Consider the following 60,948-nt stretch of genomic DNA (forward strand, 5'->3'; position numbering starts at 1 on the left):
AAAAGAGATTAAATAGGCTAAGACTCTTCAGCTTGAAAAAACAGATGGCTGAAAAAGAATATGATAAAGGTTTATAAAACTGTGATAGTACAAAGAGAGCAGATAAGAAATTATTATGTCTTAGTTTTCATAATCCAAGAATGACAGGGAAGCACATGAAGCTATAAAGCAGAAAACTTTAAACGACCAAAAAGACATGCTTTTTTCCCCCCCAGATGACTCATAATTAGTCTGTGGAACTCATTTTTCAGCAAATTTATGGATCCCAAAATGAAAAATGTATCCCAGTACATTTGCAGTCATTACAGAGCACACTATTCAAATGTATTAAACATGACTGGAAGAAAAAAAATCCATCAATAGCTCTTGTAGATGAAAACTGTGGGCTCAGAAAGGTTGTACGCCAAGGGCTAGGAAAGGAAGGAAGAGTATACCTGGGAAGTAACTATCCGTGTTCGCACCATTCTCATGCTCTTTCCCTAACCTTCCTCGTCTGGCCTCTAACAGACAAAGACGCTGGACTTGGTGAACCCTGGAGATGTCTGTCGAGGCAGGGTCTGCCCTACGGACCTGTTAGAATACAGAAGAGGGCATGCACATCAATTAAACGTAGTATTTCTTTCCCAGAGCTTTACTGTTGCATCCGCTTGCAACAACCAGAAGAATATATTCTTGCATTAAATGGTAACAAAGCATTTGCAGAGAAAGAAACACAGAGGTTACAGTATCCACCAGCAGCCACAAGCCACACTCATGCAGAAGGACAGCAAGGATGGAGCCCGAGGTGAAGTGTATTCCACTGGCTCTAATCATTGCATACTCATTTTTTGCTTTGTTCGTTGCCTTAATACACCCTCTTTCAAAATGGTGACTCACTACATGCAGAGGGGAAGAAAGGATTTTTTAAAAAATAAGCTTTTATTTTAATAGCACTCATTGACAATGTTTGAGAGAGGAAAACATTTCTACCAAATTTTAGAAGAAGACTGATACATTCACAAAATCCCTGTAGTAATAGTAAAAACTAAAGTACACAAAGGAGCATGCTTTGTGTTACAGAAAGCTCTCCTGGAAGATACCTTAGCAGAGACTGTTTAACATTTTTTCCACATTCTGGGAAGTAATATGTATGTGATGCACATAACCATGCAAACTGTACATCACTTATGCCATCACTGCCCTGCTATCAATAAATACTCATAATAGCCACGGTGGTGGTTACTACAATCTTGAGGGTCGATGATGGTCTCTTGGTCTAAAACATTAACAAGTCCTTGCTTTTTATATCAAAAGTTAAAACTCTTCTTGCTAATCCTGTTTTTATTTCATTTTATTTTTCTCATTCCTTTCAGTCCACCTAAGACATCTGTTTAACCACTTCTGTTGTGGTTGTGTGACTATATTATATTCTTAAACATTCAGTCTTTTCTACCCCTGGAGTAGTTCACACGGTGTTAACTTTACTGTAGACATAGTAACAGTGCTCTAACCACCGTGCCATCTTCGGAAAGCCAGTGACAAGTGAGAGAACCATGCTGTATCTTCTTCACCAATTAAGCTGCTAAGGCAAGTAATCAAATGGTGGGACATAGTGTAGATAGAGGATGCAGGGTTTGGAAACTGCATAGGCTAGACCAGGGGAAAAAATCTCCAGCATTCTTATAGAGTAAATGCTTCCACAAATTAGATTATTTCAGAATACCTGTTCCAATTTCTTTTCTGTTCTTACCTATTTCATTCTAAGATAACTTTCAAATTGAGCTTCGAAAGGAGGATGGAGCTCTGCAGATCTTAGGCTGCAGGGAGTGCCTGGGACCTTTCACCGAGGTGGTCTCGTAGCCTGCAGGAGATGTGCCACTGCTGAGAAACTGTCATTGTGAGAAGATGTCACCAGGCTGTGCAGCAACATAAGAAAAAAAAGTGTTTAAGGGTGATTGTACATTCGACTGAGTTGCACAGAGGTTGTAGAGTCTCCACCCTCAGAGATGTTCAGAAACCTACTGTACACAGCCCTGAGCAGCCTTCTGTAGCTGACCCTGCTTTGAAGAGTGGGGCCAGACTAGAGGATTGCAGAGATCCCTGCCAATCTCCACAATTCTGTGAATCTGTTATTCCACCGATTGCAAAAAGGCAACTCCTTTTTTATTTTATTTTATTTTTTTTTAATTCTGTTTTCTGCTGGCATAATTTCTGCTGGAACGTTCTCCTTCTTCTATTTCTTCAGTCACATTCTGTCTAAAATATGTTTCCTACTGTACAGCCTTCAAATTATAATCCTCATTTATAAAACAGAAGTAGAATATGCCCTGCTTTCCTGTACAGGACCAACTGATATGCTTTCAGTATTATCAAAGGTGTAAAATGGGTCAGTACTGATTCTTGAATATAATTCCAGCATAAAGAATATATTGCTCAAGATCATGGTTCTCACACATCACAGATCATGTCATCTTGTAGTATTGATCACATCATTTCCTGAGACACTCTATTTAAAATACCATCACTGTTAAAACAAGTGTGGATTTCATTCATTTTTCTCAAACCAGACAATTTTTAAAGCCTAGTACCAATTATTTTAAAATCTTATTAATTAAAACTTATTTCTTGATACCATGCAGCTGAGCATGTCAGCTCAAGAAATTTTTTTGTGATACCTTTCAGCCTGTGCTGCCATTTTCCTTCCTACCAGATTTGTGCATTACCAGATGAGCTGACAGGACAAATTCACTCCAGAACAGAGAGAGCCACAATTGATTTTTTTTGTTGTTGAACTTGCCACAGGACACAATGCAATGTTTATATTGGATTTATGTTTTATGCTGGCCTAGAGAGGACACAATATGTGATCCAGCATAAAGTCCATAGAGAAAAGTTACCCTTCAAAATGCTTTGAGTGAATTAGAGCGAGGGAGTTGATACTAGCTCAGCTTTGTATGTCATATGGATGTAGCTTTTTTAAATAGATAGTTACAACAGCTTTACTGTGTCATTGGACCACGTCTTAGTCAGGCTCGTTCTTGTTCTCTTTGTCGGAACGAATCTTGCAAAACCTACGGCCTGCTGTGTTTGTTTTAATGGAAAGTGACAGAAACCGGGGTTTTTTTCAGGTTGTCTTTGGCACTTTCACAGGGCAGAGGAAAGAGAGCTTTAGGTGGAAAAGGTCTTGATCTCTCTGCTTCAGTCAAAGTCGCAAGCAGCCAATTATTATGTAGATTCAGCTGTTAGCATTAACACCTCCTTTTGAATCTCTCTTTTGTTCTCCGAGTTAGGCAAGGGCTTCAAAAGCCTGGAACGTTTATCTCCGCCCAGCTCTCTTGCTCCTGCCAAGGGTCCTCTGTCCCCGCCGCAGGGGGGTTTGGTGGCCCCTGGATGCAGCGCTGGCAGCCGGTACAGGAGACCTGGCGTAGGGAGCATGGAGGTGCCGTCTCACCTCACATGAGCTGAATATCTTTACTACACTGAGATCTTGCCCCGACTTACACCTTTTAGAAGTCTGCCATATTATTTTTAGCTGTATAATTTTCTTTTCCTTGAAAGTATTTTTAATGTTATTCAACGTAGATACAGTTCAAAATGCCTCAAGTGTGATTTATATAAATTTTCCCAAATATTCTAATAATTTATAGTTCCGTAGCACTTGGTTCACAGTATTTCTTATAATATTTTTTAAATTCTTGTGAATTCATGCCAGCACACAATAAATATTAAAACTGGATAATTTGAACACATAAATTATTTTGACCATTTTCGATAACGTTGCTACAAAGAATGAATAAAAACAGATTGATAATATCTTGAGAACTGGGCTTTTGGATAGCACATTTTAAAATGAAAGATTCTCTGTAGCTATAGATACCCTTCATTTCAGTACAGGCACAACAACAGATACTAGCTGAGGTTCTGACCCTACACATGACCTGCATTATTATAAAGGCTCTCCACAAAAGAGGCGGATTCATTCATCCTCGGTGAACCTGCAATAGCACCAGGTGGGTGAGTAGTTTATTTACCAGTACTTTAAGATTATCTTTCAGAAACTGAGTGAATTTTTTAATGTGTTTGCTCTCACAGAGACATATATGAACGTTATCAGCCAGCAATTAAATGAAATACTTTCCAAAATATACAAGTACCCCGAACTTCCACTATAAAGTCAAAAAGTAGTCAAAGTTAATAAATCGCCTATATTTGATCCCTATTCCCCTCAGCTATCTTTGGAAGGCTCCTCCAAATAAGAAATGGTAGTGGTTTAATCTTTTACTGACTTAATTAAACCTATAGTAAGCCCTAGTGTGGTCACTTACTCCAGTCGGTTTGGTTTAGTTTATTTAGGCTACTATTCGGTTTAAGTTCAGTGAGCCGTTGTTGGTCACATTTAAGAGTATCTACATACCGGTCACTATTGGTTTAATTAAAGCCATCTAATTAAGCCAGAATTTTCACTGTCCATTAGCATTCTCTTACATCTGCATTTTGAGTCGTAGGGTTTCAACACTGGGAACTCAAAGTTAAAGTCCCAATGCATTGTCTGGAGGGGGCTGCTTAGTGCTCGGCATTTGCAATTCATGGCCTGAGCCATTCATTTTTCCCTTGCAGGCAGTGAGAACTGCAAGTGGCCCATCACTTTGGAAAAAGTGATCATTATTTAGAAGTGTAAATGAAGATGCCAGAGGCTAACCTCAGGTTTTGTCTGAAACAAAGACTGGTGTCCCTGGTCTGTAGCGATGGATTGGACATGTCATAACAGAGAAATACCACATTTATCCTCAACATTACATGTTACATGCACCAGAATCATCTTCCTTTTCATATTCTTCATATTTTCCATTCCTTTTCTAGCTTCTTCCCGATCCAGATTCTTCCTGGTTGTCCCTCCCTGACTGAAAGCTGAATCACTGAAATTCCTGCTCATTTGCTTCCTGCTAAAATGAGGTGGTATTTCCAAAGGCACCACTTCCTCCCACTGACTAATATAGTGCAATATCCTACAATACAGGTTTGCTTTGCTTGCTGCGTGTTCTGTTTTATCCCACAATGTTTATAGAATTAAACAATTTAGTTACAAAGTGGACAAGATAATGTGCAGATCTTAATGTGTATAGGCCACATACAGTAGCAAAGGAAAAATAAATTAGGAAGAAAACAATAGAGAAAACTGAAAGGCTGAGACTCCAGGACTGATGTAACAATTATTGATAATGAACCACTGCTGAAAATGGTTGCCAGACATAATCTCTATTTCCATAAAATTTGAACCAAAACAAAACCAACAAAAAATACCAGCTCACCAAAGCAGAGATTATAGAATGGCTTTCTCCAGTGGTCAGCATTTCCTAGCAGACCGTTCTTGTGCCAGGAGAGGTTTAAACATGTGAAGATGGAGGGTTTTCCAGTTATACAGAAGTGGAAAGATTAGAAAGGGATTAAAATATTAACAGAGGAAGACAAGTGGATTGCAAGAAAATGCCTCACCTGATGGCAAACTAAATCACTGAAGCCTGATGTAGGCTAGCTGGCAGCATGGATATTGGCACTTCACCCATTTATCTCCATTGATTTTAGAAAAATGTTATGCTTAGCTTAGATAGGAATCCTATTGTAATCCTGATTACAGTGAAATTAAATCTATCACAGTTGTAGATATATCTTAAGTCAAAAATGATCATTTCCTTACACCAATCTCTTCTTTAAATTAACCTACAGTTATGTGACATCCAGAGCAGAAGTGGAGAGATGTGACAAAAACAAATTGGTCATTGTTAAGTCAGCTCAGCTCCTATCCAGCCTCCTTTCCCTTCTCATGGGCTATCTTCCTGTACATTATCTTTCCTGTGAGTTACTCATCACTTCATATTTGGGACCAAATCCCTAGTTACTTCCACTTCAAACAGCATCTCCAGGTTCTGATCCAGAGATGCACCATTTAGCTATGGCTGGTGAAAAGGTATTATTTTCAGCAGTATGTCATGTGCTGATATTAAAGATGAATGAAGCTAGTGAAACTAGGTTAAAGAGTTTTCACTGGGAAACCATTTGGATATATAGCTACTGGTTATCTGACACATCCATGTTTCATTTTAACTCTCTCACTATCACTCAACCCAGTCGTCTCAAACGATGGCTACTATAGTGTAGGATTCTTTTAGTATAATTCATTAGCACTACTGCTTTTTGTAGAGCTGACTAATCAAGCGCTGGTGGACAAACATGAGCCATGGTCTCCCAAAAGTGTTCTAAGCCCTGAGCTGTTGCTTGCTTTAAATTCATCACCAAAATAACTCTTCTGAAAATTCTGACATCTATGGCAGGATAAAGTATTTTGGAATTTTGAAAATATCTTCAGGACAAACCCCTTTCCTGTCCAAGCTTAGTTGACATGGAGATATACTTCACCAAGTCTAACAGTTTCTGCATTTGAAATGCAGAGCTCTGTAAAGTGACAGGAACAGTGTTGGGGGCAGTACAGGCAGGCTGCTCCACCAGGGAGGGCACAGAGGCCAGGAGCTGAGGGTGACAACACAGGCAGGAATACTGCCTCAGCCACGGGTGTCTGGAAGTTGTGTTGGTGAATCCAGATGAGGAGCAGGTCTGAATGCAGTGATCAGGGTGAGCCTCAGGCCACTGATCTGCCAGGAGGTCTGTCATGATGAATCAAGCCTGAGGCCAAGCCAGGAAGTCAAGTCAAACCAGGGCAGCAAGGTCCAGGTCTGAATGAGAAGGTTTGACAGGAAATACAGACTCAGCTGCAGGCAGAAGAGCTTGAACTTAAAAGCAGCTCCCAAGGGAAGGAGGGGCAGGCCCCCTCTCTTCCTTTTCTTTGCAACAGCTCTTACCAGCAAAGAAGCTGAGCTGGACTCAGACAGACAAACGTTTTTGAGCTGGGAGAAGCTCTGAATAGACTGCATAGAGTGAAAGTCCATCTGTGATAGTGCCAGCTGTAGGAACGGCTTCACGCTCTTGGTTTTGCCTTGTAGGCCAGGTACTCTGACTGAACAAGAAGCTCTGCTCCTAGCTGTCTTCTGTATATTCTTTTCCTCTAACACTCAGGTAAAGAGAGACAGAAAAAAGAAGAACCAGCACCACTATGGCTCCAGCACTTGGATTCTGCCCCTCTCCCCATCAACAGTGTGAGAATTGACACCACTAACTTCTGAAGTTTCACCTCATTATTTTTGTGAAGAGAAAAGGACTGTAACTACTGCTGCACCCAACACCTTGGTACAGCAACCCCCACAAATCATCACCTGAAGAAATAGCTCCCACCATTCCCAAATCTTCCTCTCCATTCCCAAGGGTTTTTGGGGTCATCCTTACTTCATTATGTGTATCATTACCCTTTTCATCTACAACTTCTCCTGTCTGTCAAGCTAATGCCTCATTTTTTAACACAAACAAACCCCATTCATCTTTCATTTCCTCTCTCTATAACGTTCCTCTTGCATGCAGTTCCTTCTGCTCTCAATCCATTTTCACTTTCTTCTTTGTCCCGTTTTTCATTTTTCTTTCACCTGTCACCAAACCATGTCATTGCTTTCCACCTAGACCTAGAAAAGCTGTGAGTATGAAATTTAACACGGTGAAGAAGCAATTGGATGGTTTCTGTACAAGGAATTAGTGCTCAGACTTCTAGCCTGTGAGAAACAGGCTTATGGGAAAGAAATATGGGGAATGGTTGTCTGCTGTTTCTGGTAAAACAAGATCTAGAAGGCGAAAAATCAGATTCTCAGGTGGCAAACAAGAGACACTTTACTATGCAGTGCATAATTGAGCTGTAGAAGTAATTACAAGATGCCATGGGTTTCAAAAGCTTACATGATCCAAATAATAATTAGACAAATTCATGGCTGAAAATAATCTAACAAGCACTATTAAAAGAAATCCTACCACAGGATCAGGCCTTGGCCGGGATGTGCTAGAGAGAAGCTTGGTTCTCTCCCCAGGATTAAAGCCAGAGGATGGCCTGGAGATGCCAATCCTCCTCTAGGTACATAAAGTGGCAGTTGCTGTGCTGGTGATGATGAAAATAATAATTAACATTACAAGGCTAGATAAAATTATAGTTCTGAAGGATATTGCAACAAGGTGGCCTAGTTTGAGGGTGGGAAGCATGGTGGAGACAGAGGCCCAGAGCTCCCCTCTAGCATGTGAAAACTATGAAGAAACTTGTGATTTTTGTTTACAAACTTTGCACTTATTAATTTTAAAAGGAATAAGTACTGGTAAAAGGCACCTGTCATCACTTATTTAGCCCATAATCAGGCCTCAAAGACTATAATTAGAAAGGGAAAAAAGTAAGAAAATTAGATTCTTACCAGTTTTAACAGGGAATATGTTAATATAAGGTAGTATCTGCTGAACAAAGTGGTTTACCATGAGAAAATAGAAACCTATAAGGCTGAGAAAAATATCCAACTTGTCCTGTCCTAATGCACCAAGTGAAGAATGTAATCACATACTTATTTTAGGCATCTAAGGGAGATGCTGAAATGCCCATAGAAAATGCATGAATTTTCAATTAAAGAAAAAAGTGGCCGCCTGGTTTCAGATGCTCTGAATTTGTGTTTAAAATACACTAAAGTAGACAGTGTGCATGCTCCAGGATTGCATTCTTGGATTTTTCCAGGCACTGATACACATATACTCTTCCATTCTCTAAGCACTAGGTGTACTGGGGTGACACAAAGGAATTCTTCTGTATCTACTACAAGCAGAAAAAATATTAACTGGCAGTAATGAGAGAGTCATCAAACTTCACCCAAGACAAATGGAGATCAGTATCAATATAAAGCAAAGGGAGAACAAGAGACCTACCACCCTGAAGAGACAGGTGTCTGTCACTTCCCTAAAGATTTTTTGAATGTGGGCCAACCAGGTGCTGTACAGATGTTCGCTCTGGTTACCTGTGGGAAACATGGGAAAATCCTGAAATCAGGCATCCTGCATGCCAGGACAAGCAGATATGTTCCGGACCATCCATCTGTGCACAGTAAACCTCTCTACACTGAGAGTTGCTCTGAAAATAAGGCCACCCTTAGGGAAACTGTGCTTCAGTTAATGCCAAACAGCTGCAATCCAGTTTTGAGTTCAGTGTACCTATTTGTAGGTAGCTGTTAGCAGCCAGCTAGCTGTCTGCCTGCAAAGACTCCAATAATGTCAAGGTTATTTTATTAACACTGAATAAGTTAATGAATGGATTTGGTTATATGACATGTGGCTGTATGTGCACATGCAAGAAAGCCAAGCCATTGAATCCAAACCATAAACAAGCTACCTATTATAAAACAAACATCAGACAAACAGTAATAACACAGCTGACTGAAAAGGAACGGGAATATGACCTCTTCATTGCACAGTACTATATTCCTTCACCATAGTCTAAAATGTTATCATCTGAATTCCTATCGTTTGTCACTGCAAGGCTGTGAGCACAAGACATTCCCTGTCTGTGTTACATCTTTGCCTAGTTCTTATGAGTAATTTACTTCCTAGATGCCTCTTCAACATCACTGATGCCTTAATCCCAGCTCTGTGCATAGATTTCCTCCTTCTCCTGATAGATACTTTGAAGTCACTAGAAGGAGAAGCAACAGAGAAGTCATTGGCTTCACCAGTTTTGTAGGCACAACCCTCCTGCCTTTGGCCCAGCTCTATGGTCTCCCATCACTGCTGAATGGCTGAATACAGTAAAACATGTTCCCCCATGTGGGACAGCTCATGTGTCCGTGCTGTCCCCGCGTCTGGCAGGAACAGACTGAAGGCACGAGAATGCCCTTGTGGAAAGTCTCTGGCTGAACATGTCAGCAAGTTACACCCACTCCAACCAAACCAAGCCAAATGGCAGATATTTTCTCATTCCAAAGGGAGACAAGCAGCTTCTCTATTTTCCTCTCTCTTTCTTTTCTCTAGGAGAAAACAAACTTTGCAGCATGCTTTGCTTCATCTAAAGTCCACCGAGTGAGTGCCAAAGAAACACATTTCCTAACTGTTCCTTGCACTGAGGTTCCCAGTGAGTTCCAGCTCTCCCTGATAGAAATAAGTTATTGTGCCCTCAGGGGTATTTGGGGTTTCTTCCTAACCAATGAAGGGCCAAGAGCACCTGCAATTTAGCAAATACAGTCCATCTCCCATGGCCATGACTGAGGATGGGAGGCAGGGAGGGCCGTGCCACCACCAGCTTCAAAGGTGAACAGCTCATCCTTCTACCTATCCACACAGATTTTCTGAAAGTCTTTTACTCTAAGGAGGCTTTTGGGGGGGTTGGTATTATTCTAAATATATTTTAAACTTATTAATAGAGGTCAAACATTTTAAAATTTTATCTTTCAACTTAGAACTAGATGTTTCTTAAAACATTCCATTTGCTCCAGAAAAGCCTAGCATTAAAGTTAATTAGTATTGCTGACTGCATACTGTCTAACTTCATACTGTTTATCAGAAACCATGGCTTCTCCTTTTTAAAATATCATTTCCCATAAGTCAGCATGCAGTTCTTCTGGTATGCTTTTTGTTCTTTTCTTTGAATACAGTATAACTTGATCCTCTTCTCATGTTACTGGAAAAGTATTTATAATGGTTTTGTAACTCTTTGACTTCTTTTACTGAACTTGATAATATCTGCTGCATCCCTTCTGCTAATATCTTGACTAGGATCTTTACATCTGAATTTAATAATTTTTCCTGGACTCTGCTTTCCTGTGATAATAAATCCAGGGAAAATTATTATCTTAGGAGCTTGAATAGAAGCCAGATCACCAGCAATCTGCTGGTGCTCTGAGAGTACTGAGTTTTACCATGTTACATGGTGATATTCTGGCAGATAATATTCTGTCATAGATATCCCATTGTGTCCAATAACTGAAGCGACAGTAGATTTCATTTAAGAGTTTTGAAAGACTTTTACCTGAGAAGCTGTGAAGAGAAGGTGGCTGCACAAAAGCAGATGGTTTGAAGAAAAAAGCTAGGCTTCCATCTGATGCCCAGCATCACATATGGCTGGCTTAGTATTCCTGCTATCACTCAAGCAGACCTTTGTGCCTGTGATGGTTACCTGGTTCACACAGGAGGAGAAATAAAGCTGTTAAGTTCCTCAAATTTAACCATCTGAGCTGAGAGAAGGGATAGTGCAGGGCTTACGGAAAGGTTTGACAAAAGCATGGGTAGTGCTCATGCTCCTGTGCACAAAGAAAGGAAACATTTTGCAGAAAATGACATCAGGAAGATGAAACAAATGGAAGTTAAAATGGAGTCAGGAAGATTCACATTGCTGGACGATTATAGAAGCCAGGGCATGTGAACCAGCCCCAGCATCAGCAGCCACCCTCTCAAGCAATGCATGTTCCTCAGTGACAATTTCAGACCAACCTGGTGTGTAGGTGGTAGTGTCCTTAAGATGTCAGAAGCCTCAGTGGTCATGTGGCACCCCTGGATAGGTGAGGTTTTCTGGGCACCCCCAGCTGTAACCCCCGGCAAAGGCAAGTTGAAAAGTGTTTGGAGACCCCAGCTCCCCATGTGCACCCCTTAATCTGAGTTGTCTGCTCATCTCTGGCAAAGCCTCAGCTCAAAACCTGGTGGGCAGCTGAAAGGTAACCCTGGCACAGCACCTTGAGCTCTCCCATAAAGCCTGTCCTCAGCAAGAGAAGTCCTCCGTTTCCTCTCTTGCTCCTCTCTGCCAAAAACTGGATGTCCAGAACTGGATTTAGATGCTTATATTATACAATTTACCTGGTGAGTTGGTGGGATGTGAAAGCTCTGATAACGCTTGTTTTGGATGACATACGTAGTTGAGGCATAGATAAGTCAAGATCATTGTCACCAGCTCTCTTCCAGAAACGAAAATACTTTGCATTTCCATACCCTATGGATCTTCAATTACTTAGACATTAATGACTGAAAACATAGAACTAACTACGGGTTAGGTTAGCTACGGGTTAACGTGAGTAGCGCTGGTGGCTGACTTTTGGGTAACTCTGGCGAGTAACACTATTCTCCACAACCCACGAGTGAATCGGGGACAGGCGGAGGCACAAATCCAGAGCCCTTCCCCGCTGTCGCAGGGCCGGGACAAAGCCCCGGTGCTGTTGCTGCCGGCCCAGCAGGTGTCAGCACAGCACCAGGGTCCTTCTGTCCCGGCGCGTGACGCAATGCCGGCGCGGCCCGGGCGGGCCGTGACGTCACACCCGCGGCCGCTGACGCAGCCATGGCGAGCGGGCAAATGCCGGGGGTGGCTCCGGAGAGCAAGAGTTTGTAGGAGCCACTTGTCTTTGTGCCCTTTGGCCCTGCCACTGTTGCCGTAACGTGTGGCACCGCAGCAGGGCAGGGATGGCTGGGGAGGGTCGGGCACAAGGCACATGCCCAGGAAAGATCACGCGCTTAATTGCCTTGGCACAAAGCCGGGGGCAAGGAGCGTATCTCTGGGTGGGATGGCAGGTCAGAGACGTTAGGTACCAAAGCTTGGCTACAGTGATGCCACAGAGGGTTTGTGGTCGGCTGAAACGTCTGGGTTCATGCCAGCCAGTATACTCCTCACAGATAAACCTCCAAAGGCTGGTCTAAATCCTCCTCCATGGGCTGAATCTGGACTTATGTTCAATTTCCTAGCAAGTTACACTGCCAGAAATTGCACATGTATCTCTCCAAGCACATCAAATGCAAGACCTTCCTTTCTCCCTGGCTGCAGGACCTGTGATGGATTTGCTTATCTCAAACTCCACAGTGTTTCAACATACATAATTTGGTTAAATGAGATTATCAGACTAACTCAGATTCAAACAGCTGGTTTCTTCCCTAATCACTAGTGAAAAGAATCCTTGCTTTTTGTACTCTTCCTTTCATGGAATTAAGGCTGAAGAACAGGGTAATGCCAAGTTCCTTTGAAATGACTGCCAACACAAACCCTGCTACCATTGCACATGCACCCTCTGTGCACAAAATCAGATCCTTTCTGGATCTTCAGTGTTCTTGGCTGCACACTTTTCATCCTTTAACTACATGGAATCCTAAAATATATTTTTTCCTGTGGCACCCCTCGACGGACCATGCATCACCTAAATAAATCTTTTGTTAAGAATGCCTTGTATAGTCATTGGCCTCCATATATTTTTTCTACCATAAGTTTCAGTGAGGTTATTTAATGGTACTCACCTCACTGGTACCAGAGCATCTCACAAGCTAAATCTGGGATTTCAGATCAATCAGCTTTTGACATGCCTTCACTCTTAGTACATGGACACTGCTCTGAATATCTTGCTGTTTATTCAGGTGAAACTGAGTTAACTCAGCCAACACTGCTCTTCCCTGAGCTTTTAACATGCCCAGTTAATTTATGTATTGAACGGTCAAGTCATGGTCTTCTGGGTTGCTCCCCCTCATTAGCAACCTCCTGGGTGCAAACACTTAACTCCTTAACTCCCAGCAACACCTTTTCAAATGTCTCTTTCATCTACAACCGTTGTGATGCCAATTACTTGAAACAGAGGCAAAAGTAATGAAAAGTATGAATCAAAGTGTGATAGCCATCTCCAGTGCTCAGCCTGTCAAGACAAAGGAGTCATTACACTCTTCTGGGCTTCACTTTTTGACAGAAGTCTGAGACACTTCACAGGTGTTGGAATCCGAGGGACCACGTACTCCTGTGCCAGCAGGTCACCCTTCCTCAGGGAAGCTCTGTAGCACTCACCCTCATTCATAAGGACCAGCTTCCCATCACATCTACAGCCAGTCCTCAGGGGCAGGCCCTGCAGTGCCTGCTATCTCAATAGCAGCAACTTCCGTGCCTAAAACAAGCTCTGCTATGTAGCCTTTTGTAGTCACTCTTCTGGAGGCATTTTAAAAATGCTGTCTTCAAAGTCACTCATTCATTTGGATTTGTTACACATCCCTTATATCGATAATTCCTTCATGGTGTGGTCTTGTCCTCTTCCTCTGGATATAGCAGGGATTCACCTTCTACGCATTTATTCTATTTTCTTCTCTTTAATGGAACCCAGAAGAGTCCCAAGCCAATCTGGATTATTTCAGATCATCTGAGATCAGAGAGGAAATACCATCCTAGGATCCTCCCACGTGTCCCTCATCTTTATAACCTTATTCATGACAACCTACCACACACTTTTTAGGGTACTGTTGTACTTTGGAAAGACTGCAGCATCTGTTCTATCCAGGACTGGGTCACCCTCTTCAAGAAGGAAAATCACACCATCTCAGCTAAAACATTTTGTTATTGGAGACACAAGGAAAAAATACTGGGAAAGAACATCAGCTTCCCAGAGAAGAACAATTGCTCCCTGCTGGGATGAAACACAAGGCTCCTGCATGTCTGCCTCATTATGTGAATTTAGGAAGACTTCCCGTAGCTTCTGAAATGCATCAAAGAAATTCTGAATGTTGTTCATGAGATTATTATTCTGGGCTATGTCTGTTCAGTAGCTGATAGACAGCCAGATGAACAACTATAAAGAGATCCAGCTCAACGCCCTGCCTGTTTTCAGCCACACGTGCTGCAGGCAAGCTGGCCTAACTTGACCAACATACTTGGGGCCAGTGTTCTACGTGCCCTGGAAAACATGATCTGTCCAACTGACATATTTTAACTGCAGAAATAGAAGACATTAAAGGTTTCTAAGTCATGTAGCAGGTATCTAGCTGATACTTGAGCTGGCATATTCTGAGTCATGGTGCAGAGACTGACATTGCTATATTCCCTTTGAGCTTTGGGGTGCAGAACTGCAACACAAAGTGCAGATCAAGGAAGAATAAGGCACAGCTTACTTTGTGGAGAGTGTAAAGAGCAGGCTCTGACCAGCACTTTGCAGCAGTATCTTTCCAGAAAGGACTGGGATAGTCCCACCCAAACTGGGATTAGTTACCATGTCCTCCCCTGCTGAACAGCTCAGGCTTCAAGCTGTGAAACACCGAAGAGGCTTTGCAAAACTTTGCTGGAGACAAACTGGCTTTCCATTGCTAGCAGGAAAGTATGGGGACATGCATTTTACAAATAATGCAATATTTGTAATGGTAACTTACGGGATACTAAAATACATGGGATGTTTGGCAATACCAGCTGTTTTATCTGGGCTATGTTTCCATGTTTGTCTTTAACCACCCCTGGCTGACACAGACAATGGACAGCCATCTATACCGACCAGACTGACACACGATGAAGCACTAATATCCACAGCATAATGCTGTCCTCATTTTGTGTGTAAGGGTTGACACTTCCCATGTGGAAGTTTGGTTCACGGCTTTTCTCAGCTTTCATTTCTAGGAAGCAAATATACAAAGTTCCAGGTCTGAAAGTGGCTTTTACTCATCATGGTTGTGCTGGCTGGCAAGGCTTTGATTTGTTTGTAAACACAGAAGCTCTATACTCCAATCTGAGGACAGGTGTTTATTTAGCAAAGCTACCACTATGATGAGGTACCACCTCCAGTGTATGGAGTGTTGTCACAGATGCAAACCCAGCATCCCAACAGGATTCCCAGCTCCCAGACAGGATTCCCCAGTCTCCTCCTGAAACAGACCTGCCCGCAGGCTTCCTGTAGAATGGATTCAGCATTTTGGAATGAAATCCTGTTATTCAGTCCCCAAAACCCCCTCAGATGTGGTGATCTGGACACTCTGCTAATGCCACCTCTTGAAGTTTAAAGTTGTTGGAGAAGATTAAGGGTGTTTTTCCAGAAAAGATCAGGCTGGGAAAGAGCTTTCTTTGGAGCCAAGTTTTATTCAACTAGACTCTCTGAAACAAATAGATCTCCTTAAATGTCTTTTCAGTATTCCTAAGTATGATGACAGCAGATCAATTTGCCTGTGGGGTGCCTGAAACTCTGGTAAGAAACACTTTTCTGTCTAAAGGATATGTTGCTTTAATATACAGAGAGAGGCAATGAGGTAATTTAAACGGAAAGAATTTTATATTACTCATGTACAAGAACAAAAATACAGAAATCCTCTGATAAAAGTCTATCCTTACATAACTCCCATGCAATGCAAATATATTTACCTCCTCACAGACTGAAGGTTGCACCAACAAATGAATATACAGCTGAGGAAATTTTCAAAGATTAAGAGCAATAAATATCAGGACAGGAAGATAGCACTGCAACACAGTTCAGAGATCTTGTCTAGAGAAACCTCGTAACATATCAAAAAATTAGATTCATTATTTTCTGTGTCAGAAACTTTCAGAGAGTGAGGAATTCCTGTCCCTACATTATATTAAAGAGCACTTAATATAATGCTATTAGACTAGAGGCCTTGTTGGAATTGTGAACTCCCTTTCTTTATATTTCTATTTCTGACCTCTTTTATTTCCTCTGTCATGTCCCAACACCACAAGATGATGCAATATTGCATCACCACCTAATACTGAGACCTCTCTGTCAGCAGCCATAAAACTTGAGTTTCTCCACCCCTTAAGAATAACCAGTGATCTTAAAGATCTGTTTACATACACTCTGCTACCATGAGGAGTACATCTCTCTCTGACAAACTCATACACACATGAACAGAACAAAAAAGGCATTCAAGCTGGTAAGAGGTATTATGTGAGTTTTACGTCTCAGCTGATGTGTGTGTGTATGTATGTAGCACAGAGGAAACAGCTTGTACTCCCACCCTGTGCTTTAAATACCTATTCTGAAGTATAACAGCCTAAATCAGTAAAATGGGAGACAAAGTCTTCAGCAGATGTGTCTCAGAAAGCTTCTGAACACCTGCTGTTTCCTGTTTGTGAGCTTAAGGTGTTTGAAGTGAGGGATTTTGTGCAAAATCTCAGTCACCAGGAGCACCAACCTATTAGGAGAAAAAGGAAAGAGTGGGTATTTCTTGAGGGAGATGGGAAAGAGATAGGAAAGACTCCTCTTTTCCTTGTTAGAGATTTCCTGACTCTGCTCTGCCTACAGAGGTTCACAGAGATCATTTCTGGATCTGGCCACAAGGCTTCTTTCATGCCCAGCAGACCTTAAAAGGTTCCCCTGGACCGAGCTTCTACCTGGAAAACAAGCTCACATAGGAGACATCTCATAGAGGACTTAACTGCCTACACAGGGGTGCAGCAAGAGCCCACCTTTAATTTGCTCTTCTGGATCCCCCTATTCCCCCAAAGTCTCCTCCTGTTTCCCCAGTATCAGTAGAGCTGCCTTTCCCATGACATAAATCTGTGAATGGAGGACAGATCTGCAGGCACCACTTATCTATCTGTTACATCCCTTTCACAAGCAGCTACCATACCTAGAACATGATGCAAAAGCCAAACTAAAATTCAGCTCACTCCTCCTCTGCTTGTTGGCAAGTTATAGCAAGAAGAGAAGCTTATTTTTGATACCAAAGTTGCCATATGATCGTGCATATGGACAAATCAATAACAGTAATGTTAATACAACTGATCACTTACATGATCAGTTTTCACAGCAGAGCTGCAAGATAAAAGGATTCTGTCAATTTATTTTAAATCCTCCACTGAATGCATCATAAAGAGTTTACAACCCAATTAGAAAATTCCAGCTCATAAATTCTCCAAGAAGGGAGAAGTCTACCTATCATTCCACCAGGATGCACAATGTATCATACAATGGGGTTTTTCCATTTTCTTTACATAAAGAAACAATTACAAAACTGAATGTAGCTATTGCTGGGTTTAGGCAAGCAGACTTTGACTTTGTTGTTACAAGACCTACAAAGTTTCTGCATTTAATCTTTTTCTCTGCTGGCAATATAGATAATAAAACCAACCCATACTATTAGATACTATTTCCTAAATTGCAATGAACCCAGTTTGTCAATGATAACAGAACATTTCTATCCAGCATATGTCAGTATATAAAGTTGTTGCTGAGAATTTAATGTGGCTGTTATTCTTTATCGCAGTTTCTCCACTAAATGACATAAAAACTGATGTTTGACTGTGCAGAGGATACAAAAGATACCATCTTACATTTCTTCAACCTCCAAAACTCCCATTTAAGATCATTACAGCAATTCCTTGTCATATTTTTATTACAGCTGGTAGATAAAGAAAATAATTGCATTTTGACTGCACCCCACAAGATTATATTAGCAAAATGATTGCTTCTTTGCATGACTAATTTTGATTAAATCAGCTTCATTTAAATATCAAATTGTGTTCTTCACCTTTCTTCATTAAGCTATGGTATTCCTGACTGTTTCAAAGTTCCGTTTTTGCTATGGTAAAATATGCATTTCAATTTATTGTGCAGGCTGTTCTTGACTAAAAAAAACCCAACAAACCAAATGATAATTGATGGGAAATGTTTTAAGTCACATTTGGAAAAGAACAGGGAGAAAATAATGTTAAAATGTGTATTTCCAAAGAATATACAACCTATAAGGAGAGCATCCTTTCCTACAGGAAAGTCTGTATTACTTGACTTGCCAGAAAAGGCAATAAAGAAAATTGAGCTGTATATAGACAAGCTGAAGATAAACTGCAAAAATGTAGTATTTTATTAACATACTAAATCCTGAAGAGAGCAAGATTTTCAGTTTACCAACCTTTCTCAAATTTAATGTGTAAAATAATTTATTCTTTCATTGCAAATAACACTATATTGACTTATAGCTATTTTAAAAATGTTACACAATTCTGGCTGAAATCAACATGAAACGTGTCATTTGCTCTGGCTGTAAATTATCCCTTCTATAACTGTCTTTGGACAAATGAGTCTTTTTATTCAGCTGCTCAAATCTCCATATGTTTGTGCATCCCCAAATAAAGTCCACGGATTTTAACAGGATTAGTCGCCAAACTGGCTACACTTGTGTTCCCGGAGTGATCCATCTGGGGATCCAGCCAACAACAACAAAAAAAGACTTCCTATTTTGATAAGGCTTTTAAATATCTTTTAAAGCATTCAGTAATGCTGTGCAAAGCTGAACTTCTTTGACAGATATTACCCATTGTATCAGGCAAAACCAAGCATGAAGTCAGTCTTCACCTTGTTTCCCCTATGCTGCACACACATCACAATAAATTGTTGAAGGTTTTTGCTCTGTTTTCATGTAAAGGGGAACTTGAGGCCAGTACAGAGCTTTTATGATTCCTTACAGACACAGTTCAGCGCAATGGATATTCATTTTGAAACAGACGTTTCTCTTTTCTGCTTCTGGCTGGTATGATTCTTAACACCATGAATACGATTTTTTCAGTCAAAAGAATCCATCCATGCTATAGCAACAATTAACCAACTTTTTGTAATAGCATCTATATGTATAACATACTAGTTATTTCCTTCTGATATTTTCTTTCTATGGAAGGTAAGAACATGTACCTAGAAAAATCATAATAATTTTTATAGTCTTTGTGGCAACTTATGGTCTTGTAGAGTGTTCCTTGAAGATGTAATCTTATGTCAGCCTAGCTTTCAGGGCAAGTGTGTGCACACTGCGCCATACAGAGTTCACCTGTGAATCTCATTGCAAGGTCTGGATCAAAAAAAAGTCTCAACATAATCATGGAAAGAGTTTTGCTGTTCACTCTGAACAAGAGCTGTGGAGACAGAAACACTCAGCTCCATTCAGAGCCAAACAGACAGCAGCCTGGATGGGGAAAGAGTGGTGAGGGGGAGTTGTTTGTTTGTTTGAATTGGATGTGGATGGTTATGCCTGAGCTGCATTTGGAGTCTGGCACCGTAAGGCTGACGAATTAATCCTCCTGCTGTGGGCAGCCTTGGCAAAGCCTTAGCTGGAATACTACTATGTCCAGTTTTGAGCAGTGCTTTCCAAAAACAATGTGGCCCAATTAGCAAGAACCTGAGGCGAGTTACAGGAATCGCAGGAGGTCTAACGAACATGACCTAAAAAGAGAGATCCAGGACTGCCCTGTCTGGAGATGGAAAAATAGTAGAAAACCAGTAACACACCAAATTCAAACAAGAAAGTAGCTGGAGGGGAGGGAGGAAGAAAATCCCCAAACTGCATAAGAGGAATAAGACAAGCAAGATGCTTGATCTGTAGGAGACATTTAATCAGACAGCACGAAAATCTTTCCTAAGCAGAAGACCACCACGCTGGAGTAGGCGGTCATCTCCAGGGTTTTTAAGGGCAGTTTAGACAAACTAATTCATCGCTGCCCTGACGTGTGGGGCTAAACAAGCTGTCAGGGCTGGCCGGGCAGGCGGGGATCGCTGCTGGAGTGCCAAGGGCACGCCGGCTCTGGGTTCCTGGGCAAGGAACACCTCAGGAAGCTGCGCCCAGGGAAGTTTTGCTGCCTGTGCTGACACCAGGACAAGTCCTGCGGGCCTTGTGCTGGCGACTAAGCCTCACCGCAGCTGTAGTGCTTTCACCCCGCCAGAGGGTCTGTGTGCGCTCCGGCTGATGCGGCGGGGCCGGGGCCGGGGTCGGGGCCGGGTGCCCGGGGCCGCGGCGGGGCCGGGCGGGGCGGGGAGGCCCCGCAGCCGGTTCCCTTTTTGCCCGGCGTGTGATTGGCGGCGGCTTCGGAGCTGCCTCTGCCGCCGGCCATGGAGCCTCCCCGTCGGCCCCCGGCTCGCGCCGCTTCCTGCTGAGGGAAACACCTGTCCGGAGCCGGGGCCGGGTCTGGGGCCGGGGCCGCCGCTGCGGTGAGTAGCTCCGTGCTGGGGGCCAGCGGGGGTCGCGGCGGATCCCGCCCCGGGCCGGTGCTGCCCGAGGCCCGGGCTCGCAAGTGGTGGCGCGGCTCCGCTCCCCGCGCCGGCCGCGGGCGTACCCGCCCCGGCCCCGTGCCCGCCGCAGGGCGGCCCCGGCCGCGGGAGCCCCGGCGGCGCGGGCGCGGCAAGGTTCGCCCTCCCGCGGGCGGTGCCGGCCGCCATCTCTGGGCCCGGGCGGTGGGCCGGGGGCAGGAGGAAGGGAAGGAGGGAGGCAGCCTCGGCCCTGGCCCCCTGCTGCCGCCGTCTCCTATCTCCCGTGCGCGGAGCCCTTTCCCGCAGGGCTGCGCGGCTGGCCGGGGTCGCCCTGCGGTCCTCGCCGCAGCCGGCACTGCTGAACCCCCCGTACTGCCCGGTCCCTCGCGGCCTTGGTCCCGCCTCACGTCATGGCCCGAACAGGAGTTAACGAGTTTGATGCCAAACCCGCTAAGGAAGCTGTTGGAACGTTGAATGAAACGATGTGAAATGAAGGATCGCAGTAAAGAGTGGTAGAAGTTCTCTCGAGTCTTAAGATCAGTGAGTCAGCTCTGCTACAACGCCGCTTTTAAACAATAAGTAACTATTTCCTCATCCAACAAATTTCTTGTGTCTATCTGATACATGTAGACCATAAAACCTTTCCACACCACAAACCCTCTGAAATAATAGCTGAGGGCATTCAGGAGTTGGTTGCTGGTGTAGATTAGATCACGCAGCTAACAGTCAGTGTTGGAAAAGCGGGCGCAAGCTGACGGGACAGGCAGTTTTTAAATAACGAGTGTGTCCCGGCAGGAACAAGAGCAGCGATCTCTGGGTTTTAAAACCCTGCAAAGTGTTGGTTCCAAGGTGGATTACTTCGAGATTACTACTAGATCTCTTGTGTAACCCCAGTTAACTAGAAGTTTGCCGAAATTCTTACCGGAATTTTCGGAACCAGCTAGAAGTTATTGTTTGTTCCAGAAGGAGCCCCAAATAGAAACTCATATAGAAACTAAAGGCGATGAAGGCAGGGGATCCTGAAAATGCTACAGCTGTAATAGCAGTCTGGTTGACTCCCCAGCCTCCCGACCAAGCTGTATCTGCTGATTCATATACTTTTTGATGAGGAATGTGACTGCATTACCTGTGATGTTTACTTGCTAATGGGAACCTGCACTGATTTAATTCCCATGAGAGCTAGTAGTTGCTAGAGGATCTGACAAAGAAACTGAGAAATGGGGTTTTTTGTTGTGTTCATGCTTGAAATGTTAGTGCTGTGTCTTCCCCGTGAAGTTTAGCACTGGATTACCGTAGGAGTAGAGAAGATATACTCCTGTCCAGCAAGTGCAAAGTCATCTCCTGCTACACAACAGTGTGGGCAAGTAGCTGTAGCATGCTGCTTGGAAAACTTTGAGTCTTGTCATGGTAGTTTTGATTTTTTTTTGATTTATCTTTCAAGTGAACTTTGTCTAAAAGTGTGAAGGTAAACATTAGTGTTGTATTTACATGATGCATGCACAAGGTAATTTTTACTCTGGTAGAGAGTGCTTATTTTCTTGAAAATTTAGTTGTCTGGGAAGGAGTTCACACTAAAGTGAAAAGAATAATTTTAAAATAAGGTTTTCACATGATGGATTAAAACAGAAGCAGGAGCTAATATAGAATAAGCATGATAGTAACTGGTAGACTTCTAACATAGTCTTAACAGAGCAGTCAAGATTGACAGCTATCCTGAATTTTTTGTAGCTAAGTAATACATCATAATACCACTTTGTCTTTTTAAAGCACCTTTCAGGCAGTTTTTTCAAATCTTTTAACAGCTTTACTCATTAGTTTATCTCCTAATCCTGCTGTGAGTCATGTTTCAGTCTCAGTTATGCTTAACTCTGCTGGCTTCATTCCCTTTCCTTCTCTTCCCTCACTGCCCTACCACTCCTGCAAGTGTTGAGTCAGATAAAGGAACAGATCCGTCTGAAAATTAACCTAATTTTTTGCTGGTTTTGTTATGATCAGATTGTTGACCTGAGTGATGAGATAGGAACACAACTGGAGACAAAGGCAAGACTGGTTGCTTGTCTTAGTTACTTTTTACAGGCCCGTCTCCTCCTTTTCCATTGGACCCCATCAGGATTTTTGGACCAGTGTAGAGCAGTTCTTGTAATATAGGGATACTGAGGGTTGATGAAGCTCATTAGAATTAGAAATAAAAAAGAGTGATTTTTTTTTTTCTCTTGTTTTGGGGTGTTGTTGCAGTAGACACATTGAAATGTCACTGTAAGTAAAGCTTAGGCATGACAAAGGTTTTAGGAGCTTAACATGAAATTGTTTTTCATTATAAACATCAAAGTTTTATGATTCATGTGCATGAGGAAATCTGGTTTTGCCAACACATGGATTAGCAGAAAATGGATACAATTTGGTGTCACCCTAAGAATGCATCACTGAAGAGTCAGATTAGAGACAATCGTCGCTCCAAGCCAATTACTGCCTTCTGAAGCTGAGGAAAAGGGGTCAGAGCAGAACTGGAGATGGCGATTGGATCAGGCTGGTCTAGACATGACAGGTCACAGCCCAAATGGATGCAGGAGAAAAGACAGTCTTGTAAGGGCAAGGCAGCTACAGAAGTGTCACCCATTTTGTGTTGTGTCTGATGAAATTTGTGGGGAAATATCTGAACCCACAAAGGTGTTGCTCTACCTGCCTTTATAAGTGGATGAGAGTGTGAAACAATTGCATTATCTGGGCAGTGTGCAGGGTAGTTCTCTGCTGCATGAGGGAGAGATGCTGCCTTTGCTTGTCTTGATGATCTTAATCTATGGAGTAGTGGTAGAAGAGCTATTTGTATGTATATGTGTTTGAAGAATTAATCCTTAGGTGCATGACTCATAGGAGCAGGCTGAGGACATTTAAACCAGGAAGCTTTCCTAGATCTGCAGAACCCAATGAAACTGAAATGACTCCAGGTTTACTTAATGGGGTAGCACAGTGACTTTTAGTGGAAGGACTCTTTGCAAAAAATCTACATAGCCTGTTGGCATGAAAAAACCCTTAATGCTAGTTTAAATTAAGAAAAATACGTGACTATATTGCATTTTAGAATTTACACAAGATGAGAGAGGAATGCACTGTGTAGTGCTGAGATGCCACAGAGGCTGTGGCTGATGAATGCTGACAGGCTGCACGTGGGTGGAGTATGGCTTTTGGAGGTGTCTTGGCCAAGATGGGTAGTTTTTGTGTCAGCAACAAAATATTCAGGGTAACTTCACCACTACCTTGAGAAAATTCAAATACTGGCTTTAAAAGATAAAAGATGTGTTTTCCCCAAACTGACTTCCTAAGAAAAATAGCCTCTAAAAAGAAAATATCTTAGCTGACAAGCAGAACGATGCTCAGAGAGACAAGAGTTGTGTCAGTGTTGGAGGGTATTTTCTGCTTTTTAACCTTGGCAGAGTGTTAATCAACCTTGGCATGTTGGAGATAGTAAGAGACTGTCGGATTAGGCTGGCTAGCAGATCTGCAGATTCTTTCGCCAATACAGAGGGAGGGGTTATTTTTCACATTTTTATAAAAAATGTGTCTCATAAATAGGACACATGCATGTATTTTTTAAAAAGGCACTTCACTGTTGGTAAACAACCTTTCAGTTGTTTCATATTTTTTCCTCCTTTTCAAGAGTCATCATTTTTGCATGATATCTACCACTGTAGGATTTGTACTGCTTGTTGCTCTTCAAAATGTCAATTTTCACTGGAAAAGTCATAAGGAAAAAGGATGAAATTAGAGGGTTTTCTGTCTTTTCTTTCTGTTTTGTATGTGTTTTCCCAAATGTTTTTTTTCCTGTGGGGATCTTTTTTTATTAAAAGAACAGCTCCTCAGGTTGTAGTTAACCACAAGAATTAGGGTGGAAAGTCTATGGTTTAATTTCTTCCTGAATCTAAAGTTGCCATTTCTAGTGGGTTTCACTGTGTGTTTGTAATCATAAATGAATGAGTTAAAGATATTAGGTGTAAGGCTGCCCAGCAGTTCTGCTGCTGATTTTACCATGCAAGATCCATGGCATATACAATCTTTATGTGATGTATGGAGACTGCCTTAAAAAACTCTAGTGAATATAAGTTGGGAGTCCTCAAAGGGCTTTCACCATGAAAATAAAAATAATGAAACATTGCAGATTTAGTTGTCTTTTATCTAGTATTTATATTTAATTCCTTTTTAAGGTAATCTCTCAAAAATATATTTGGTTTAAATATTTTATTTGAATTCATTAAATTTATTACCCAGGTTATTCTTTGCTATTTTTAAAAGGCTCTAAGCATGTCTTCTATACATACGTGTTAAATTGATGTACTGTTGATATATTTTTACTGTTGTAACAGGAAAAGCATTCTGACTTCTTTTAAAATGAGCAATCATATGTATAATCAACTTGGTTAAAACTTCCTTCCTGGTAAGTGCAGCACTTCCTTTGCATCTGGATATGAGGCTGAGCAAGAAAAGTAGAACAGCTTAAACAAAGAAATTTTTTGTGTGAATGATCTTCCTTTAAAAAAATAGGAACTACAAAAATTAAACAAATGAATCATCTTCAGCAATTCAGCCTTTGTTTTATAAGCAGGTAATATTTCCTTGTACTTTGTCAATTACAGAGGTGGCGTGTCCACAGTTGCTGCTTTCTGGAACTCAAAAGAAGAATTTTAGTTAGCATGCTATGTTGTTTGAGTTTAGCCATTTATATTTTATCTGCTTCTTTTATTATCTGCTAAGGCATCATTATACTGGCTTTACTTTTCTCCAGCAGTTAAAAGATTTTATGTGTAGAAAGTGTTGCTTGGAAAAGAAGTTCAGTATGTTGCTGTAACTTGGCTTGTGTGAGTGCACTCGATCAGCACTGCCTTCCGCTTCTAAGCTCTTAGTGAATAACTTCCACTTTAGTATTGGTCAATGGAGATTAACTGAGCAACAATATCTTTTGTTTACTGAATGCTGATAAGGTAGGCTACTCATGTTTAATATTGTTTCACTGGTGGTTTAGGTGTGATTTGATGTATAGGGTAATAAATCAGCATCAGCTTGGGAGATTTTTCTTCTGTAACAAACTAATAGTTCACACTGGCAGTGTGTACTTTGAAAATGGATGGATATTATCAGTCTGGTGAATTGATTTATTTAAAAGAAGCACGTCTAAGGACACTAGCCTTGAATTTAGATGCACATTAAATATATCTTCAGAAATAGTCCCTGACTTTTGCATCCTGAGGGCGTTTTTTAGATTGAAGTCCTGATTCCTCATCACTAAAAAGAGAGGCAGAGGAAACTGGGAATAGGCTCACATGTGTCCAGACTGCAAAGAAATTGCTTATTTTGTTACTTTATGCCATTCCTGGAGCTCAGTGGGACTGCATTCTATTAATATACAGGAGTGTGTCTTTTGTTTTCTATGAAAATCCACTTATGTTAACATCAGCAGCATCAAAACAGATGAGGCAGCAGAAGAATCAGTGCTTGATCAAATAGAAGCAAGAAGAGATCAATATGGAGGTTGCACATTCAAACTGCTTATTCCCAGTAAAATCTGGCAGGATGTTTAAAACCTCTACATTAATTACTTAATCACTGGGAGTTGGTTGGAGGGTTTTTTTATTTATATTAGGTATTGAATTGAGTAGATTATATCTGAGGTGGTTTATGTGAATCAGGTATTTGTGACAAGAAATTGAGGGAAAACAGAAATATAAAAAGTGTATATGAAAAGTTAAAAAGTAAGAGTAAAGATAAATGTGAATGAGAAAGTGATCGAGTAATTGTATGTTTTGCTAGGTTTCTTCTGGCATGGAGTTGGGGGATCATGAACAGCCCGTTGTTATGAGAGAGGAAAACAAACGAAGGAGAAGAAGAATGAAACCTCATTGTACATCGAGTAGTTTTTCATCAATGGAACTGATATCCATTGAGTTCATTTTACCTACAAGCAATAAACATACTAAAGCACCAGAAATTATGTTACTCGAAATAGCTGGCAACTGTACGGTTGAGCAAATGAAGGCACAGATTTGGATGCGTGCAATAGAGATGAGTCAAACCACAGACTTCTACCATGCATTCACCCCGGACCAGTTTATTCTGCAGTATCAGAAGAAAGGGCAGTGGTATGAAATTTATGATAAACATCAAGTATTACAGACATTGGACTGCATACTGTACTGGAAGGTGTTACAGAAAAAGGTAGGCAAGATCTATGTTGTCCAGAAGCAAAAACCATCAGAAGAAGTTCAGGAATTTCAGCGGCAACTTAACGATTTAATTGGTTATGATGTCACTGATGTAAGCAATGTGCATGATGATGAACTAGAATTTACCCGGCGCAGATTAGTCACTCCACGAATGATAGAGGTAGCCTGCAGAGATCCTAAATTATATGCAATGCACCCATGGACTACATCTAAGCCACTCCCAGAATATTTATTTAAAAAGATCACTAATAATAACATTTTCATAATCATACATAGAGGAACAACTAGTCAGAAAATTAAAGTGTCAATAGATGACACTCCAGATATGATTCTCCACAGCTTTTTCACAAAAATGGCAAAGAAAAAGTCTTTGATGGACATTCCTGAAGATCATAGTGAACTGGATTTTGTTCTCAGGATTTGTGGCAGAGATGAGTACATTACTGGAGAGACACCAATCAAAGATTTTCACTGGATAAGACAGTGCCTTAAGAATGGGGAAGAAATTCACCTTGTCCTAGACAATCCCCCTGACCCGAATGAGGACGAAGTTCAGAAGGAAGAATGGCCTTTGGTGGATGACTGTACGGGAGTTACAGGGTATCATGAACAATTGACAGTAGATGGAAAAGATCATGAGAGAGTCTTCACTATCTCTTTGTGGGATTGTAATAGGAAATTCAGAGTGAAAATAATTGGCATTGATATCCCAGTTTTACCAAGAAATACTGATCTTACTGTGTTTGTAGAGGCTAACATTCAACATGGGCAGCAGCTCCTTTCACAGAGAAGAACTTCATCAAAGCCTTTTACTGAGGAGGTTCTGTGGAATATTTGGTTGGAGTTTGACATCAAAATCAAGGATTTGCCTAAAGGAGCACTTCTGAATCTTCAGATATACTGCGGCAAAGCACAGGGACCATCTGCAAAGACAAACCTTCAGTCACACGACTCCTCCAACTCTGATGCAAAATGCAAAACCCAGCTTCTCTATTATGTAAATCTTTTGTTGATAGATCACCGTTTCTTGCTTCGAAGTGGGGAGTATGTGCTCCACATGTGGAAAATTCCAGGTAAAGGGGAAGAACAAGGGAGTATCAATGCAGACAAACTCACATCAGCAACTAACCCAGATAAAGAAAACTCAATGGCTGTCTCTATTGTGCTGGACAGATATTGTCACCCAATTGCCCTTCCCAAGCACAGGATATCATCAGATCCCCAGGGGGACAGGACCCGAGCTGAAATGCCCAACCAGCTTCGCAAGCAACTTGAAGAGATCATAGCAACTGACCCACTTAATCCACTTTCTCCTGAGGACAAAGAACTGTTGTGGCACTTTAGATATGAGAGCATAAAGCACCCCAAGGCATATCCTAAGCTGCTTAGCTCTGTGAAATGGGGACAACAAGAAATAGTGGCCAAAACATACCAGTTGCTAGCTAAAAAAGAGGCTTGGGATCAGAGCACTTTAGATGTTGGACTCACAATGCAACTTCTGGACTGTAACTTTTCAGACGAAAATGTCCGAGCAATGGCAGTTCAAAAACTGGAAAGTTTAGAAGATGATGATGTTCTTCATTATCTTTTACAGCTTGTGCAGGTAAGGTGTATTTGCATTCTTGAACTCTGCCCTCCAGGGATATATTTGTGTTACCCCATCATTAGCATTTCCCATTTTTGTAGGTCTTGTTAGTATTCCCTAGTTTTGAAGTCTTCAATATTTAGTCAAAGCAGTGGTAATAACCAGATTAATGCAAAATACACTTTTCTACTTTTTGTCCTTTGCCTTTGTTGTTGTTTTTATGGTACCATTGCCTTGTGTCTTACAATTTGCATCTTGTGTTTACAGTAGTAAGTTTTTCTGGAAATTGTTAATGCCAGCACATCTATGATGAGATTAAATCCTAACTGTGTTGTCTGTAATCCTGTTCATATCAGGTTTGAATCACACAGCACTGAAGAGTTGTTGACTGACTACTGATAGTTTAGAAAGACTGTAGACAGAAAGATAGCAAAGCAGATGTTGACGTGGGCAAGGCCTGAAGAAAAACCTGGGGTTGGGTTTAGGTCAAGAACACCAATGTAATTACATAGTATGTTGCAGTGACTTCAGTCTTGTACTGTTAAGGGGAGAAAATTTATCTAGAAGCTCCCCCCCTCCCCCAAAATTTTGAAGGTAACTAAAGGGTTTCTAGGACTACATAATAAAGTTAAGTCCTTCTGGGAACTTGGGTGAAATATTGTGGTTCTAATGGCAAGGGATCACTGCTGTATTGATTTGAAGCACTTTGTGTGCAGATCAAATGTTGGGAAGGGTTATATCAGTTACACAAGAAAATTGGTTTGGTTGCTTTTCACTCAGCATGGTGTCATCAGTTGGCAATGGCACAGTCTCCTCTGGTGGCTGACAAAAGCTGTAACCTGTGTTCTTCCTGGTAAACATGGCCCCTGGAGCCAGGTGGTTCTGCAGGCCTTCTACACCTGACAGGGCTCTGTTTTGCATGGAAAGGCTGTCATCCCTCAGAGCATGAAAATTTTTTTTCAAAGAATCAGAGGACAACATTCATGATTAAAAAAAAAAACAAACCAAAAAATGGAACTGCTGCAGCTGGGGAAGCTGCTTTTTTATTTCTGCAGGTTCAGGGAGAGCCCAGATTTCCAGGAAAATGAAGCTAGTGTTTCAGATTTTGCTGCACATTGGTAGTGCTTTAAACAAAGCCTTTCGAGCCTTGTCTTTGCTTGTCTGAAGATTAGGCAGAATTTATGCACTTCTGCATTATGCAAAGGAGTCACTACGGTTACCTCATTGGGCCTCCCACGTAGCTGCAGCTATATATATATACTTGGCTTGTGAGCTTTTGCTGTCTACATGTGGCTCAGCAATTTTATTTGCTTTTTTTGTATCCAAATTAGGAGTTTGGGATGATGATTGGTTGCTATCAAAATGCCTGAGAAAATAGGGGAAATACTGGGGTTGTTTCCATTTTTAAAAAAATTGTTTGTTTTCAGGAAGTATGAATCTGGTGAGTTTTAAAAAGAATAAACCTTTCTAACAGTTAAATAAAATAATGTAGCATAAAATCATAGTGCCTTAACTTCACTGTGTCATTTTTAGTAAGAGGTGTTGGTGAGCTTACCATCCTTAAAAACGAAAAACTTGCTAGATTCCAACTTTTACCTCTCTGCTGCATTCCTTGTCTTTATTTCTTAGCTAACTATGGAATATAAGCTGTCAGCATCCTGCAGCATGTATGGTATGACAGTGTATTTAAAATCTACGTTTTTCAGAGAATGGATGTCGGCCATTCGTCTGCTCTAGTGGACGTATCTCTTGCAAATGGTCATCACTTTTCAGATGCACACCTCTATGAAAGCTCGATGGCTTATTTCACTCTGCACAGGATATTCCCATTTTATCCTCTGTAGAGTTAGAAATCAAGTATTTTATTTCCCCCTCCAGGTTTATTTCAAACAGAAACAGCCATACCATAAATCAACCTATTGAGCTTCCTGTGATTGTCTGTTGTTCTCTGTACAGTTGACAAACCATGGACAGGGTAGTTAAAATGCAACAAAATTCTTTGTAAGATAAACACCAATGGCTGTACTGCATGTATATGGCAGTGAGTAAAGGCCTCCTGCTGAATTGACAAGGCAAAGGTATACACAGGGACCTGATGAAGTGCCAGCACACATTTTTTAATGTCCAGCTTTTATTGTTGCTGTGCAAAAGTTGTTATTTGACTTTGTGAAGCAAAAAGAAAAATGGGCTGAACTTTTAAAATTAATTATTTATGAAACATCAGCTCAGTAAGGATGGTCATAATACAATTTTTAGTATTGTTTTATGTTAAAATATATTTGCAAGTTCAATAAAGAAATTTTGTTTTGAAGTAATGGTTGGTTGTTTGGCTGTATTTCAGTCTTAAATTGTTTTTCAAGGCTATGTGAACATTAAGTATAGTATATACTAGAATGAGGTTTATAAAAGGCTTTCTTGGAACTGTGAGAAATCCATTTGAATTTATGTGATAATTATTGCTTTTGGGCACCTTACTGCAGTGAAAATTAATTTTTATTAAAAACCCCTCATGCCTCATAATCTCATACAAGAAGTAAAAGGATCTTTATATTGTTATATTTGTGAATTCTCGTTGTCTTTCCTAAATAAGACAGTGTTGTTTGGGGAAGTAAAACAGTACTGCACAGACAGTCAAGACAGTTCTTGCAGAATTATGATACAGGAGAAGGGCAAGTCTGGTGCTTGGCTTTCTTGTCTGTCTCCTAGCCAGCAGCTAGAAAGAACGTGTCTTTGTGACATTTTTATAAGTTTGTTCATTCAGGAAGGCTGAGTGAAAAAGTTTGATTTTTTTTTTTTTCTTTCTTTTGAATAAACTCACAGGACAACTTACATTTCAGAAATCATGTTGATATTTTAATAATAAAAATGCAACTGTGTGCCACAGTACTTGTAAGAGTTTATAAAACTGTGATTTGTTTGATGAATTTAGCAGACCTTTGCTGATGGCTTGGTTGCTTCTTTGCAAGCTGCAGACCACAGTGACCTTGAAAGAACCATTATATTCTGTTGAATAACTCTTGCTAGAGGTTTGCATACTTTGTTGCTTCTGAAAGCTGAGCATACTACATGCACCCAGCTCTCTGCGCATCCCTTTGTTTTCCCTTAATCTCCCTACAGGCTGCTTCCTGGCACTCTCTTTCCAGAACCTGAAGCCATTCACCAACCCCCTCAGTTCATGACAGGGATTTTGTGACTGATTCATAGATTGTATGCTTCTTATTTCTCTTTTATTGCCGTGGGATAAAAATGCATACTTTTTTTTCCACCATTAATCTTAATACAAACCTTCTATAAACTTGAGTTCCTCAAGGAACATGCAAGAAGCTGCTGGAAAAATGAGTTAAAGTGGAGAAGTTCCCTAGCACAGCCCAGAACATGGAAGTGTGATACTTTTCTGGTAGACTGAGTCACTTGGTTATTGGGATGGAGGAGAGAATAACAGCAAGAGGATTCCAATGCTGAAATTTGAAAACAGTTGTTGACTTTCCCCTCCTCCCACCCCCCTTTTTTTGTTGGTAGCTTGGAAATGTCTGTGGACTTGGATGGAGGGGAGCAGCTTTTGGAAGAGAAAAAACACGTCTGTTTTCACAGAGTCAGTAAAAAAAAAAGGTCTGGTGAAGTCTTCCTCTTAATTGTACTTCATTAATATAGGCTGTGTATCAGAGCTTTTATTCTGTCATTTGTTTATGGAATAAACGACAGATAAGTGCTCTGAAAAGCTGCTCCTGTATCCTGTGCTTTCTGGGGAGCCCAGCAGTAAATCCTGGTGCCCTAGTCCCAAAGTAGCAGATGTTGTCCAAAACCAGTATTTATTATTGAAACATTTTATTTAAGAACTATTACAGTTATATTATTCCATCTGTCAGTGATCATTTCAAGCATTTTCAGTGTCAGTCATACTGCAGACTGGTTTCTGATCTTGCTGGTTTTAGCCAAGAATGATATTGCTTTGTGCATATGCTCAGCTTGGACTCCCTGGTTAGGTACTCCACACCTTGCGTTGTCACATTAATAGTAAACCTGAAAAGAACCTGTTGCAAACAAAATGTGCTTCTTGAATCAGACAGAGAAGCCTCAAAAGACCCGCTTCGTTAACATTTTCTACTCCTGCAGCAGTGTGTTCTCTAGATGTCATTGGTTAAGTGTGAGTGCAGGGGGATCTTAAATGTGTTAACAACATGTCTTCTATGTTTGTATTACTCAGGCTGTGAAATTTGAGCCATATCATGACAGCGCATTAGCCAGATTTCTGCTAAAACGTGGTTTGAGAGTAAGTACTTCAAAATACAGCCAACTTGTGCTAAAGTTGCTGGCATTGTTAAAACCCTTTGTCAATAAATGAATGCTAATTGCAGTATTTTTCTTTACCTGTAGAATAAAAGAATTGGTCACTTCTTGTTTTGGTTCTTAAGAAGCGAAATTGCCCAGTCCATGCACTACCAACAGAGGTTTGCAGTCATCCTCGAAGCCTATCTTAGGGGCTGTGGAAAAGCAATGCTGCATGATTTCATGAAGCAGGTTCAAGTAATTGAATTGCTGCATAAAGTCACAATGGAGATTAAATCGGTTTCTGCAGAAAAGTATGATGTTACTTCTCAAGGTATTTGCTAAAAGGCATTTCTTTGTTGTTAATACTGCTTTTTCTCCTTGGGTGTGAAAAACTAGGCAGCAAATTGTACTGTTCACTTAGAAATTTGTGGATAAATTACTGTCAAAGGGCATCATTTTTACTTCCTTTAAAACGTGAGTGTAAATTAATAATGCATAAACCAGTAATAGATTTGTTTGCTCATTTCACCCCAAAAGGGGAAGAATATCAATGTTCTAGACACCCCCTACTTTCCCAAGCTTTGGCTTATCTTCTTGAACCTCATGCCATGCCAACTGGGAAACAGACAAGTTCTTGTACATAACCCTTAGCTGAATGCCAGCACTGAAGAAAGACACAAATATTAACTGAAAATTAAAAGTGACACTTGCCAAAAAATACAGCCTTCCCCTAAACTCTCTCTAGAAGATTTTTGGCAAGGATATCAGGGAGGAGTCCAGTGGAGCCTCTGCTATGCCATGGAAGTAGCTGGTGGATCAGGGGTGAATATATAGGGTGTGTCTTTGAGGAGTCCTGTGAGGCACAGATGTGGTATTGTTACTTCCAGTTCTTGTAATCACTGCTTTGGAAGCCACAGTCGGGCTATGCATTGCCTCTTTGCCTCTACGTTTTGACTGCCTTTTTTTTTTTCCCCCCAACTTCCTTAAAAACTTGTTTATCCTCGTTCCTGTTACTTGCTTGGTGTTGGGAGTAAGTGCGAGAAGACATACGACAATATTAAAATTCTAAGAGCTGTAGAGAGACCATCTCTTCCTCTATGGTCAGCCTGGTATGCTCCAGGCCAGGAAGTCCTTGGATTGGAAAGGCTCTCCACTCTGGCTATGCAGAAGTGGCTGTGGTGGTGTGTCAAAAGAGATTTGAAGGAAATGTGCATTTATTCTTCAATATATAGTGTAGTATCTGTTATGTTACCACATAGTATGAATTAAGTGACTTACTGAAGCCCCATATAAAACATTGTTTCTAAACAACTTCCTAAATTTATCTTAAAATACTCTATATACTAAATGTATTTAGTCAGAATCCCGTATTTTGGAAAGAAACTATACAACCTTGCAGATGTACATGTCTGTAAGAGCAGTGGATTCCATAATGCATTATCTTTGAAGGATATGTGGGCAAAGAAGAAAAGTTTCAAGAGAAAGCAATCGCATTAACACCCACTAGGTTTTGAAGTTAAAGAATCTTTGGATGTAATGTACAGCAGAACACTGAAAGAGGACTTATATAATTGACATTTTCACTAAATAAGGCTTCCTGAAACTGTGGAGTGTCCTACTAATGCTATATCTAATGTAATTTATCTCAGATTATTGAGGACATAATTTTTTCTACAAGCACCTTCTACTTCTTATATTTTTTAAATGTATATCCTAAAATTTATTCTTGAAGTTATTGCTTCTTTTTTGCCCCAACATTTTTAATGTTCATTGTTGTTCATATTTTCAGTCTGAATGTTTTGTCCTGTTTCATTTCCTTCTGTCATGTAGTCTCATCTAATTCTTTTATATGTGTTTCTCCAGTGTTTGTGGATTTTCCATAAAGAATAAATTCCTTCCTTCTAGGTCCATACTATTCCAGTAGCAATCGTGCTGTCAAACTGCTTCTTTCACTTTTCACTATAATCTCTTTGCTTATATTTGAAGATAGCAAGTAATAATAAATAAATAAATCCTTAAGATCATAATATTATATCTTGCATGGGATTATCTGCTTTCATCACCCTCTGAGCTAGATGATTTTTCTCCCAGGAATGTGTCTATGCAGCTGTTTCATCGGTTAAAAAGCACAGCACCTTGTTCTTAGGACAGATAGACTTGAAAATTGTTTTAGCAAGTGCCTTTACTTGTGTTTTAAAATCAGCTATTCCTAGTGTTTTGTAGCTTCAGTTGGTTTGCATACAGTTTTCAGATTACATTACAATGAGGATACTTACTGAACTAACAGTAAACTGTAAACAGTAACTTTCCTAGACATTTGTCTAGGAAATCTATAGTTACATTATAGAAAGCTGTTTCATTATCCAAGTTACTACAACTTAGGTGCTTTTGGGGGGTGGTGGGGGGGGAGTCGTTAGGGGGGTTTTTTGTTTGGTTGGTTTGTTTTTGTGTTATTGTGGGTTTGGGTTTGGGATTTTTGAGGGTTTTTTTGAAAAGTGTCTAATTTTGAAGTCCACTTATTGGCTCCTGTATATTGCTGTCAGATTTGTTTTTTACCAGAAGAGATACCACGTTAGTGACCAGGCACTGCTAGGTAGTTCTTCTCTAAAACCCTCTAGGATAGGTGTAACATTTGTATTCTGTGAGTTGTCGGCCAGTTCTTTTGGCTTGACTTTTAAAATTTGATAGCAGCATTTGAACTGTCCTGATTTAGTCTAATGTGCACTAACAGCCCAAAAAGTCAGTGTCCTGGGCTGCATCAAAAGTAGCATAGGCAGCCGGTCGAGGGAGATAATTCTGCCCCTCTTCTCTGCCCCTGGGACACTCCACCTGGAATACTGCATCCAGCTCTGGGCCACTCAGGACGGGAAAGACATGGATCTGCTAGAGTGAGGCCAGAGAAGAGTCACAAAATGAGAGGGCTGGAGCACCTCTCCTGTGAGGAAAAGCTGAGACTGTTGGGGTTGTTCAGCCTGGAGAAGAGAAGGCTCAGGAGACTTAACATCAGCCTTCCAGTGCTTACAGGGAGTTTGTAAAAAAGGCGGGGCACAAACTTTTTAGTAGGGCCTGTAGTGATAGGACAGGAGTCAATGATTTTAAACTAAAGCGGGGCAAATTCTGACTATGCCTAAGGAAGGCATGTTTTTTATGATGAGGGTGTTGGCACACTTGAATAGGTTGCCCACAGTGGTGGAGATGCCCCATGCCTGGAAATACTCTAGGTCAGGCTGGACAGGGCTCTGAGCAAGTTGAATTGAAGATGTCCCTGCTCATTGCAGGGGGGTTGGACTAGATGGCCATTAAAGGTCCTGTCCAACCCAAACTAATCCATGATTCTGTGATTATGATCCTATTTTAAATATCCAGGTCCATGTTTAGCTTTCTCAGTACGATTTTTTTGCTCTTTATCTCCAAAATTAGTTAAGGATATATATACACATCCTCTGCTGTGTAGCTACAGTTTATTTTAGAACAGTGTTCAGGTCTTTGCCCTAATGCAGGGTAATGCCAGTGTATTGCTTATGCTGCTGACACTCACTAGCTGAGATGAACAAAATACATCATGTGTTGTATAATCTGTACTCTTCTGAGTTGAAGATTCATTCAGAAGCTTGAGGTTATATTAAAGATTGCATTTAGATAGTAACATTAAAATTCTTGTTCATATAAATACACAGCAAATTTTCTTCTTACTGGAATGTGAGATTATGAAGTCTGAACTATGAAACCAGTTTCAGGAGGATAGGAAATTCAGTGTCTCTGTAGTTTGTCTCCTTATGGTTACAGAGTAATTAATTCCAGGAATTCAAAAGCCTTGAGTCTGTCTGTGTTTCTTGTCAGTTATGAGGGAAAATATTTTTTGGTGTGTTCTACTGTGTTTTGTTTTTTAAACAAAAGCTGACATTTTAATGTAAACTCTTTCTGTGCAGTGTTGCTAACACTGCAGAGAAGGCACATACTTCTGAGGTGTTTGAAGACTTTACCTTTAGTTATCTGAAACAGCCCTGACCGTTAATAGTGCACGTTCAAGAGTTTTCCTCCATTCCCTGAATCAAGAGATGCAGGAGGAAAGCAATTTGAAAAATAGCTAAATGGAGCTTTTTAGCCAAATCATAATGCTCAACAAGTTTGATTATCTATAACCTTTTTGCCTTCCAACTTTTGATTTTGTTGTGTTTTCTTACTTGTAATTGCAGTTATTGCACAGCTGAGACAAAAGCTTGAAAAATTACAGGGCAGCAAACTTCCAGAAAGTTTTAGAGTTCCGTATGATCCTGGACTAAGAGCAGGAGCACTAGTGGTAAATATATTCTGACTTCTACAAATCCTTTTTTAAAAAAATCTATTTGCAAGTATGTGTCCCTTGGTAAAAATTTTTGCTTATATGTCTAATGGTCTTATTTCAGTGTGAATACAATGACATCCCATGGACTCAGGAGGTTTTTGTTCCCAGGGCTATTATTATTTTTCTAAATGTAATGACATGCCACCATGTCCCAAAAAAATACCTGTGTGAAACTGTTTTATCTGATTCAGGGGCTTTGGGATATTCAGTTTCTATTCTTCCAGTTACTTTCTCTGTCTTAACCTGATTGATATCTGTCACTAAGGTTTGGGTCCAGACTTTGATCATACTGACAAAAATGTCTACCTCAGTTATTTCTGATTTTTCAGTATCTCTTTGTTATTTTTGTTAGAAAATACATTATGATTTAGTTAGAAATGCATTAAGAAACACTTTGGTTTTCAATATTGCTGCCTTCAGTTTTGTGGTGAGATTGCAATTCTGTATGTTTGACTCAGAGTTTAAAAAAAAGATTCATAAATCAGCAGATGTATAGTGAAAGGAAATTGGATCATGCATCTAAAATGCAATGTGAGGTCTGGGTGAAGAAGCACAGTCAGAATCCAGAAGATTCTTGGATTTACTTGACGTGCAGTAAGGACCCTACAAGAAAAGAGTCCCTTAATTTTTCTCCTAGCTAAGGACAGACAAACCATCCAACTTAAGGAATTGCTGAATAGTCAGGTGTTGTCTAAATATAGCCATGTTTCTGTTAAATAAACCTGTGCCTTGGGAGACAGGCTATAAGCTGGTCTGTCTTCAAGCTGAGAGAATTAAACACCTCCCAGCTGAGCATGGCTGAAGCACTGTCAGCACAGAAGTCAATTCAGACATTTCATATTCAGAAATAATTTGTGACTTCTTAAATACTATTTTCTTGTTTGTATTTGTCTCTCTTTAATTTTCTTTTTTTTTTGTACAGAAATAATCAACTGTTTGCCAGAAATTAGATTATAAAATAAAAGCTTTCTCTGGATTTTCTAGTTTTCCTTGACTTAGGAAGTATTCAGTCTTACCAGGACCTTTGTAGATGAACGAAGCAATAGATTTACAAAAATTGATGGGTTAGCTTTTCTTTTTCCAAACTATATGAATAAAAATGTTTGGTAAAAAGCTTTCATTTCATGTTCATTTTAACAAGTACTATTTGTCCATAATCTTTATGAAATGTGAATATACTAAAATACTCCTACGTTATGGATTCCATCAGCTCTCAAACACTGATGTTCAGTTTTTTAAGCTTGCAGGTTTTTAAATTTTAGGTGGCTTTATTGTACATAGTAATGTTCAACAATGAATCAGGAATTGGAGAATAGAAAGTAAGGCATACTACAGTTGTATTAGCCATAATTACTGGAGAAAACATTTGAAATACTGCATTTTCAGTGCTGAATTTATCAATATTATAAATGTAATAAAACTAAATAGGGAATTAATTTTCTTATTTTATGAATGATTACATTAAATTAGTTTCAAAAATGCCATCTCCCCCATGAATGTGAACAATTTACTAGGGGAATTGAATGAAGCAGTCTGGAATGTAGTTGCTAGAAGTCACAAGGGTAGATGATGTGCTAAATTGCATTGGACAATGATTACATTCTGGTTTTGCAAAGCACCTGTCGAACTGCTGTTGTGAGAGTCATAATTTCCTGTTTTGTCAAAATGTCTATTCCTGTTTTAAATCTGTCTGAAGCAGATTTACAAGCTAAATCCAGTTTTGGAGAGTCAAGATACACTTGTTCTTTATCATGGACAGTAGTTAAAAGTTGTGCCGGGTTGGGGAGGCTTTGTGTGGCAACTGAACACCCTTCTTTACATGTGCTTTCAGTGTGTTGCTTGTGGTGTAACTGAGTGGAAGTTGGTAAACTATTCTGTAGCTGCTGTTAAAAAGGTTTCTTGGGTTGATGTTGGCATACAATGGCTAGCAAGCAATAAACATGTCTTTCACAGATAGAAAAATGTAAAGTAATGGCATCTAAGAAGAAGCCTCTCTGGCTTGAATTTAAATGTGCAGATCCAACAGCTCTGTCAAATGAAACCATAGGCATCATCTTCAAACACGGAGATGACCTCCGTCAGGACATGCTGATTTTACAGGTATGGGAGCTAAAACTTATAAAAAGAATAACATTAATATTTTAAAATATTTTAAAATCATTTTACTTTTCCAAAGTGTGTCTATCTTTGTCTTCACTGTATGTATGAAATACGAGGTAGTCTTTTGTGTTTTAAACTCTATATGGCAAGGCTGATGTCAACACTGGATCATCTTCATTGTACTACAGTTTTTTATGTTACTTTGTTATGGATTAACCCTGGTGGTACGGGGAAAGAGGAAAGGAAGAGTAAGAGCAAGAAAACTTGCAAGTTGAGCTAAAAAAGATTAAAAAAGATTGTTCAATAAGCAAGGAGAAGTGGAAGAAGAGAGGAGGAAAACAAAACAAGTGGTTTAAGGCAGTCACTCACCACATCCCATGGGTAGACCAGTTCCCAGCCGGTTCCTGCGCAGAAGATGGTTAACCTACATAACCCCTTCCTCCCTGTTTTATTGCTGGGCATGACACTGTTCAGCATGGAGTATTTCTTTGGTTGGTTCAGGTCATCTGCCTGGTTGTGTCCCCTCGCAATCTCTTGTGCACCCCAATCTAGTCAGTGTCAGGCAGGGTGAGAAACAGGTAGCCTTGACACTCAGCAGACACTGTTCAGCTGGGACACTGAGACATCAGTGTGTTCTCAGCACTGCTTTGGTCACCCCCTAAACCACAGCACAGTACAAGCTGCTCTGAAGAAAAGGAGTTTCATCCCAACCAGACAGTACATACTGTTAGCCTTGCTTTTCCTGCCATATGCCATACATACTTCACACTTTGGTGTTCTAGAGACAGAATCTTACTTAGTGCAAGATGGCCTGTTCCTCTGATGAAGTGTTTTTATCATTTATTTATGCAATGGGTGAAGTTAACAAATGAAAAATCAGTAGTTAGCATCACTCTGGTTTCTGACAACTGGTTTGTTAGGGCTTTTGGGGGTATTTATGGGAAAAAATGGACATGCTTGCTAACACATTCAATCTCACCTTATGTAGAAATCATACAATATATTTATTAATATTTTATAGAAAAGTAGAGATTGCCTGGTCGCAGGACAGATGAAGAAATATAAACCCTGGTTCTGTAACTGATTGTCTTGAATGACTGCACACTTATTGTATTTATCTCTTAATTGGATAGCAAAGTAAGTTTAGCCCTATCTCAGAGGTCTGGGTAGAGTTATTCATATGAGTAATCTGTAATGTTCAAATAATTTGAAATAACTTAGCATATACATTTGTTTTTACTAGATTCTTCGAATTATGGGATCCATTTGGGAAGCAGAATCCTTGGACCTCTGTTTGTTGCCATATGGTTGCATTTCTACAGGGAACAAAATAGGTATGTGATCACACTTACTGTGATTCGAAATTTGAAATACCATATTTACAGAAGATGTGTATGGGAGAACTATTCTAATAGGTGCTGTAGTCCTGAGGGAAATAGCACTTTATTACACTTTCTGTGAGTAGCCTTCAGTTGCATCTTGGCAGTGGTTTCTGCCCTTCCTTGAGCTGCAGCACCAGCTTTACTGGCTGTGATTCCTGTGCAAGTCCAACTACTTGGGTTGTGCTCCAAGTTTCTCTTTAATAACAATATTTAGTATGAAACAGCAGTGAAAGTGAGTGAATTATTCAAGATGTGTTTTAATGTGTTGATAGGAATAAAATAGAGAAAAGAGCAAAACTTTTTTTTTCCTGACCTAAAGCTTTATACCACACAGAAGCAACAACATTACTTAACAGGAAACTCAGGCAGTATTTCTCACAGGGCATTAGTTCCTGCAGCATAGATGATCAATTTTTCACTACTTGTGGTGAAAGAAAACCCAGTAAAATTAAGAACTCTTTAATGTACTTTTGTAATGTACTTCCTCTCTAAAATCCATTGCCACATAAAATTTTTTTAACATCCTCTTGATTTCAGGATATCTCAGCAATGCAGGAAAAATGCACCTGGTAGCGTGACATAAGACAGTTTCTTTTCTACTAATATAAATTGAATATATGTATTGATATAATACATAAAATTGAATAATTTATACTGATAAAATTTTAATAATAAAGGAAATGGAACACTGTGCATCAAAACACTAACTAACTGTAAATATAAGGAAAGTTGAGGGGGTTTCCTCTCCTTTAGATGTGCTAAAACTAATTCTTTAGAGAGCTTTTTAGGGTCTGATTTAATTTTGTTTAAAATTATCTCAAGACAATGTAATGTATTGAAAAAATGGAGGAAGAAGGAGGAATTCTGCCAGTGATTCTGGCACTTTCATACTTGAGTCACAGATTTCTGTTATTCTTTCATGAATTCCTAATTGATTCCCCATTCTTCTGTCTCAAGGAAATAATATTTGATTTTCCTTTGTGCATGGGAGAGATGTAAGAATTTAGCATCCTTTTAGCACCCCAGTAGGGGCATGGTTAATCATATTGACACTCCTGCTTGGTTTGCTGAGAATACCTGCAGCCTAAATTAGTAATACCCAATGTGGCACACTTCGATGTAGAGCTTATGCTTGTTTGGAACAGAACCAAAGAATAGTGGCATGCAAATGTTGTTTCACAATATTCACACATGGTCGTCTTCCAGGCTGCTTCTTCCCTCCCTCTTAATACTTCCATGGAACTTGGGCAGTTTCTGTGTATTGACTCAAGGACAGTACCCCACTCTACAATGAGCACGGAGAAACAGGTGTCTTAGACCTGGGGCTGGCATCTCCTGTGTAGAGCTTTCTCATTCTGTAAAAGACGTTGCATTCAGTGCAGTTTGTAATTCTGGAAGCATCTGTCCTCTCCACTGCTTCTGCCAAGCAGACCTCTGTAGGAGGAACTTTCTGTTCTCTACATCAGTGGTAGAAGATCATACCCTGCTCTCTCTCCCTTTGACGTGTCTGTATGTTCCTGGCTCTGTGAGGCAATTATCACTACTTACTGTGCCGCATCGCTGCTGAAAGTAAGAAGTTCAAGCTGGCTCGTAGAAAAGTCACCTGCCTTAGTAACACAGAGCCCCAGAAACACATCACATGGTGCATTTCCTGCTGCACTCCCTCTCAGCTGAGTGCAGCCCAGCTGAGAACTGCTATCCTTGTCATGCTTCCTGAGCCAGCTCTTCTCCCCCACAATCGAGGAGCTGTTGGCCACTAGAGGGACGTTAGTGAGCACAGGCAGGGAAAGCTTTTTCAACAGCTGGAATGAGAGCTGGGGCTCACACTCCGGAGAAAAACAGCAGCTTGACAAGCACAGACCAAAATGCAAAGCTTTTTAATTTGATGGTCTTGGTGGTGGGTTTTGGAGGTCATATTTCCACAATAGTTTTATGGCAAATGTATCAGGCCACTGTAAAGACAGAAGGGGGTATCCAGCCATGAATTCAGTCATGCACGGAATGCAGGAAGAGATTGCTGTGTTTTTACTCTGTTACTGAAAAATTCCACATAATTCAGTAATTGCAAAGGGTGGGATTGTGAATAGAAAGAAATTGATGTGTTTCCAAGAGAGTCAAATTAAAACCAAATCAGAAACTGCTTTGGAACGCTTTGGAGAAAAAGGGGTATTTTTGTTTGCTTGCTTATCTCTGAGCTGGAGCTGAAGCTAGAAGACACTGTTGAACTTGAACCAGAGAAAGAAGATAAAATATTTCCAGTTAGCAAATAAATTCAACTAAAACCTGACTTTCCCCCATACAGGCATACCCAGTCTGGACTGCATTTGCTAGTCTTGGCTACAGTGCAGCGTTGTGTTGCAGCCTCTGTTTCTGCATTTCCCTCTAGCTTCCCCTCCATCACATGCCATGATGGTGTGAACAGGACAAGGCCTTGTTTCTGCACCATGTTGCTGTGATGTGCCAGTTTGCCTTGGCAAGGGTCTGTTCAGTTTAGGGACAGACCCCATGGCTCTGACAACCAGAGCTTTTTACCAGCAATCCCACTGCTGTACCTTGCTATGTACTGGTATTTCTGAGCTTTCTGTGTTATGCATACTTAAGCTTAAATTGGATTCACTGCAGGAGGGCCAGCTCTGTTCCTCTGCCACAGCCCTGGCAACACTTGCATCCCTAGAGTGCGGCAAAACAGAAGCTTTTCTTCATCTCTTCATTTTTGTGAAGCTGGAGAGAAGCTGGTGAAAAATGTGAATTGGGATCAGGACAGGAATAGTTCCTCCCCTTGGGAAAAGCCTTACACAGAGGGTCCTCACTCATCTTGTGATACATCCATTTTAAAAGAAGAGGAGTTTGGATGCCAGGCTCTTTATGAGCTCTGGCTGGTTTCAGCTGGGAATGAAAAAGAACTGTTGCTTCTTGTCAAATAAATTTCTTCTCACAACCTTTGAAGATCTGCAGCTGATTTTTAAACACAGTTTAAAATTTAATTTTGCATATTTTTAATACGCTCTGATAACAATTTAATAACTTCTAATCTTTTCCTTATTTTCTCTAGGAATGATCGAAATTGTGAAAGATGCTACAACAATTGCCAAAATTCAGCAGAGTACAGTTGGGAACACTGGTGCATTTAAGGATGAAATACTAAACCAGTGGCTCAAGGAGAGATGTATGATTGAAGAGAAGGTGAGTTCTTTGAATTTTTAGGTAGGATTTTCGATTGCACCTTACTAATTTAGGAGCATAGAGCCCATATGTTTGTGTTTGTTACTTATGGGAGTTTGAAAAATCCATTCATTTTCCCTGCACTCAGCTGCGGGTGTCTGTGAATGAGCCTTTAGCACCCAGCTGGCAGCCAAATTCCTGAGACACAAGATGCTTCTGAAATTACTCCTTTATCCATGGAAGTTAGAAGTGGTACATAAAGAGTGGGTTGAGAGGACATCTAAGAGCACTGAACGGCAATGTGGTTTTAGGGGATTTAGATACAGGTTTGGGTGCTCACAACTCCTTTGCTTGTGTACATCCACTGACAGCTTTCTGCCACCTCTTTTGCCTCAGAATGTGTGAGCAGCTCTATGCTGCTTTTCTGTGTGCTGAGGGATAGAGCCAGCACAAGGAGTGCAGTGCAGGACTGTAGTCTTGATCTCTGCTGTGCAATGGTGTATTTTATAAGACAGTTTGCCTAACTGTTGATAGATATGTGTCAACAGAAAGGTACATAATTTTGAGAATGGTTGCATTTAGTGTCTATCATTGAAGCATTTAACATCTCTAAGATTTTTTTTTAGTTTCAGGCAGCTGTGGAAAGATTTGTTTATTCTTGTGCTGGATACTGTGTGGCAACCTTTGTACTTGGAATAGGAGACAGGCACAATGACAACATTATGATTACAGAAACAGGTGGGTTATTTTTTGAGAATTTCATAGATGTCCAGACTGCGTATACTTCACTAGATTTATCTTTCCTTTTAATAAATAATGCATTTAACTATGAATGAAGAGAGACAAACCAGTTCTGTCAGTGATGCTTACAAGGTCAGGTCCTCCTGTGACATTGAAATGTAGTCACCCCTGTTGGCCTTCATACAGGGTGTAGATATTTATCATTAATAATGCCTTTTTTTTTTTCAAGGAGCAGTTTGATACAAACTAAGTCATAAGAAATGTAAACCAGTTTTTTTTTTTACTGTCTACATCTAAGGTCTGAACACCAAAAAACCTTAAAAAGCAGATAGCTGTTCACCTATCTGATGTGTGGATGTGGTTCTGACAATGTTTAGTGGAACTGAATTCTATCACAATTCAGATGCTGCTGGACTGTTTTCACTTCTGAGGAGTGTAGTTGTTTTGTGTACTGATGTAAAAAATCTTAAGTGGAAATAAGAAAGGAAAATAAGTGTACATGGAGTGTATTTGTTTTGCTACTAAAATCTGTGGGATGGTTATATCCTCCTGAAGAAACTCTCAGTTTTTTTGTACTATAAACTTTGGGAGTTACTTCCATAGCTGCACACTGTTTCATCCTTAATTTTACTTACCTATGGAAGGAATCCCAGAACAATCAGTACATATAGTGGAGTTTTATTTAGGCTAAGGAATTCACTTTTAGTTTCATGATCCTCTCGCTTCATAATTAGTCTCTGATAAGAGAAGGATATTTAATATTGATAATATTAAAGTTTTATCAGTTGAAGGCTAAAGGGAATAAGTACCCTGAAGGCAGAAATTAGCTGATTGAAGACTATAGTAAAAAAGTTCAGCAGAAGCCCTTGAGGAAAAAATGACAAATAAATGCTTTAATGTCAACATTATATATAATATAATATAATATAATGTGGTGTTAGTTCCCATTGGCAGAAAAGGAGGCACAGGTCAGTAGACAGAAAAACAGAGAAAAGTGTTATTTTGTTGTGGTCATGAGCAGGTTTGCCTCAGAGTCTTTAACAGGAGCCGTTCTGAGCCTCAGGAGTCAGAAGGATCTCAGTCTGAGAAGTCTGCAGAGAGTCAGATTTGGTAGGCTGGGGGAACTTGAAAGCTGGCTTAAGATCAGGAGCATCTAAGGATGTTCCACTTACAGATCACTGTTAAGTATCATCTTACATAATTTGATGTTTTATATTTTTGTACATGTGCCACTACTACAAATCGGTGATTTTAAGTAACCATACTCTTGTATCTGTACGCTGGCTGCCAGTGAAAGTAATAAAGTATTGTGAAGAGGAGCAGCACACTCCAGTCCTGTAGGTGTAGTGACCCTTAAAAGGAGAGGTTTTCATTGCTTTTGTGGGAACTGATGCCTACAACTCTCTCAAAGCTATCCAAAGGGTGACAATGCAGGCTTTGAACATACAGAGTGGTTTAGAATGAAGGTCTAATGAAGGTCTGTGAGGAGAAAGTGTTTTCTAGTCAATGACATTTGCCAAGGAGATGGGTAATGCCAGAATCCCATGGGTATTTGAAACATAACCCTGAAGCCTTTTCCGTGTAGCGATGCTCTGATTGTTACAGGTATGATGCACAAGCTTTCCTTGGTTTTTGAAAAGCTTTGGGTGTATGTTTAGATAATACAGCAGTTCTGCCAGACTTTTAACAACTGCCAAAGATAAATAAAAAGTAATTTTGCCAAGAGGACAGAATTATGTATTTCCCCAAGAAAGAAAGAAAGTAGTCTTTTCTGCTGAACTTAAGACTGATCATAAATACTGACAAAAAGGGGCTGGAAGTACAGTGAATGCACGTAAGTGTTAGAAGTTTATTGTGTTTTTCTGTGATTTCTTCTTCTCTTTATGAAGGTAACCTTTTCCATATTGATTTTGGCCATATTCTTGGGAATTATAAAAGCTTCCTTGGAATTAATAAGGAGAGAGTTCCTTTTGTGCTGACTCCAGATTTTCTGTATGTCATGGGAACTTCCGGAAAGAAGACAAGTCTCCATTTCCATAAATTTCAGGTAATAGAATGGGTATCTAGCTGCAAATCAATTAAGTAATGGTTTTTTGCCCTCTGAAATGAACGTTAATGCCTTGGTTTTCAAAGGTCTAGGCTCCTGGGTATTATCTTAATAAAATACAATGAATCATAATACAATTCTGGGATATTTTAGGCCCAACTAAGAGAAAAAATTATCTGTACAATTATGGGAACTAGAATTCAAACATTCACAAAGGCACATTGAAAAGCTCGTTAGCAGCAGACCAGATAAGCAGTTCTTTCTTTGTTTCTTGTCTTGACTGAAAATACTTTGCAGAGGGCTTCAGTGTTTGTGCAATTAGAGGAAACTCACGGCACTAAGCAGAGCCTCTGTGGAGTATGAGCAGGTGTGAGGCATTCATCAGCTGGCTTTGCCAGTGTTATTCCCTCCTGATTCTTCGAGTTCTGGGGCTCGAACTGCTGCATCTGAGTAAAAATCAGTGACCCTAAGCTATCTCAGATGCTGTTTTGTGAAGTGGATGGATAGATTTAACTCTGAAAGAAACGAATGGTGTTAAAAATCTGTTCTATTGCTTCTATTTGAAAGTGAGCGCTTCCAAACCAGTTGTGATTATTCGAGCTAGTGTAGGACCTGGTCAAAGAGGGAGTTCAGTAGGCAGTTCCTACTTCTAAGGAAATAGTTGAGAATGTGGCTGGTGAGAAGTACTTATTTGTCTGAAGTGTTATTCCTGTGGTCATCTCTAGAGACTTTGAGTAAAGTGTCTAATTTAGAAAGCAGATTCCTTATAATATCAAAATAAAAATTCTTCTGTAGAGTGAGTCAAAGCCAAAGCCTAACTTTCATGTTGTGGATTCCTTGTGGGTGAACCAGTCACAGTAAGGAGTCTGGTTTTCTAACCTGAGTACCTAATTAAGGTTCTTACTGGTGGATGATGACTATGTCCCTTTGAGCATATACACAGTTGTATAGCAAATCTGTGTCCTACACACCCCCATCTCCCTTGTGATTATCTGTGATGGGCAATGGGAATTATCCTAAGATGATAACACCAAGTGGGTCCCCTATGCAGTTACTTCAGCATTTTGTCTCCATTTGTGGCCACATCTCAGTGCTTTTACTCACTCATCCAAAAATGAGTGTTCTCCATCTTCAGGCTGGACGCATCCTGCAGGCCTCCCTGCCAGCGATGGGGATCCACTTGGACCCTCTTGCAATTCCCACCTTATGGTATTCTTTTGTTAATGACAAATCACATTGTCCACCAGAGACAATCAAAAGGGAGAGGATGTGTGGAGACGACTCATGCAAAGAAGAACCAATTATTTTTGGTTGAAGTCACTGCCCAAACTTCTGAAAATAACTAAAGAACCAGGTGCAATCTTTGAGTCTTCATTTTGCCAGGACTGCCTTTATCACAGTGGAGGTGTTTTGAAGGGGGCTTGTAGCTCAAAAGATGTTAGGGTGGGGTTTGCCTTGGGAAGGGAATGCTGAGCCCATGCTCTCAGGGAAGCCTGTGAGCTGGGCTGTGTACAGTGATGATGCTGTCGCTGCAGCTGTAAGTCATATTGCAGGTGTGGGACTGAAACACCAGTCTGGGCTATGTCATTTCAAAGAAGACTTCTGTTCTGGAAGCAGAAAATAGTTAAAAGAGTTAAAATGTGGTAATGGAGGATTGAAAGACCTGTTGGTGTCTGTGGTGAGGTAAAGTTGTCTACATATATACGGATCATCCAGCTCTTTAGAGAGTATCTGACCTTTACTTCAGCAGCCCAAATACCAAAATCAATCAGAGGTGATTTTGGTCATAGCCTCTCTTCAATACATCATGCCTCCATCATGGAGTCCTGGGTTTGACTAAATACACATTTTGTTACTCTGGTACTAATTTCTAAGTACTGTTACCATCCCACTAATGCAGACAGTCTAGGAATGCTGTAATAGCACCAGTGTCATTTCCACTAGTGTCCTGAGCCAAATACAAGGTGATTAATGTGCTTTACTGTTGTGAACTGGGATGGTGGTATGTGACTCAGGCATTTTAAGTGACATGATTTAGGCACAGACAACAATAAACTGACCAAAAAATGTAAGTTCATGTATAGTTCTGCTGCAATAGCTACTGTTTATATACTGCTATTGCAGTAGTACATTAAGAGCCTTTTCTGTCTCAAAGACCAGTAAAAAGAAAGTTAAAATACTTCTATACAAGTAAAAGAGTAACACAGAGCAAGATTTGCATCACATATTTTGCTATGAAAAATGTATGTTTTAATTAGCTGGCCAGAGCAAAAAAATAAAATTGTACTTGCACTTTCCAGTTGACTTGTTTCATCATATTTCCTAATATTGAAGGATTCATTCAGTATGCCTAATGACTCATTTAGGTATTAATGGAAAAGTCTCAGCATTTATCCTTCATTAATTTTTAAGAGCATCTCTCATTATTTCGTACTTAACTACATTAAAACAGTTTGTGCTTCAGAAGACTCCTTTGTTTTTTACAGTCTTTGGTGTTTTTGATAACTTAATAACCTACTTGTATAAGATTTTATTTCTTTTTATCCACTGGACATATTACAGTGTGTTAGCCAGAGCTCGTATTGCAGATTCTGGAGGAGGTTAAAATGACAAATAACTTTGACCGAAGTTCACTGCAGAAGAGTATAGTTCATTATTAGTGAACTTCTGAGGCTGTCAGTGGCCTGGCAACTTTTTTGAACTAGCAGTGAAGTTCCTTTCTATTAGTTCTTAATCTAAATTTTGGCTCCCTTTGTGTTTGCATTTGTTATGATGGTTTAATGAAAATGAGAGGCCAGAGGTTATTAATGACATCACAGAAATGCTTAGAAGAAAGCAGTATTTGATGGGCTTTTTCCTCATCACAAACATGTATTTAAGCATGACTTAACCTGGGAAGACAAGTATTTTTCTGTTCCACCTATGAATTTCTCAGGTGCCATAGTACTGCCCAGATTTCTCTTGCTGTAAGTGTCATATGTGGTGGCATTTTCTTTACAGCCTTTGGCTGAAACCAATCAACTTTCATACTCCTGTGTGCACACAGCTTTTTCACTTCTTACTTGTAGAAACCTTTGAGAAAGCCTCACCTAAGATCTTCATAGTCCTTTTTGAGCTTTGTCCACCTACCTATTATTAATTTGCCTAAAATTGTCTTTGATAGTTTGTGCTTTAAATTATTAACTCATTTTTGTTCACTAGATTTAATTTATGTAATTCATTATTTTTTCATTATTCTGCTGACTTGATAATACAGAGATCTGTATTTTCAGTGCTAACCAAATTCTTCTAAACTATTTCTTTACAAAATCTTATGTATTTGATTGTCAAACAAAGGTGACAGAAGGGTACACAATTCATCATTGAGAAATACTTATTTGCAGTAAACTGTACAGGGAAGGGATGGCCTATGTAACAGAACTTGGATACTTTATTTTATAAAAATGCCTGGATTTTAGGATAATAATATTTAGGACAGTTTCAAGCTTTCAGAATGATTATTCTTTTTTTCCTATTGGGCAATGGGATTTTGGTTTCTCCTCAGCTCTTCTCATTTTGCCTATGGCTTTAGATGAGTTAGCAGCTTTCTTCTTAATCCCACAGTAAACATGTACATATCCTTGACACATACCTGTCGTCTGGGTTATTTTTGGTTCTCACTGCCTCTCTCAGAAGTGTAAAAATTCATTTTCTTGGAAGATACTAATGCAAAACTAGATTCAGTTCCTGTCTGAATAAATAACTGTAACGGGCAGATGCAGATATTAAAAATCTTTTGAATTCCTGGAAGGACTGCCTTTGAGATGCAGTGATACCAGGTTTTTCTTGACTGCATAATTGTTTTTCTGTCTCAGACACCCGAAGCAGTGGGATTCATCATCCATACAGAAATGTAAAACTCTCTTTGATAATAACTATAAAGACCTTTCATCTCTTTCAAGGGGAACAAAACACAGACTAACTCTTGTGACAAGATTTCTCTGTTTGAAGTTGATAATACATAAGTAAAATTTCTTTTTTTATTATTTTTTTTTCTCCTGGTATAATGGAGAGAAACTATTCCCTGTGATGGTGTTTTGCATTGTAAATTGTGCTTTGAACATTGCATTTTATCTTTTGCTATGCTAGAACTAAACTAACATTGGAGTTTGTAAGTATGATCTTATTTCAGGACAGAATTTATTTGGGAACAGATTAAAAGATTTAAGTTCCCAGGCAATACTAAAAAAAGAAATTGTGCAGACAGATCTTCAGTATATCATCTTCCTTCCTTATATTTTCCTAACCTGTCTAGTTGGGTGTCCTGGTGTTGCTGATGTGAACAGTGATAGATGTTAAGAATATTTGTGCACTTCTTCCTGTTTCAGAGGAAGAAAGAAAACATATATCTTGTAAAAATAAAAGCCTTCTAGAGGGCTGATGGGATTTGTTAGACGTTTACATTAAAGTATTTGGATTTTCCAAATATTATTCAAAACATGAATATACAGTTGTGGAAAGGTTAAATTGAATATTTAATTGGGTAAAAATTAGCATTGCTTCAGCTTTGGTTTGAATAATAACAACCTTCTTGGAAATATTTTTCATATTTTTACATTACTGCATTGCAGGCCTAATTTCTAGTTGATTGATGATTGATGTCTTGATTGCATTGTTCTTATTTCTACTACTAAATGAGCTATAAATTTAATATAAGAAATAATTTCAATTTATATATTAGTTGCTTAGCAGGGAATATTATTTTTAAAAACACTGCATTTTTTTCTAAGCTGCAGAAATTTCATTCTTCTAAAAGTTCTGCTGTTAAGCAGAGATTATTTATACATGGAAATGAAAAGGCTATAAAAGAAGTCTATGGAATCCAGAATGACAGTACATAGTCATAGAAATCCTACAGCAAGGCAGAGTGCCTGAAGACTAGAGCTGTCAGCTAGCAGAATTCCTTAGAACACCAAGCCTGAAAAATCTTCCCTGTTAAATAATCTGTCACCACTGTGAAGTTAATAGGCATCTATAGAAAAAGAGGAGCAATCCCCTGGAGGTGCTGCTTTGTTCAGTATCACTTCCCAGCCACAGTCTTTAAACGGGAACATCCCAACAGGAAAGGAAGACAGTGAATTATTGCTGTCTCTTTTAACAGCTACAGAAAGAGGTTATATGGTGGGGAAATTAATTTGAAATTCTGGTGAGACTAAGGTTTTATGCTTTAGTAATCAATGTAGGATTAAGAGCCATTAGTTGTACACCCAAACAGTTCTTGTTGCTCCAACCTGTGGTGAATGAAGTTACCCTGAGCAGCAGGTGCAGAAATTTGTGTCACATTTCTGCTCAGTTGAATCGCTCTGTTGGGTCTCCTGTCTCTGACATACTCGAGTGATTGAATGGCATTGGTTAATGAGAGTCCTGTGAAATTCCTACACCATCCCTGTCAATTCATCTCCTCAATTAACAAAAAACTCTTCTCTCTCACAGGACGTATGTGTGAAGGCTTATTTAGCTCTCCGACACCACACAAACCTGCTGATCATCCTGTTCTCCATGATGCTAATGACTGGAATGCCCCAATTAACCAGCAAAGAAGATATTGAATATATCAGGGATGCACTGACAGTAGGGAAAAGTGAAGAAGATGCCAAAAAGCATTTTCTTGATCAGATAGAAGTTTGTAGAGATAAGGGCTGGACTGTGCAGTTTAACTGGTTTTTACATCTTGTGCTTGGAATCAAACAAGGAGTAGAAAAGCATTCTGCTTAATATTTTATGTAAATTAACTGTGGGTGTGAACAGGAGGTTAGTGAATCTACTTGTTATTTATGAATTCTGAATAAATGAACAGTCAAAATTGCCTTTACTCTTCTGGCAGCTTAAATGGATCTTGTGAAAAGGCAAGGACTTTTGCTCTGCCCCTCCAGGAGATCTTCCTGCAGAAAAGATTTTTTTTTTAAATTTCTAAAGACACTTCAAGTTGCTGGATTGTTTTAACTAGATGCTTTGCTAATGTGGCTTGGATGTTTTTTTGCTTTCTTTAGCAATAATTTCAGATAAATAAAAGGAGGAGGTTGAGTAAGATGATAGCCTACAAACCCCTTATGACCTTACCTTAATTGTTCATGAGGGTCAAGTCCTTCAAAACCAGAAGATTTTATATAAAATCTATGGTTACAGTGAAATCTCTGTAGGTAATCCACATCTGTCTCAGGATGGTTTACCCACGAGTGTTCTTCACCCACATCCTTTTCTTTTGTCCCTTCCTCAACATTTTGTCCTTTCTGGATTTTTAATATGTTGTCAATAGAAAAGAGCTTTGGCTCGGCCATGGGAGGAAATTGCTTTATTGTTACTGCAACCTCCTGACACAGACAACCAGTCTTGACTGCCAGGAGAACTTCACAGTTAACCTGGAAGTTCCTCAGATATGAACATGAAATTCTGAAGGTTTAGTTTTGAAAGATTTTTTACTGTACTTTTTAGTGGGGAAGGTCCGTATTATGTTACAGATTATATTCTAACTGTAAAGTTATTAAAATTCCACCTGTATAGCAAAAGCTCTGTAGAAAAAGCAATGGTACTTCCTTATCCCTCAGAGAAAACTCCTTATGTAATTGACATTTTACCAAATATCTGAGAAACCCAAAGTTATTTATTCCTTGGTGATATATTTTCAGGATATACCTAGAAGGAATTAAATGTAGTCTTTGAAGTTGTGTATATTTTGATATTTATTTTTAAATTCCTGATGAAACAATACTACTGAAAAGCTATTTATGAAAGAAAAAGAAATCCTTATCTTTAATTTCAATATTTAAACTTAAAAGATGAAAAAATGGGCAGTGTTAAGTAGAATTTTAACTTCTCTACTGTAGATTGCTTGCAAACAAGTCTGCCTATGGTAGGAAAGGAAAAAACATACAGCCCGAATTAGTCTTTGACTTGAATTATTATAGTATACTTCCTGCTAATTGATTTTTACCAAAGAGATGGCTTACAATATTGCTTTTTTGCACTTGTGCCCATGTAATTTATTCCTTCATTGTAGTGTTACATGGGCTTTACATTATGTATAAATGATTAACTGAATTTTAAAATTCTGTTATCATTTGCTTTGATCATTTCACAGAGCTGTTATGATTTTAACTAGTGTTACTACTGAGTGCACTCTTGAAGGATTTTTAATAAATGTACTGTAATTGGTGTCTCAGTTATGAGATGTAGCCAATCTATTCTTGAAATGTAGATGTTTAATTGGTTATTGTGCACAAGTATTTTTGATGTAAATGGTAGACTCCAGTTAAGGAAATCTCTAAGGTTAAAATGTAGACTATTTTGTTATTCTGTTACATTATTATTCTGTGCAAGATAGGCTTTAGAAAATGCTAAAATATAAACTAAATGGTGAATATTGTCTGTAAAATGATATTTTTAGATTTGTATTTTATAGATCTGAAATAAAATGACATGTTCTATTCATTTGATTATTATTCATGAATAAGCAGCTTAGCCCAAAATACCTATAAATATTTTTTATCCAGTTTCTTAAAGACTTATCTCAGTAAGAAATCATATTTAAAGTCCCACTCAGAGGAAGTGTTTTAGTTCCGTATTAATAATTCTGTATGATGTCAGATATCTTAAATTTTAATAGTTATAGTGTTAGAATTGCAATTATTGTAATTGTTAAATGTGAATAGAATATTGCCACTTTCTAAGAGCACTTTATTCATTCCTGGTATGTTTTATGAAGAAAAATCTGAAGATTTTAGTAAGTTCCTAGTTTTAAAAAATAAGATCTACTGCTAAATTTAACTCTAGCATGGGGAAATAAATGCTAATCACAACTTCAAGGGAAATGGCACTCTTGAAGCAGCCTCCATTTGCAGGAAAAGGTCTACAAGAGATCTGTACCCAGAGGAAAGTAGTTTAGTCCTGCACTGAACTGAGGCTGATGATTTTTATCAGCAATTTACAATGTGCTATATTGAATTGTGTTTGTTGCAGACACCTAAAACACCTCAATGCTGAGCAAATTCCCAGGCCTGTCATTGCTTTCCTTGCCCATGCAGCCTGTGCTTGGGCTGCCTGGGCAGTGCTAGGCTGCCTTGTGTCTTCTGGGTGTGGGTGTTTGACTCCTGGGAGATCAAAAGTAGCTGCCAAATCTCCTCTTTACCTACGGAGCAAGCTGTGGGCACCAGCATCTCCTTATAAATGGCTATGCAATCGTGGCTGATCACCAGCTGGATTTTGTGTCCCTCTGGAGACCTCCACCCACCACTGACCTTGTTTTCTGGCAAGCCCTGGCACAAGGAGAAACAAGGCAGAGGTGTGGTTCGAGGCAATCCAGCCTCAGGGGGCAGAGGAACTGCCTTTCAGGTGAGGAGGAGGTGGGCACAAGGACATGTCTGCTCATCCCAGACAGAGCGCAGCTGTCCCGTTCTGCAGCAGCAGCTGCGTTCCCAAGGCCTGGAGAGCTGCAGCTGTAGCACAGATGCCACTACTGGAGCAGGAGGCTGAACCACAGTTTCCTGAGTCTCACAGTGCATAAACTCACTGACCCTTTAGAATAATTGGTTTTTAAGGGTTATAAACCAGGAAATGTAAAGTAGTCACTAATCCCTAACCTTTTTCAGAAGCTCTAACACAACACGCAGAAAAAGAAAATTACTAAATTTTCTATGTAGGTCTCAATTATCATCACTGCCTCCTGTTAGCCTTAAGATTATTTTTTGGAAGTTGTTTTAAGGGTGACTTTTTCTTTGAGGTCTATCATATTTTCTTGGTAGTCTCATTCACATTACGATTGCACCTAACAGTGGAAATTCAAATCTCTTCTTAGAGTTAGTGCCTCAGACTCAGTTGTGACTTGACATCTCTTTTTCCCCAACAAGGTCATTGAGATGTTGGTTAGCAGTGAGTGTGTCCCCAAGGCTCCATCCTAATTATATTCCAGGACAGGAAGAGAAGTTGAAATGGAGCTAAGGTGTACAATGTGATTATATTTAGATCTTCATTGAATACACTGGTTGCACTTGTTAGAAGATAGATTAACCCTATCATTAACAGAGTATTGAGACTTAACATGTTTAGCAGATTTTTTTCTAAAATGTAATCAATGATACATAAATACAGGTATGAACAAATGACTTCAGAAAAATATCAATGAAAATTGCAACTGTTGTATTTTTATTATAAACCTTTTTCCTGAGTACCAGCAGCATTCTGCAAGTCCGCGTCCCAACGTTTATATAGATTTCAGACTCTGTGCTAATGCCTTTATAATGTAGTTTGTGTAAAGTAGTCTTGAAAATAAAAAATTAATAAAATCTGGGATACCATTTGCAGTCTGGTGGGCTCTTTGGGCATCCCACCAACTCTGAAGTGTCTGAGAAACACTGATGTGCTTTCATGAATCTTCTCATTGCAACTTACTCAATATATGTGAGAAACAACACTCCAGAAATCACTAATTCTCCTAGAGAGAAGTCAACAGGAAGACATTCCTTCTGTGCTTACCCCACTCTGCATTTGGAAGCCAGAATTTGCCCAAAGAGGTATTAATACATTTGAAATCTTGTGGCATACTGACAGAAAGCAAGATTCGTGCTGGAGAAAACAGAGAGAAAGAGGAACTGTTTTTCTGCAGTTACACAGTTAATAACAAGAACTGACCAAAGATACAAATGCCATGGTTATACCCACGTGAGATATGCACATCATTATTTCTTTAGAGAAAAGGGGCACTGGTGACCTCTTCTAGTCTGCTGATACAAGGAGACAGAAGGCCACAGCTTCTCCTGGCTTTTTGTGCATCAGTGGGTGTCGTAGCTAGCAAGAGAGAGGCTGATGACCTGCCTGTTGATAATGAGCAAGTGAACACTGGACAGGATAAATTCCTTCCTACCCCTGAGAATGGAGCTTTGTTGTTTCAGAGGGTGCCTGGCAGCACTTGACATGGCAAGAGCCCTCCACAGCCTGGGGAAGGCAGGTAGGCAGTGTTTAGAAGATGTGCCATTTCTCAGGTATTCTCCTGGGGATGCAAAAGAAGAGGCTGTCACTTTGGAAACAGCAGCAGCACTGCCAGAAACACGTGCCAGTTAATTTTAGCTAACAAAAGATTCCTGTGCATGGCAGAAGTGCTGTATCTCCTAAGTGCGAGCACATCCCACACGTGGGTGCAGTCACTTGGTGTTCAGCATTAGGAGTTACTGCATGCCAGTGTTGGTCACGCTCTCAAAGCTGTCTTTGGTCTGGTGTCTATGGTCAGAGTTTACCACTGATCCATTTATTAGTCCATGAAGGAAAAAAAGGAAAATAATACACTGTAGATAGCAGCATTTCTTTATAAGATAAACAATGAGTAGGTACATAAGAAAGTCAAATCTAATGTAATGAAGAATACCCAGAAATGATCCCTGAAAGGAGAAATCGAAAGAAAATAGAAATGTTAATGACCCATAGTACAAAACAGTTTTAAGACTACGGAATTTGTACCAGATCCTCCTTTGCGTTTGGATATATCTTTCTTTATCAAAACTAATTATCCTGCAAAAGGCTATGAGGGCTATGACTATTTAATAGCCCAAGAAATATGCTGCCACAATGCAGTTAATTATAAAGAATTCATTAGAAGTTCAAGATATGGCCAGAACTGAATTTGGTCAGTGTATTTACTGTTAAACAACCTGGGATTAACAACAACAACAAAAAAACCAAACAAACAAAACACCAAAAAAGGTAGTCTAGTGCTGCTTCCCCAAATCAACCAGCAAGTGTCTGAGACTGGCATTAAACTCATCCCATGAGGAAGTTATTTCCCATCATGATTGAAATGCATTTTTCTCTGAAGTATTAGGAGCTGGTCCCTGTCAGGGACAGGATACTGGCCTGGACAGACTCTGTCTCTGATGGAGGATGGCAGATCCTCTGCTCAGCTGTCAGATGTCTGCACGAAAGCATCTTGGTGAATTAAACAGGTCTCCTCAGGATATGCTTTCCCTCCAGCCAAAGTTATCCTTCATTTTGATGACGTTCATGACAGCATCACTGTTTCACAAACCTGTTTCCTTCTCACAGAATATGATGTATTTTCCAAACCTTGTAAAATAGTAATTCTGTCTACCTGGAGAGAAAAATATCCAGAGATCTCAGTAACTTTAAAGTAGTCTGAAACCAAAACACTCCAGGCAGGGACCTTTCAATTCAAGGTGATAGTTCATGCAAAGGCAGGCAATTATAGGGAGATGCTCATTAGCTACATATTAGTATTTCAGAGAAGTTCTTGGGATTCTGTCATTGCAACAACACACCAAAATGAGGGTGAAGAGTGGCTTCTAACAAGACCAGAGACTTAAAGGTCCTGTGGAGATTGATACCAACTCTGTGGGAAAGAGGTGGCTGCTGGGTACAGCTGCAGCCCTCCCAGGGAAACAGGGACCCAGTGGCAGCAGCTCTGGCAAAAAGGGGTGTAGAGTCAGGGTGTAAGTGCCAGGATGAACTGTGTACTCTGCAGAGTTTAGACCTCAGCAGATAGAGTATATTACTGAAAGGCCCTTTCATGGCATTCATGCCACAAAAGTAGCAGTGTTATTAGGACTATCCAATGAGAGTAAATACAGTTTGTAAAACATAAACTTTGCTCTTTTTTTTAAATCAGTAGGTAAACACATAGTATGAATTACTATTTGCTGCTGCTGCTGCTGCTGCTGCTGCTGCTGCTGCTGCTGCTCAAGATCTTCACCCTAATTCCTCATTTCTGTTCTCTTGTTGCTGTTTCTTGGACCTCAAAATCTAAAACCAGGATAAACTGTCTGCATCTTACAGCCAGGAAATGCACAGCTGAATGTCGGCAAAAGAACCACTTGTCAAAAGTACTGGTAGCTGGAGATGCTGTCAACACCTGTACTGGGAGAAGCTTGCTAAAAGTTCTCATGACTCTGAAAAGGAAACAAACGGCAAGAGAAATGAGGAAATGCTTTGTGTGTGTGCTTCAAGGTGCAAAGCACTGGAAGACCAAGCTTTCCCAGGTTTAATGCTCTGTGTTCACCCTCCCAACTACTCTTACCAATGGGCGCAAGGTAGAAAAGTGAAAAACTTTATAGTGAGTACACACTGGACTGAGAAGTGGATAAACCTTAATGCAGTTAAGTGCAATAATAAGAGAAATACAGCCCTTTTTCAGAATGTCCAAGACTCAAAAAAAAAAAAATTGTGTGGGGCCACCACAGTCTAGTTCTCCCACCTGGTATCATGTGCATGCTGTCCAACTCCACGGTCAATCTAGCTAGTGGCATCAGCAACTGCACTTCCTTTCAGTACTCCCTGTAAAGCAGTGCTTCAGAGAACACCTTTTAGAATACAATCTTTGCAAGAGATAGGCGAATAAAAAGGATATAGGGAAAAATCTTTGTCATACTTGCAATATCCTAATTTAAAGCAGCATCAAATATAAACTACAAGAAATATTTATTAGTGTTAGTTAGAAGATCAAGAGATTATAACCTGAAACTGAATCACAGGAAAACAATGAAATGCACCATTTTGTCAAAAAGGCTTAGAAACAACAGTATAGCTGGTAACAGCTTGCCAGGATTTGTTCAGAGCAAGACCTCCAGAAAAGGATGCCACAACCCCTGAAACACAATTTAAACACCACTAGAAGTGGACAACTTGCTGGCACTGTTACAGGGAGAAGCTCCATGAGTGTACATGAGGGAACAAACACCCATGTGGCAACATTTCCATTCAAACAGGGAAAAGAAATATTTCTGGATGTCAGAAATTTCACAAATCCACAAAGGGAATGATTTAAAAGACACAAAAGTATGGCATGAAAACACAGAAGCCCATAGGAAAAAAAATCATGACAAAAGGCTGAAAAAAACCCCCAAAATCTGGAGAAACTGGTAATTCCCCCAAACTGCTCAGCGCCTACTAGAAGACAAAATGAGACCAATGAGACATTGAATCTTTAAGGCCATTCAATCCTTGAGGAGGATTTAGTAATTCTGGTTAGCTTGTGGAACAATGAAGTATTTTTGGCTACCAAAGAATTGTGGAAGGCAGAGACAGAGTTAGCTCTGGAGTAGGGACTACAGAAACAGTACCTGGTCATTACAAATAACACACCTCAATTGCTCAGAGAAAGATACTCGGGAGACCTCTCAAAAGATACACGCAGGGGGAGTGGGCTGTGCACTACTTCCCCTGAAAGAATGATCAGAAATAGCTAGAGACTGCTTCCTTTCCTTTGTTCAAAACCCCAGAACCAGAACCCAATGAGCTTGGCAGCAGTGCCCGGTGCACCCAACAGAGCGCAGCAGAAGCTGGCAGCTGCTCTTTCTAAACTCAGAGGAAACCATTACCTGTGACAGCTGATTACTATGGTAGTTTCTCAAACTCAATCAAACAACCTGGGAGCTGACAATACAGCAAATCAGGCTGTGACAGAGCCCCACAAAGCTCACAGGCTGTGAGGGGAGTGGTGTGCTGTGAAGAAACATCAATCTTCAGTGCATTTTCATGTCTATGTATGCCATTTAGACTCTACAGATTGCCAGGAGTAATATGTTTCTTGTTAATTCACCATGTACTTTTTCCTAAAATTTATGGTTTATGAAGCCTAATACCAAGCTAAAAGTAGGAGTGTGTATTGTCCTCCAACAACTGGTTTGTGTCTTGCACTTGTCTTAATGCTGCTTCATTCACAGAGAAAGGGCTCCATTGGAAGATGCAGGCAAATACCTTCCTGGCAGATAAATTGACTGGAGGGAGTTCATGACCTGAAGAATGTTCATAGCTCTGAGTTACCATGTGGCGGTGCTTGCTACATAAGGGACCTGCAGTGAATTTATTAAAGCAATAGTCAGCAACAAACATCTGAGGGATTTAACAGGTCTGTACACAGTGGATGTCCCAGACATGCACAACCTGCTCTCCAGATTTTTCTTGGCCCAATGGACAGAAAGCTGAGAAATATACAAAAATAGACACTAAGCACAGCAAATTAGGGTTGTCAAGACCTTCCCCTAGTTCCTTGAACTACTGAAAATAAGCAAAAGCTGTGATTTGTTTCTAATGCCAACAATTATTAACCAACATTTGTTCACTGGAAGACAAGCTAGCAATTGTACTATGATAAGAAGTGTCAAATCACTTAAAACTTCCACAAGAAATGTCAGTATTGTGACAAGATGCCTAAGAAGATGATCTCACAGTAATTAAATCAGCAGAACAACCTAATTTTTATGCGCACAGAAGGGACATACAGGGAAAAAGGACAATACCGTGCTCTTCATTATGCAATATCCTGCCGGCAATACCAACACTGCAAATGAAAACGTGTGCAGTATTAGCTGGCCCTGGGAACCTCCTGCCTAGCATGTAGAAGAGAAAATTCCACTATAGCCAACCCAAGCACAGATGATTTTTCATGTTTTGGCTGTATCTACAACAGCCAAAAGCAACATTTATTTCTGATGGAAAAGAAGATTTAAATGCCCAAGC

At 39.9% G+C, this 60,948-nt stretch overlaps 1 protein-coding gene across 3 annotated transcripts; it reads left to right on the forward strand.

Moving 5' to 3' along the window:
* The first annotated feature begins 20,390 nt into the window (after window positions 1-20,390).
* Window positions 20,391-55,781, forward strand: PIK3CG (phosphatidylinositol-4,5-bisphosphate 3-kinase catalytic subunit gamma). 3 transcript variants are annotated; one of them, XM_039570995.1, is made up of 11 exons: window positions 20,391-20,570; window positions 26,409-28,424; window positions 32,611-32,676; window positions 32,781-33,006; window positions 36,872-36,975; window positions 38,974-39,120; window positions 40,364-40,454; window positions 43,555-43,685; window positions 44,291-44,402; window positions 46,295-46,452; window positions 51,925-55,781. In XM_039570995.1, the coding sequence occupies exons 2-11, from the start codon at window positions 26,421-26,423 to the stop codon at window positions 52,204-52,206; spliced, it is 3,321 nt and encodes a 1,106-aa protein (XP_039426929.1). In that variant the 5' UTR covers window positions 20,391-20,570; window positions 26,409-26,420; the 3' UTR covers window positions 52,207-55,781. The 3 variants fall into 3 exon arrangements, with proteins under 3 accessions (XP_039426929.1, XP_010393930.2, XP_019139197.2); XM_010395628.4 differs by lacking the exon at window positions 20,391-20,570 and adding an exon at window positions 20,846-21,149; XM_019283652.3 differs by lacking the exon at window positions 20,391-20,570 and adding an exon at window positions 21,171-25,206.
* Window positions 55,782-60,948: the final 5,167 nt, after the last annotated feature.

The sequence above is a fragment of the Corvus cornix genome, chromosome 1A (genome assembly GCF_000738735.6).
Source record: "Corvus cornix cornix isolate S_Up_H32 chromosome 1A, ASM73873v5, whole genome shotgun sequence".
NCBI classification, from domain to species: Eukaryota; Metazoa; Chordata; class Aves; order Passeriformes; family Corvidae; genus Corvus; species Corvus cornix.

Coding starts and splice junctions, on each gene's coding strand:
- PIK3CG (XM_039570995.1), top strand. CDS start 26,421: ATGGAGTTGGGGGATCATGAACAGCCCGTTGTTATGAGAGAGGAAAAC. Junction 28,425..32,610: donor ATCTTTTACAGCTTGTGCAG/GTAAGGTGTATT, acceptor TGTATTACTCAG/GCTGTGAAATTTGAGCCATA. Junction 44,403..46,294: donor CATTATGATTACAGAAACAG/GTGGGTTATTTT, acceptor CTCTTTATGAAG/GTAACCTTTTCCATATTGAT.